This window comes from Lygodium microphyllum, chromosome 4 (genome assembly GCF_053477565.2).
Source record: "Lygodium microphyllum isolate KBCC chromosome 4, Lygodium_microphyllum_v1.1.10, whole genome shotgun sequence".
Taxonomy (NCBI): Eukaryota; Viridiplantae; Streptophyta; class Polypodiopsida; order Schizaeales; family Lygodiaceae; genus Lygodium; species Lygodium microphyllum.
The window spans coordinates 324,551-396,639 of record NC_141138.1 but is presented as its reverse complement, the minus strand read 5'-3'; positions in this window follow the sequence as shown (position 1 = coordinate 396,639).

Below are 72,089 nucleotides of genomic sequence, written 5' to 3'. Positions count from 1 at the left end.
ATCATGAATACAAGGATATTCCATAACCCAATCAAGAAACAACTTCAAGCATGGAGGCATCAATTGAACACTTTAAAATACTTCTAAATAAGGAAGCTATTAAAGCAATCTTGAAGGATCCATAGTATCAAAAACTTGTAAAACATGAGATTGAGATTTTCCTAAGAGGAGGGAATAAACTTAGCTCAAGTAATATGCAAGCTTTGTTGGATGAGGTAGGTATATCTAGCAAAGGATACACAACTATTTACAAATCTCTTTATAAGAAGATGAAGGAATCTAAGCTACAAGGATCGATATTTCCAAACCCAACATCACTCAAAAGAATGTGAAAACAAGTGAATGATCAAGTTCTATAACTCTTGGGCAGCTCCATTTCATATCAAAGCTATGTATCATTTGGCACCAAGGAGGCAATGGCTTACAACAAATACATTTTAAATTGAAAGTTTACTTATACTAATAATGTTGTTGTGTCACATGCTTATAATATGTGTATATTCTAGGTTATGTTCGAGAATTTTGAAACCTTGCATTGGATTTTCCACATGACAAATATACCCCAAATCATTAGTGAGAAAAAGAATGGGAGAATGTTGGACATGGATGGATTCAGAAGATTCAAAGTAGAGTGGCATCTCTAGTAGGTGATTTGAAGACCCTAAAATGCATATACAATGTCTCAAAAGGGACCAATTCAAAGAGCCCATGCATATACTGCATGCATGCTGCAAAGAAACTTGACAAAAGGAATCGAAAAAAGGCACCCAATAAGCACCTCAAAGATCCAAGTTTGAGAGAAAATTAGATATTTCCTTGTCTCAAGTCCATATCTGTACGATGGATGGTTTGTGCAAGATCATTGAGAAATTGCTTTTCTAGTATATATGTTTTGCTTGGACAATGTGACCTAGGTCTATGCAGGTCAAGGCAATTGTAGCACTTGAGAAGGCATTATTAGACATTGGTTTGCATGGTGAAAATGTGAAGACGACCCTTGTTGACCTAGATGCCATCTCAGCTATGCTAAAAGGCGATACTCAAATGACCAAACCCTATGGATCAATCACTAAATATATTCCTTGCCCTGAGGATGAGAGAGATTGGATGCACGTTTTGGCAACCATTGACCTACCATTCTCGGATGAGGAAGAACTATATCGGCAGGCTGCTAAAGCCGCAACCATGCCAATTGAGGAGCCAATTGTGCCACTCTGCATGATGGCAGGAAGCTCACTCAACCCAGGCAAACCAGCCTCGTTCCATATCCCCAACAACAAACTAGAGCTTCAGGAAATCGTAGAGTATCTGACCAATAAATTGGAAGGCAACTTGGTTGCTAACTTAAAGCCTCTACGTTATCTATTAGCTAAGCCAGAATGGAAATGGACCAAGGTCCACGACCTAAATTTGTTATATAACTGGGCTTTAGTTACTTATGACAAGGAGACTGGAGAGGAAAGCTTAGGTGATGATGAGCAGTCAGAAGGACAGGACTCTGATGACGAGGAGTATGAGGACTGTCGCTCTACGGGAGAGGAGAGTGAAGAAGAGATAGATACAATAGAGTACAACACGGAAGGAAAAGCGATAGAACAAATCAGGGTAGACTCAAGGCCTAGGAGAGGAAGGACCAGTCAGAACAAAAAAGGAGTCATGCGAATGGAGTGTGACAGATCCTAGCTAGAACACATAGGAGCCATGGATTACGAGCAAGCCGGAGTGGCACGACCATGGGTAATCCCAGTGCTCAAGACGGATGCACTACTGAACTACGACCCCCTGGGGAAACACCTTCCTCAAGTGAGGGATGCGAGTTTAACTCAAAGTCAGAAGTCAACACTGAGAGTGATCCCGAGATACCACAACCTTCTAAAGTCAAACACACCAAGGGAGACTTGCCAGTCCACCTAAGGCGCAGGAGGCTAAAGGAGGAGGCCATGAAGCAAGCAAAGGACTCAGAAGAAGAAAGGCAAAAGAAATCGCAGGATCTACCCAAACGGTTTACAAAATTTAAAAAGGGTGACAGAGTGGTGATTCTGCTAGGTGCGAAAAGACAAGGCCAAACTAGTGAACCGATCGAGGGACCCGCCAAAGTCAAGGAAGTTAACTTGGCTAGGGAAGGTGAAAAGCCAAGACCTGTATTCATTGCAGATGACTTGACGGAGGATGAGGAGACCAAACTTGTTGCACTCTTGCAAGAGCACATTGACGTATTTGCCTGGACATTGGATGAACTTAAGGGAGTCAACCCTAGGGTTGTGACTCATAATATCCCAATGGTCCCTGATGCAGTGCCAACGAAACAACGACCTTACCCCATGAATCCCAAACACGCCCATGTAGTAAAAGAGGAGATTGATAAACTCATGAGGGCAGGATTCATATATGAGATCGAGCACACGGACTGGGTATCACCTATCGTGATTGTCATGAAGAAAAATGGAAAAATCCGAGTGTGCATGAACTACAAGAAAGTGAATGCCGCTACAAAGAGGGATAACTATCCTTTACCTTACACCAAGCACGTGCTTGAGAGGGTAGCAGGTAAAGAAGCCTACAGTTTTCTGGATGGTTTCTCGAGCTATAATCAAGTGCAAGTGCACCCCAACGACAGGCACAAGACTGCCTTTTCCACGGAATGGGGTGTATTCGCCTACATTGTCATGCCTTTTGTGCTGATGAATGCACCTGCGACTTTCAACGCCTAATGTGCACTATCTTTAAGGACATGCTTAGGCACGAACTGGAAGTGTTTGTAGACGACTTATGCGTACACTCTAGTTGGGTCGAACACTTAGAGAAATTGAGAGCTATCTTTGAAAGGTGTAGGTTGTACCACCTCTCGTTGAACCCCTTAAAGTGCCAGTTCTGGGTGAAACACGGATGCATCTTAGGGCACATAGTGTCAAGGAACGGCATTGCCACTAACTTTTCTAAAGTCAGAGTCATTGTTGACTTACCACCACCCGATAACTACAAGGGAGTTCAGTGCTTCTTAGGACACACTGGATATTATCGACGCTTTGTACTAAATTACACACTAATTGCTAGACCATTGTACAAGCTGTTGATAGTGTTCAAGTGGACTGAGGAATGCCAGCGCGCATATGAGGAGTTGAAAAAGGCTCTTACTACTGCACTAATCTTACGAGCCCCAGACTGGAACATAACATTTCATGTACACATAGACGCCTCTAAGTTCGCTATTGGAGCCGTGCTATGCCAGCTTGGTGAACATAACTTAGATTACCGGTGAGTTTTGCCAGCAGGCAGCTCACAGAGACCGAGATAAACTATTCCATGACAGAAAGGGAGGGGTTGGCCATGGTATTTGCGGTAAAGAAATTTAGGCATTACCTGTTGGCCACTCCCTTTGCCTTCTTTGTTGACCATCAAGCCTTGCTATATCTTGTGAACAAGCCTTGCGCTACGGGACGCATAGCTAGATGGTTACTCCTTCTACTGGAGTTTGACTTCTCTGTGGTTGTACGCAAAGGAAAGCAACATTACATGGCTAACCACATGTCCCGCATACCCATAGGAGAAGCCGCTGGACAAGGCATACCTGACGATTTACCGGATGCTCATCTCTTTAACCTGTCAGGATGGAAGAAAGAGCTATGGATTGGGAAAGGAATAATTTTGACAGGGTGAGAGACTTGACCGAACGCTTGGCAGTGGGGCAGAATGCGAAAGGGTGCTTGCAGAAGCCAGGGTTGAAGCTGCCAAAATGACTACTAAAACACAGCGGCAGGCCTTCCTCAACACGGTACTCCATGTCACACAAGCTGAGGGTGATGATCCTGTGGAAAAGGTGAAAAGAAAGTTGGAGCTGACCACCCGAGCTCTAAGATATGGTCTTCAAGAGCGGGAGCTCCCAACGAGTACAAGGATCACTAAGGAGCAACAATTCCACTACTTACACTATACGTGCATTTCCACTGCTGAGCTCAAGGAGCTAGGATTTGAGGAGCATGAACATCCACCACCACCGCCGCTAGTCATCCCATCTGTGGTTGAGCAACATGTCGAAGAGGGTCCGAATTTCGAGCAAGGTGATGAAGAAGAGCAACAAAGAATGCCGAGTCTACCTCAACCCGATCTCCCACAGGAAGAACCTGTAGATGCCCATCTGCGTGAGCGTATAGTTGCAGCAAGGAGGAGAAGACAAGAATTAGCTGAGGAGGCCCAACGCCGAGCACGCACAATTCCAAGACAACTTCCTGAAGAGCCCATGCCACTGAGAGGTGATGCACATCCTGTAGACTGGCCCCAGGAGTTGGTCATCTGGCGTCAACAAGAGTTCCAGAAAAGGCCGTTTGAGCTCTCATTTGCTTTCCCACGCTCTCTGGACCAGGCCCTGCCTCTAGGAGTCTTAGCCAAGATTAAGGATCTGGGTAATGAACTTGCAAACAGGTGGATTGAAGAGAGGAGCCTGGTAATAACTAGGTGGCGACAATAACCACAGGATTACTGGGAAGATAAGGTCAATCTGGTTCCCAAAACCATCCAAGGCTACGAGGCACAATCGAAATGGCGGAGGAGGATTTGGGACACCAATTTTGATGCATGGACCACCTTTTGCAGTTCACTCCCCGAAGAGCGCAATGATCCTATCTACATGCCCTACCCCCGTAGGCATGGAGTGAACTATGATGTTGAGAGATCGAGCTCCACTCGCGATATGCCCGGGTGACCATTGTGCATTTATGTCACCGACTTGTCAGTTGTGCAGATGCGGTTGGTACACCGCCCATGAATAATAGCTACATGACAGCTATCCTTATCTACTCTAGTTCGTGGCTCAGTTAGTATGCCACCTTAGTTAGTTGAGTTTGGTTTGAGATCCATATATAGGGTTCTTCTATTTCTTTGTATTAGAGTTCTTTTGGCTTACACAACTAAGAAGAGGAAAACTATTTTCAGCCTCCACCCTTGTGTGTATTCCCCCATTGTGCAAGCAAGAAAGCTACAAGTGAGACTCCTTCCTTCTCTCCCACAATCTTGACATGGTATCAGAACCTTGTTCGTGGTAAGGAGCTCAAGAAAGCAAGCCAAGATCACGGTGTTCTAGTAAGAGGAGCAATGTTGCTTTCATTTTCTGTTTTGGGAGCAGATCTCTGCAGGTAGCACAGCCGGAAATTGCAAGAGTGCATTGTCTCAAGTTGAGACGCCCTTCGCGGTGAAGCAAGTACCTAGAGCATGGTTTGAAGCAAGTACCTAGAGTATGGCTTGAAGCAAGTACCTAGAGCATGGTTTGACAAGATAGGATAGTATCTTGTCACTATTGGCTTTCAGATTTCCAAGGCAGATTTCTCACTTTATGTGAGAAAAACAAAGAAAGGTATTATGCTACTTGTCATTTATGTTGATGATTTGATTATGATAAGTGACAGTGATGAAGATATCCTTCATGTGAAAATGCTATTGAAGCAAAAGTTTGAGATGAAGGATTTGGGAGAGCTGCGTTATTTCTTGGGCATTGAGGTGATTAGATCACCAAGTGGGATACAACTCTTGCAGAGGCAGTATGAATTGGACATGCTGTCCAAATATGGGATGACAAGCTATAAGCCTATTTCAGTTCCTTTGGAGCAGAATGTGAAGCTAAGCGCAGATGCAGGTGAGCTTTTGGAAGACCCTACTATGTACAGACACATAGTGGGAAGTTTGATTTATATGACTATTACCAGGCCAGATTTGAGCTATACTGTTGGATTGGTAAGTCAGTTTATGCAGGCTCCAAGGAAACCGCATTTGGATGCGGCTAGACGCATACTCAGGTATGTGAAGTCCACATTGCAATATGGACTATTTTATGAGACTGGGGTTCAGATACAGTTGCATGGATACACTGATGCTGATTGGGCTAGTAGCATTTCTGATAGACGATCTACCAGTGGATATGTGTTCTCTTTTGGGAGTGCTGCAGTCACTTGGAGCAGCAAGAAACAGCCTACAGTTGCCTTATCCAGCACAGAGGCTGAGTACAGGGGCGCAGCAACGGCTGCATGTGAGGTAGCTTGGTTGCATAAGCTACTTTATGATATGCATCAGCCTACAGATGGGCCAGTTGTCATTTATTGTGACAACATGAGTAGTATACACTTGGCAAATAACCCAATCTATCATGCTAGAACAAAGCACATTGAGGTGCATTATCACTATGTGCGAGAGAGGGTTTTACTAGGTCTTATTGATCTAGTTTATGTCAGCACAGAGGATCAGGTAGCTGACATATTTACGAAGGCATTGGGCGCAGAGAAGTTGCGCAAGTTCAGAGACCTGCTTGGTGTGCAGGAATTGGGATTGAGCTCGAGGGGGAGTGTTGAGAGATTGAGCTCCACTCGCGATATGCCAGGGTGACCGTTGTGCATTTATGTCACCGACTTGTCAGTTGTGCAGATGCGGTTGGTACACCGCCCATGAATAATAGCTACATGACAGCTATCCTTATCTACTCTAGTTTGTGGCTCAGTTAGTATGCCACCTTAGTTAGTTGAGTTTGGTTTGAGATCCATATATAGGGTTCTTCTATTTCTTTGTATTATAGTTCTTTTGGCTTACACAACTAAGAAGAGGAAAATTGTTTTCAACCTCCACCCTTGTGTGTATTCCCCCATTGTGCAAGCAAGAAAGCTACAAGTGAGACTCCTTCCTTCTCTCCCACAATCTTGACATATGATAGAGACTTGCATGGGGATTATGACTTCCCAACAATATATAATGTAAATGCTAGGAGCCCTCAGGAATGCTTAGTGTTTAGGTTAGAAGATATACTTCCTTCTATAAATCATTTCATTGTAGACTTCTCTTCCTCCCCAAATCCAGCGTTTTTTACCACTTGTAATTACCTCTGACTTATCAAATCCCTGCTACTCCAAAAACCCACAGCAAAGGAAGCCCATCTCCCCCCACTCTTCTTTGATATCAACCTAGGAATAGATAGTAGAGCTATGACTAGGTTAATGATGCGGCCTACTCTCCTTCCTTCCTTCTGTCTAAAGCTCTTAGAAAATATGAGTGACACCTGCTTCACAAGGTGTAATCACCCTTTCTTGTCAACCACTCCTCTGAGAGCTAAGGCCGATATTAAAGAATACCTACAAAGTCGCGCATTCTTATCTCAATGCCTGCGACTGCCCCGTGATTAAATGGGTGTGATATGCCTTGACAATTGTACTCCCTCTCTCATTCTCAAAAAAAAAAGAGAGAAAAGAAAGCAAAGAGAGAAAAAGCCACAAGGAAACAAAGACAATGTGACTGGAGAGAAAGACAAGAGCAAAAAATAGCAAAGCTGAAAGATGAATCTACTACTAAGCAAGTTAACAAGGAGAACACTTCACATGTGCTTGCAGTCTCCCTTCATTGTTATTGTGCACCACACTCACTGCATCTAGGGTTCTCCCTAGCCCCTTCCCCACTTCACACTTAGGGCACATCAAGGGCAAGAATTTCAGGCCTGTCACCCTAAGTTTTGCACTGCACCTCCAACGACGCAGGAACTGGGTCCTCAAGTGTGGGACATTACCAAGGGCTTGCCCAAGGTTAGACCCATCTCCCAGTTCCACTACCACGGGCACCATGCACTACACAGTGAGATAGACACACCCCCTAGGAAGTGCACAACTTTTCTTCCAAGTTATGTTCGTGTTTCAAGAACTGGCTACTTGGCTGAAGAAGATCATCCACTACATCCTCCAATGACAAGGAATTTTTCCATGAGTCGGACATGACTCCATTACTGCAACTTCAGGAGCTTCGCTGCGAAGGTTTAAATGGCTCAACAGATTTCATGTTGCCAATCATCCGCCTACTGATGGCTGCCATGACTGAACCAAATCAAGCAGAAGGAAAATCCAGTGATGGATCTGCCATTGGCTTAGATTTTGAAACCTCATCTTCCAAAGATGAAGGGGAGCTACAAGCTCTACCCCGAGACTTACGGACCACTTATTGCTCAAGTGTTTCGAACCGAGCAGCCATGGCTACCTCTCACATAGCCGATGCATAATGCCTACCTTACGGGTGTAGTGAGCTTACCTTGATGCTCGATCGAGTACCCTCCTCTTTCTTGCACATCAGTAGCTCCACGATCCTTGAGGCAAGCTCAAGCAACCTCAATCCCTCTCCCATGAGCTTCATCCTCCATAGCCACGCGCGAGACAAGAGAAGAGAAGAGAGGAGGGGAAGATGAAGAGAGAATATGGAGAGCTTCTTCTCCAAGATCCCTCACTCTCACACAATCACTCCCTCACTCCCTCACACTCTCTCAATCCCTCTCTCAAGCACAAGCAAGAAGGCAAGAAACAAGAGAAGAAGAAGAAGAAGCTTTGGCCACACACAAGAATGATCTTCTCATTCACTTTTTGAACTTTATATACATGCCCTACTTTTCATGGGCGGTCATCCCCTTTTTTACATGGCCGGCCATTAGCCTAGGCCCATTTCTCATTTCCCACCATTCTAATCTATCATATTCCCAACTAATGCATACAATTTGCACAGGAGTGAGCCTGGAGCTCTTTTACAAGGATTCGGAAGCGCTTTCACACTTAATGGGGCGCTTTTTACTCTTTTACTTTCCTTGGGCGACACTAAGACTTCTTGAGGGTCGTGCCCGTGCTTTTAATTTTTTCAGGGTATAGTTATCAGTTAAGGCGCCTTTTTCTTCCTTTTGTCCTGCGCCTTTTGCTATTTCCTTTTTTCCATTTCCCACTCCTCTGTGCTGCGGTAAACAGGAGATCCCACTGTTTGATGGATTTCTCTCATGGAATTGAGGCGGAAGGAAATTCTACAAAAATTTCTTTTGAAAGGCTTCCCAAGTAGAGGGACAATCAACACTCTTACGAAAAACAATCCACCATAATGATGCTCTGTCTGCTAAATGGTTAGTGACGCATTTAAGTTTATCTTTTTTAGCATATTGCTCTTCATGAAAATAGTCGTCAAACTGAGTAATGAAAGTAATAATAATTTTTCCATCACGTTGCCCATTAAAAATGCAGAATTTAAAATTTATTTGCTTATCTCTTGGCCTCTTTCCTAAGAGCCTGTGCATCGAGCGTCGCATCAATAGTGTGTTGAATTACATCTTCAGGCTCACTTCCGCATAGAAGTGACCAAGAAAACCGGACATGTACTTGCACTTGTCGGTCGCCTCAGGGACATCTTCAAGCATTCGAAGTTAAAGTAAGGCACTCCAGAAACGCTCAATGTATTGCAAGATGGATTCACAATCTCTTTGTTGTAGGAGATCCCATTGTTTGATGGCTTTCTCATGGAATTGAGGTGGAAGGAAATTTTGCAAAAAATTCTTTTGAAAGGCTTCCCAAGTAGAGGCACAATCAACACTCTTACGGACAATAGTCCACCATAATGGTGCTCTGTCTGCTAAATGGTTAGTGACGCATTTAAGTTTATCTCTTTCAGCAAATTGCTCTTCATGAAAATAGTCATCAAACTAAGTAAAGAAAGCAATAAAAAATTTTCCATCACGTTTCCCATTAAAAATACGGAATTTAAAATTTCTTTTACTTATCTTGGCCTCTTTCCTAAGAGCGTGTGCATCGAGCGTCGCATCAATAGTATGTCGCTCAACACATGCAGACATTGATAATGGACCGCCTGGCTAGATGGGTCCATATATCTACACTTAGCATGTTGGTGGTCATTATGATAATCACATGGTCACTAACTTATCACTTATTATATTTAGTTTGTTACACCTACCTACAACTGGCAAAGATATAGCGCCAGTTGATTAGTGTAGTCTGTTATGCACTGTTTGACTTAGTATACCACTTTTCTTTATGTTGTATCTTATCTATACTTTTTGTACATTGTATACTGTGTGGAATAAGAAGAAAAAATTAGCAAGAAAATGTTTTGGCCTCCATCTCTCTTCTTGTGTTCTTGAGTGAGCTTCCTCTTGTGTGTACAGTGTGTGTTTGGAGCAGTAGCTCAAGCAAGTCCCTCTACCACACGATTCTTGACACCAATAACTTTTGCAGCCATATTAGCTCACATGCTACCATAATAGCACCTCTATACTCAGTCTTTGTACTCAATAAAGCAACTATAGGTTGCTTTTTGATGCTCCATGTAACTGTTGTACTACCAAGGGAAAACATGAATCCACTAGTAGATCTTTTATCTGACATGCTATCATCCCAATCTACAATTGTGCATCCAAACACTTGTACATTCTTATCTACCTCATTAAAAAATTCCATAATGTAAAGTGGACTTCACATACCTCAATATGTGTCTAGCTGCATCCAAATGAAGCTTTCTAAGCATCTACATAAACTGACTAATAAGGCCAACAACATAGCTTAAGTTTGGCCATGTGATAGTCATATAAATCAGACTCCTATTATCCTCCTAAACATAGTAGGGGCTTCTATCTCATCCCCAACATCAGCACTCAACTTCACATTTTGCTCCAATGGTACTGAAAGAGGCTTACATGTTGTCATACCATACTTGGATAACATATCCAAGCCATACTGCATTTGGGATAGCCATATACCATTATCATATCTAATCTTCTCAATACTAAGAAAGTATCTTGACTCACCCAAATCGTTCATCTCAAACTTCTTAAAAAAGTTCTTAATTTTAGCATTCCCATTGTCACTGTCACCACCTATAATAATAATTCATCCACATAGATGACTATGATGACCAAACTTGCATCTCCCTTTCTCACATAAAGTGAGTGATCAACATCAGAAATATAAAAGCCAATGTTGACAATATACTTTTTGATCTTGTCAAAGACCATGCTCTAGGTGCTTGCTTCTGCCCATAGAGCATCTTCTTTAACCTATACATATATGTGGGATGCTTTAAATCCTCATAACCTGTTGGCTGCTCCATATACACCTCTTCTTGCTATTCATCATGCAAGTAGACATTCTTAACATCCATTTGCTACAACCTTCAACCTTTGGCTGCTACGAAAGTAATCATGCATCTAACATCTGCCATCCTAGCCAATTGGACTGAATGTCTCTTCATTATCTATGCCATATATTTGAGCATAGGCTTTTGTAGACAGCAAGCCTATCCTTATACCTACTAATCAAACCATTTGCATTATACTTGATTTTCTAAATCCACTTACAACCAATAGCTTTCTTGCCCTTAGGCAAGGTACCAAATTCCAAGTCTTATTGGCTTCTAATGCAATCATCTCCTCATCCATTGTTGCATCCCAATGAGCATAACCAACAACTTCCTCAAAACAAGTGGACTCAACATCTTCAATTACATTCACTACATAAGCATAATGGTAAGCTACATAACCTTCCACACCAAATCTTCTAACAAGGTATCTGGACCTACTAAACTTGTGTACTACTAGATCACTCAATGGTGGAGCCTTCACATTACTATGTGCTCTTTGTACACCTCATGTCTTGACTGAAGGAATACCCAGATCATCATCTAAAGTTCTAAACCACTACAACCTCCATCAAATTACAAATGACTACTAGATGTATCATTACCATCCAACACTTTCTTATTTTCTTTATCTTTACCTACAATACTTGTAGATCCACCACCTATAGATGTGGGGCTACTCCTTAGTCTCCCAGACCAATGACTAATTGTAGATGTAGTACCATATGATATTTTTGGTCCACTAAGGCTCTATGATTCTTGCTTTTCTTTTTGCACATAGCTATCATGGTCATTATCATCACGTAATACATCACAAGAAAATGCATACCAACAGCTCATCTCATAAAAAATAACATCCCTGCTCACTCTGAACTCACCTATGACAAGGTTATAACAATGATACCCTTTTTACTCTAAAAAATATCCCAAATAAAATACATTTTTCAATCTTTGGAGCAAGCTTCTTTCGTAGTTCATCTGGCACATGAACATATGCAATACAACCAAACACTTTCAAGTGTAACACATCGGGCTTCTTACTTGTAAAGCATTCTTCAAGGGTCATTACATCAATTGCAATTGTGGGAGTTCTATTCATAATATGGATAGCAGCATGAACAACTTCTGACCAAAAATGTTTTGGCGTATTCTTTTCAGCCCATCAATGCTTGTGTAACTTCTACAATATGCCTATTTTTTCTTTCTATAATCCCATTTTATTGTGGGGTTTTTCCGCCATCTGCATCACCTCATCATCTTCAAAGAGATCCTAGAGGTCTTTCCTCATGGGGTGGTACATGGTCTTTTCATTCCGGGCATGGAAGCCTTCTCCATTGAACTTTGCTATTTGTTCGAGATCTCTCATTTTTAATTAGCCAACAAAATATTTGTACTTCAATGTGTCAAGAGACACAAGATGATTAGTGTTTAACAACACTACATGAGTATTTTAAAGAAAATACTATCTTGGAGCTCAATATCAGATGTTGATGCTTGATCTTCTTCTTGCTTGTTGATTTAGTGTGATGCTTTACTGAAAATTAAGTGCTTAATAAGACCAGAGTGATAGAGTCTTTAGTGGACTGAGAGGAGTAAGAAAATGAAAGGTTTTATGACCTTGAGAAAACTTGGCTATGGCTGCCCTTTTAGGGTTTCAAGATAGGTGACTGGTCTTTTCTTGATTTCAGTAGCTACAATGAAGCATTTGAGCTGAAATTTTGTCAAGAGGAAGCTCATGTGTAGACCTTCCAAATCCCTAAGCTTGCACAGTGAATCATGCCACGCAAGGAGACAATCAATGTACGAACTGCAAGCGGTGCGAAAATGGACAGCGAACAGGGAAAAGGATAATGATGAGCTCTGCAATCAACAATGCCAAGCTATAATGTGATAGAATGGTGCCCCCTGAGTAGAGGAAAATATCTCCATAAGAAATCATGTGGAGATATTAATTTTGGAGAGAGATCTAGGTGATGCAAGCAAATAGGGTATTGTTGTCCATGGCAGCCATGAAAGCTCGAGTGAAGGTAAAGGTGAAGCTAGAGTAGGAAATGATAACTTGAGCTGATACCAAGATGGGCAGAAGTGAAAGGGAGCTAGAGAAGCAAAGTGAGGAGCTGACCATGCTCAGTTGAGCTCTGATACCATGATAAAAATGTTAGATCTAGAGCATGGCAAGAGTTATGGAGGTTGGAAGATGAAGACTAAATTCATGTTGACATGGACAATGAGTAGACAATTGTTACACAAGTGAATTAGGTTCCAAGATGGAAGCTTGGACTCATAAAGACAATCTTGTATATTAGACTAACAATGACAATGACACTTACTAAAAGAGGAAAGCATCATGATATTTTATTCATCATTGTGAAAGTGCAATGCTTTATTGTAGTTGGGTTGTTCCATTCTCTTCAATGTGCATATGAGATTTAGGATGCCTCTTGCTGGAGCATACATCATTTGTCTATTTCTCAACAAATCAACTCCTAACCATTGTCACGTTTGGCGATAAATATATCAAGTTATTTTACTAATCTTGAGTGCGCATAACATCCTTTACTCATTTCGTACAATAACCTCTTGCAATTATTTCCATCATGATTCTACGAATTATAATCTCGATTAATCTATCTACAAATCATAGGTAGCAATTAATCATTTGTGCATGTATTTATACACTCTCTAGATGAAACCAACATCTTGTGTAAGTGTAAATGCAAAAGCTAACATTTTATGTACTTAATTTTGAATAAAACCTTATTATTTTATGTGGCAATATGAAAATAATAGCCTATTTCTAAGTTGTGAAGAACAACCTAGTTTGGTACGACGTCATTGGGAATTTCATCTTTGCTTGTGCTTGCATTTGCCACACCCAATGTTCCATTTGGTAGTGGCAATTCAAGCAACCTCGAGTATTCCTGTATCTTTGGCAATTCCCATTCCTTGACTGGTTGCGACAGATTTCATGGTCTTTTTGCCTTGTTGCTTTGGAGCCATTGTTCGTGAGCGAGCTCAAGAGATAGAGAAGGTGGAATGAATTCGGGATGGGAAAGCGTGAGAGCAACTTGGCGAGTTGAAGACTAAGATAGGGGGAGGTTGAATTAATCTTTTTCCCCCTCTCTAGCTCCCTCTTACAACCTCTCGGGCGGAGGGTATACTTCTACCTCCCTCTCTTTTCCTCCATCTTTCTCTGTACTCCTGATATGGGCCTCTCCCCTCTTTCTTGGACCTCTCTTGACTACTCCCTATGCCTCTTATTTATAGTTAAATTAGAGAAGAAGGGTTGTGGCTAAGAAGGAAAACTCTTTATGGAGGGGATCTTGGCAAAATCAGCAATTTGAAGCTTCCAAGATACAATTTGATGCTCAAATCGCAAATCTGATGGTTCTGTTGGCTTCAAAAGGGGGGGTAAAACCCTAGGACACTTGATCAGAAATATTCCAAATCACTCCTTCTTCTTCCTGCCAGAGTGTTGTTTGCTACCTATAAACTGCAATCGCGATGCACGCGATTTCGCCAATCCTTCTTTTTGCATTAAATTTCCAGAACTAGCTAGAAAAGCCACTTGCCTTTTTTACATGACACCTTGTTCTAGACTTGTCCATAGCTTTTTAGGATTATTTCAATAAATAATATCAAAAATATGCTATTTTTATCCAAAAATCTAGTATTTTTGGACCATCCATACTATAGACACTGACACTAATGCCTAACATGGCTCATAACTCTCATTCACATGGTAACTTCCATGATGGGTCACCATAATCCTTGTCAATCTGGAAAAAATGTCAGGTTACGATCCTTGGTTTTTTTTTCCTCAAGATCTTGTCTATTTAGTGATTTTAGAGTTCTTTAAGTCCATTTTGCGAGAAGTTGGGAAGATTTTAAATCAAAGTCAAGATATCACTGGTTTAGAAGGAACTTCTTCTCTTGCGTACTTGTAAGTGTCAGCAACCCATAATACTTTTGGTTGGCACACTACTTGAATATGAGGATTTAATTTATCTTTAGTTTAAGGCCTCCCTCCCTTATACACTTTATAATAGAAATTATTATAGTATTTATTATAAAGCAAAATATTGAATATATTGCATTCTTAATCATGGACTTCATGCAATGGCAAATTTATAAGAAGGTGTTTCTTCATGACTTCTCATACATCTAATCCACCATGCATAGTTTTGGACAACACTCATAGCATCTATAGTTCAAGAATAGACTTGATCACTCATGATAACATCCCAATACATAGTCAATCCACATAAATTAACAAACTTGTTTTTGAACAATAGCTTTGGATATCTTTAGAACCCTTCTTTCACATTCATACATCAAACTCTCCATTCATGATAGTACAGACCCATGAAAGCATCAATTTAGTCCTCTAAATTACCTGAAACAAGTACAAAACTATGAGATGAAAGTTTGTGACAATAGGACCACCTAGTTTTTCTATATTATAGCACTGAAAAACTCTTATTTTTGTCCCAAAACATCAATATTTGAATGCATCACAATAGTAGTTTAAGAAAGCTTCAAAATAGTGTTGGGGGTAAAGGCGCCTCTGCCTAGCCGCCCATGTATTACTACACTGACAGTCATCACCACTACACACTGCAGGTGGCGAACAACGGTCACTGTCACTTTATTCTTTATTCTTTTAGTGACAGTTTGAATAAAGGAAGGCCCAGTCACACATTGTGACTATTGGAGTTCCCATTTCTAATCTCTCCCTTTCTTGCTCTTGCTCTCCCGCCATAGCTCTCGAGTCCAACCTTCAATCCATCGCTCCCTTTTAACTGGTATCAGAGCTTTGCTTTCTGACTCTTGAGCTTGGTTCGTGGCATTCTCAATATCCCATCGACTCCCTACTTGCATTGGGTTTCCTTCCCTGCAGCCATATCCGACTCCTTCGAGCTCCCGTCACTCCTCGGCTTCTCAAGCACCTTCCCGGTATTGTTAGGCACCTTCAGGGCATTACATCAGAGGTATTTGATCATTTTCTTCAGGATTTACTTCAGTTCTCAGATCTCACAGGCTATAAACAAGTTGTGGGCAGCCATAGCTCACACCTCTTGGAGCTTCCTTCACCTGGATCTTGCTTCCTATCAAGGCTTGCTGAGGCTTGGTGTAGGCCTTCTTTGGCCCTCATTTGTGCCCCCTTTGGGCCCCATTATTGACACGTGGAACAGCAAACCCCCCCAGTCAGCTCACGTTTTTTTTGCGCTTGTTTCAAAATCTGGCCAAAAAATCACTATTTTTGTCATATCTCAGGCATTCGGAACCCGATTCAGGCAAGGTAAGAGTCTAATTTGGGGTTTTGGCAAGCTCCGAACGCAATGGTGATGTCGAATTTGCCAAATTTTGATGACAGAATCTTTTGTAACAGATTTTAGATCTGAGACAGCATGTATTTGTATGCCTATGCTTGTTTGGGCATGACTACATAACCGATTTGATACCTATTGCATCCCGATTGATTGGGGGATTGAAGCTACATGTAATGATATGATTTTGGCCTGATTTTGGGGCTGGAAATATACAGTTTATAATAGTAAATGAATGTTGAATACCCTTGGACTGAAGCTACCTTTCATGCTTTGACATATGTCTATTGGTTCCGGATATATGTCTTCGGTTATGCTATGATGTATTGATCATCGAGAGACGACTTTGAGCTTGTCATTGAATCCTGATGCTCTTGGAAGCTTAAGCCCACACTCATTGACATTGGTCTATGCTTGATAGTGGTCAGTGCTTTGACAGTTATATGCTCTTTGGGTATATGCTTACTCGACGCCTACTGCTTGATGCATTTGTCTTGGCACAATGTACCATGTACATGTTGAGATTTAGTGCTCCCTGATGAGACCTAAAATGGGTTGGCACTGGCTATGGCACTAGTCGGACCTCATGCTCATAACAAACAAACACACCCGCACGGCCTCACAGACCAAGAGCCTCAAACTGCTACTAAAAGACAAACTACCCTAAAGCCTAATCTATGCGTTTATAGTTTCATCGTGTTGTAGTCCAACGTTTCCCTTTCTATAAACTCCTCAGAGGGAGAACCCATACACATTGGCAATGCCACGATAATCACATACATGGGAGGCAACCTCTCGGTAGAAACACCGCACCCCACTGCAGCTCTCCTACATCACAGGGATTAGCCCCTTTATGCGCTGCTCAATATATAAAACAAACGAACAAGCTCCACTCTTTATTTTCAAATCCAGGAGATATATCATTGGTGCGCAAATCGGTCGCAGATAGCTCACGTAGTGAATCCCTGAAGGTCCCCAAGAACAATGAACTCTACCTTTTTGCACAAAAAACAATGTAAAAGCATGCACGACAAGAGGCAAGAGACAAATTGGGTTCAATCTCCCCCATGCCTTGTGTGAGCGCTTCACAAAGCATGTATTTAATGTATATTTCCAATCTTCATACTCAATAATAGCCCAATTTACAAAAATATGACAAGCTTTTAGCTTTTGAGTTTTCTTTCTACAAAAATAGGAAAATAAAGCTAATGGACGGTGCCCATAGAGTCTAGCACGCCCAATCTCAATGTCCAAATAGAAATAACATATCCGGGCGCATAAGCGCATACAAAATAATAATCGATAATCAATGTCTCAATAGACATAACAAAATATAGGCGTGGCGCCTATCAAAATATAGTCCAAATGTCGAATACCCGCTAGACTCCAATGCTTTCCTCCGCCACTGCTGTTATCTCTACACATCAACTGAAGCATTCACAATCGTTAGTAAAATAATACAATTAAACCGACAAAAGTGAATACCTAGCAGTCTTCAGCTACATAAATAAATCAACTGGTTAGAAATAAATCCTAACCTTAATTTATTACGAGTGCGCACTCTAAACTCATAAACGTTTATTAATTTAATATGCATTTTGCGGAATCACCCGCTATGGAATCACCCATGTACACACTAAATTAATGAAACGCCCGAAAAGGACAGGCGTCCCCATCAACTTCTCGCACAAAGAATCCTCTTTGTGTATGAGCCCCAGTCATCTAAGTTTACGGAATCCATCGTAAAACCTCACGAAATCCACCGTGGAATATGCCTCCTGGCATCATACTCCCGGGGTGGGATAGCAATTGACCTCAATTGCTATTAGCTCAATGTGGAGCTAACAGAGTGGGGAAAGCATTTAAGTCTCTAGCGTGCATCCATTGTGCTTCCTCTACAGGATGGTTCTTAAATTTTACTAGATATCTAGAATATGTTCGGCCAGTTCTAGTGGTCATATAGTCAGTGTCTATGATGGCTTCTGGTTCAAGTATTTCGGTCTCTTCCTCTAATAAAGGTGGGTTTTCATAAACAGGGTGGATAGGTAATTGGCCTCTAAAGGGTCTCAATAAACTAATGTGAAATGTATTATGAATTTTCCAATGAAATGGTAATTCTAATTTGAAGGCATTGTCATTAATCTTATGAATAATTCTAAATGGTCCATAGAATCTAGGAGCTAATTTGACAACTGGATGTCTATCTACACTTTGCAGTCTACGCTTTTCTATTCTAAGCTAAACATAATCATCAACTTTGAAATTCATGGCTTGTCTTTTCTTGTTGGCTTGTTTGGTATATGATTGTTGGGCTTTAGCAATCATATCCTTAACCTCATCAAAAATACTGTTATGCATAGTAGCAATATCATCAGCACTCTGAATTCTATTAGACAAAGATGCAACAGGTGTAGATAATCTATATCCATAAATGACTTCAAAAGGTGCTTTCTTTGTAGATGTGTGCGGTGTATTGTTATATGCAAACTGTAATAAATGTAAATGAGTATCCCATGTCTGAGGTTTAGAGATAGTGTATGCACGTAAAAGATCTAGAATGGTACTATTTGTGGCTTCTATTTGTCGATTTGTTTCTGGATGAAATGCAGATGAGAAATCAATCTTTGTGCCTAGATTTGCAAACAGTGTAATCCAAAAATTGTTACAAAATCTAGAATCTCGATCTGAAATAATCACTTTTGGCAATCCATGGTTAGTAAAAACAGTTTTCAAAAATAACTGTGCTGCTTGTGATGCTGTTAAAGTTTTCTTACATGCAATGAAATATGCTTGCTTACTAAATCTATCTACAATTGTCCAAATCATGTCATGGTTAGATTTAGTATTTGGTAAACCAGTAATGAAATCCATAGAAATATGTTCCCAAGGTATAGATGGAATAGACAAAGGCATTAATAATCCATACTGTTTACCATGATGTCTCTTTATTCTTTGACAAATCAAACATTCAGAAACGAAATTAGATACATCTGCATCCATATGCGGCCAATAAAAATCTTCAGTTAACATGCGTAATGTAGATATGATACCTCTATGTCCTTGATATGGGGGACAATGAATTTCATTCAAAACAAAAGATCGGAATGGAATAGTAACACACATTCTCTTTTTAAAAAACATAAATCCATCATTATATGATAATGAATCAACAGGAATGAAATTATTTTGAACTAATTTTTGCCAATCAGAATGAAAAGTAATATCCTGGTGATATGTGTCTTTCATAGCAATCAAAGAATCAAAAGATATGATAGAAATATTATGAATTGCAGGTATTCTACTCAATGCATCAGCAACTACATTTTCTTTTCCAGATTGGTATTGAATGATAGGATGAAAACTTTAAATGAAGGAAGCCCATTTGATGTGACGGTCAGAAATTTGGGGTTGGCTAAGTAGATGTCTAATGCTTTGCTGGTCAGTCTTTATCATGAATTATGAACCCATTAAATAATGCTTCCATTGTTTTAATGCTTGTACAACTGCTAATAGTTCCTTGTCATAAGTGGAATATTTGAGCTCAGAGGGTTTCAGCTTAGAACTAGAATATGCTATTGGATGGTTGTCTTGCATTAATATGGCTCCTATTCCTGATCCGCTAGCATCGATCACAACTAGAAAGAATGGTCTGTTAAAGTCAGGCAATTGTAGAACAGGGGCATTAGTTAATGCACGTTTCAGTAAATCAAAGAATTTCTGCCGTGTTTCAGTCCATTGATAAACAATTCCTTTCTTAAGAAGTTTTGTTAATGGTAAAGCAAGTAATGAGAAATTACGTACAAACTTCCTATAGAAACTAGCAAGACCAAGGAATGAGCGTAATTCATGTACATTTTTAGGAATAGGCCAATGCAATATTGCATCAATTTTCTTAGGATCAACTTTAATTCCTTCTTTTGATACAATATGACCTAAATATTCTATTTCTGTCTTAAAGAATTCACTCTTTTCAGGATTTGCAAACAATTGATTTTCTTTCAGTAATTGAAAAACTAATGATAAATGCTCATAATGCTCTTTTTCACTTTGACTAAACACCAAAATATCATCAAAGAAAACAATCACACAATATTGATATTTCAGAAAAATACGGTTCATCATTCTACTGAAAGTAGCAGGTGCATTAGTCGATCCGAATGGCATGACTAAGAATTCGTAATGGCCAAACTGTGTCCTGAATGTAGTCTTAAATATGTCGGATCTATCTAGCCTCACCTGATGATATCCAGACTTAAGGTCAATTTTACTAAATATAGAATATCCTTGCAGTTTGTCCATAAGGTCATCAACTCTAGGTATAGGATACCTATTCTTTACAGTGATCTTATTTAATGCTCGGTAGTCAATACACATACGATAAGTATTATTCTTTTTCTTGACTAAGAGTACAGGTGTACCGAATGGGGAACTGCTAGGTCGAATTAAGCCTCTATTTAGTAATTCTTCAACTTGACTCTGGATTTCCTTTTGCTCTATTTGATTGTGCCTATATGGTGCTTTGCAAGGTGGTTGTGTGCCAGGTATTAGATCAATCTTATGGTCTTCTGGACGTGAAGGTGGTAAACCTGGTGGTAAGTCTTCTGCAAAACAGTCCTTAAAATATGCAAGAAATTCCTTATGCCTAGGATGTATATGATTTTCCTTTGCGTGCAATTCATTCACCCAAATGAGATATGATTTAGTATTCTTGCGTAGTGCACGTTTTGCTTGAGTATGCGAAAGTAGTGGAAAAATATGAGATGCATGCATACCATATAATGTAATAGATTTTCCTTGAAAATTAATATTCATTGTGTGTGTGGAATAATCTATATTTGGATTATGCTGGTGTCTCCATGGCATTCCTAAAATAATGACGCTTGACTGTAATGGGACAACTAAAAAATTTCTTCTTTCAATGTATGGACCAATTTGAATTTCTAAATCTTGTACTTCTTGTGTACCATTGTACCTAGTGCCTAAAAATGCAGCTTTTATGCGATAATGCGTAGGTACTGTATGTAATTTCAATTCCTTTACCAATTTTGCTGAAATAAAGTCATGAGTACTACCGTCATCATGCAATATAGTTCTTTCCTTTCCATGCACCACACATTTCATAGTCAACAATGAATGTGGAGTAAGCATACTTGGTAAAGTGTCGGAAGTAGTAGTAGGATCATCCTCATCTTCAGTGAAATCTGGCATATCCTCATGCTCGTCTTCATCCATGGCTCCAAGGTAATTGATATGTGCTGGTTGCTTCTTTGAATGACAATTTGCTGCGAGATGCCCTGGCTGGTGACACTTGTAGCATACTATTGGCTTGGCTTTGGTTACATTATTTGCAGTGGCTAGAAATCTGGGTACATTTGGATTTGCTTGTGGAATAGGCTTAGGATTTGGATTGACAGTGGATGGTAATGCAGGTGGTTTAGGCCAATTCTTGCGGAAAAATGGTGATGAGAAACGACCTGGATTAAACCTTCTAAAATTGGAATTGAATTGTTTAGATCCATAATTACCGTTGGCTTGGAATTGCTGTGGTCGTCTATCTCTTCCGCGTAACTTATCTTCAGTGTCGTGAGCTAAAGAGATGGCGTCTTCAAGGGTAGCAGGCTTGAACATGTTCACTTCAGCGTAATAATGTCCAAGAAGTCTAGACATATACTTCCGCTTATGTGTCGTCTCTGGTACGTCTTCAAGCATGCGTAGATGTAGGAGTGCATTCCAAAAACGCTCTGTATACTGTGGAATAGGCTCACAATCTCGCTGTTAAAGTAAATCCCATTGCTTGATAGCCTTCTCATGAAATTGCGGTGGAAGGAAATTCTGCATGAACTTCTTCTTGAAATCTTCCCAAGTAGTAGGACATTCTATGCTCTTGCGGACTACAGTCCACCATAGTGATGCTCTGTCTATCAGATGATTAGTAACACACTTGATTTTATCTTTTTCGGGATAAGTTTCCTCATGGAAATAGTCATCAAACTGGCTGATGAATGATAAAACAGTATTTCCTTCTCGTATACCATTGAAAGTGCGAAACTTGAAACTTCGTTTACTTATCTTGGATTCCTTGCGAATGGTTTGTGCTTCAAGAGTGGCGTCGACGGTACGTCGAATCAAATCTTCAGCTTGAGGTTCTTCTTTGTCGGTAGACGCTCTTTGAAGTTTTGTCAATTGCGCTTGCAATGCTTGCCTAGCCCTTCGCTCTTCTTCCAATTGTAGCATGATTAGATCCAGCTTTTGTTCCATGGTAAGCTCAGGTAAGTCGTCTTCAGCCATAGGATCATCCATATGTGGGGTAGTCATCCTGTAAAACTCAACAAACCTTTCTCACTCAAAATCAGGTTAGCGAGATGAGCGTAGCTCAAATTTGAGGTTACAAGGCTATGTATTTTTGGGTATTTCTTCTTCAATTTTCAGAAATTCTGCAATATTTCTGTCTCCGTTTGCTGAAAGTACTTCAACAAACTTGTAGATAGGTAGAACAGCTTGCTGCGAACAACTTTCCAGTTTAGAGTTTTTGCATACGAACAAGTCTTCTAGGAGTTTTAAGCACTAGTCAGTTCTGATTTAGTCTGACTTGCAGAGTTGCAGACTTAGCAGACTTGCAGAGTTGTTGACTTGCTGAACTTAGCCGACTTGCAAAACTTGCAGAACTTGATTTCAATTGACTTGCTGAACTTGACTTTGACAGCGCAGGACCTGGAGTTTGTGGACTTCATTGTCCTATGTGATTTACAGAACTTGGCTTAACTTGACTTGGGTAATTAAGCTTAATAGCTTAATAGATGAACAGGCGGCGTGAATTTTCGTGGGGGGGCCGTTTTTTGCGCCGTGATTTTCGGGATGAAGCCGCTTGTCCACGATTTGAATTATTGAAGCTTCCTAAGCTTAAGATTAAGCTTTGATGTGATAATTAACTTGATTATGAAGAGAGCTTATCTCTGTTTTCAACGACTTGATGATGGAGATGTATGAGTGGTCCTCTGCCTGCAGAGCCTGGTCCTTCACGATCTGACAGTGGAAACAGGGGTTCTTGATCACCAGAAATCTGCCTGTATCGACGGTTCGCGACGAGATTGACTGTAGAGCCCGTTTGTTCCTGGAGCTCCGCCTTCGCCCGAGATTGGTAGCGATTGGAAGCTCTTGATCTCTGCTCCGCTCTGATACCACTGGTGCGCAGATCGGTCGCAGATAGCTCACGTAGTGAATCCCTGAAGGTCCCCAAGAACAATGAACTCTACCTTTTTGCACAAAAAACAATGTAAAAGCATGCACGACAAGAGGCAAGAGACAAATTGGGTTCAATCTCCCCCATGCCTTGTGTGAGCGCTTCACAAAGCATGTATTTAATGTATATTTCCAATCTTCATACTCAATAATAGCCCAATTTACAAAAATATGACAAGCTTTTAGCTTTTGAGTTTGCTTTCTACAAAAATAGGAAAATAAAGCTAATGGACGGTGCCCATAGAGTCTGGCACGCCCAATCTCAATGTCCAAATAGAAATAACATATCCGGGCACATAAGCACATACAAAATAATAATCGATAATCAACGTCTCAATAGACATAACAAAATATAGGCGTGGCGCCTATCAAAATATAGTCCAAATGTCGAATACCCGCTAGACTCCAATGCTTTCCTCCGCCACTGCTGCTATCTCTACACATCAACTGAAGCATTCACAATCGTTAGTAAAATAATACAATTAAACCGACAAAAGTGAATACCTAGCAGTCTTCAGCTACATAAATAAATCAACTGGTTAGAAATAAATCCTAACCTTAATTTATTACGAGTGTGCACTCTAAACTCATAAACGTTTATTAATTTAATATGCATTTTGCGGAATCACCCGCTATGGAATCACCCATGTACACACTAAATTAATGAAATGCCTGAAAAGGACAGGCGTCCCCATCAACTTCTCGCACAAAGAATCCTCTTTGTGTATGAGCCCCGGTCATCTAAGTTTACGGAATCCACCGTAAAACCTCACGGAATCCACCGTGGAATATGCCTCCTGGCATCAATCATGTGTCCTTACTTAACAATCCCTTAGGAAACCGACCTTCTATCCTACGGCAAGGGATAACCTTACACTCTCAAACGTGGGTCCAATTCCTAAGAAAACAAGTGCTATGTAGTCCAGGAGCTTTTCCGTTGATACCATAAACTATGCATAGTGCATAATGTGAACGGTTTAGTGTACAAATAGAAGAAAATCAGCATTGTGTATCGTGTGAAACCATTCTTTTCATGATTTTCATGCTAGCGTTTATGTAATGAGGAAAGACATTGAGCCTTATGCTCATGCTGCCTTTCCCTTTATTTTAAAACAATGTCCTATAGGCATGATGCAACACACAACCAGATTTTAGTTTATGTTTTGACGCTCAACCTCCCCTCTCACCCTACCGTTTAATGTTTTGCATTCGTTGATAGGTGAAAAGGTCGTTTTATGTGTGTTTCCTTACAAAGAAAGCGATAAACATGAACGGAAACATAGAAACGAGGGTAAATCGAGGCCAACCTCGTGCTTTACCTTCATTATACGCTGCACAAACACACATGTAATTTTTCAGAATTTTCCTTTTACCGTTTCCTAATTTTCTCCCATTTAAAACTCATTTTCACCCTTTTTGGTATTTTTCCTCTATTTTCTTCAATAAAAAATGACTAAAAATTAAGATTGATTGTGGGCTATGGCCCTTAGGTTCCTTGACAACGAAATTTCAGGTTTTGTAGGCATTATGTCTCATATTTTCCATTTATCTTGCAAAAATCCCATTTTTAACCCTTAAACACGTGTTTTTCGGGTTTTATAACATTAATTGCAGCCATATCACTTACGATTTTCTGATTTTCAGATTATAAACTGTTTAAACTCATAGAAAACAATATCATAATGAATATTCAGCCCATGGGAACAATGTTTCATCAATCAAATAGCATAAAAACTCATTTTTCTTCATAAAATTTTGAATTACCGCTTAGGTTTCGTGTTTCGGGATCTCGGTTTTGGTGCGGGACTGCGGGTCAGCCCACATTCAATGTCCAGCATCTTCACAATCAGCAATCTTCATGTCTACATCAACTCAGAAGCAAAGACAAGCTTTCCTTCACCGTTCTTCATTTCCTCTTGCATGCAAGAACAGCCCTTTAGAGGAGAGAGAGGGAGGAGAGAGAAAGACTAAATATGGTTCTCTTCATTCAGGCCACCATTGCTCGAGCGAAGACAGGTGTCGCTCAAGTGCCTTTTAAAAGCCGTCTTTCACTTGTTGGTGCTTAAAATCGTCCTAGCTGGAGCTGCCGACTTCGATGTTAAATATTTTTCTCCTAAATTCTGGATTTCTTGGCAAATTTTAGGCACATCCCGGGCTCAAAACTCTGCTCTCATTGGCGACCACGGGATAGGGCGACTCAGCCCATCGAATCCCAAAATAGATCTGCACACAAGCTTTCTTCGTGTAAAGACACGGATCCATAGCACTCTGGCTGTAGCCCTGTGAGACTGCATAAAGGCATCAAACTTATGATACCACTCCCTAGGTGCCTGTTTCAAGCCATAAAGACTTTTCTTCAATTTGCACACTAGGTGCTCCCTCCCAGGTTTTGCAAAACCCTTAGGCTGCTCCATATAAATCTTATCATGCAAGTCCCCATGTAAGAAAGCCGTCTTGACATCCATCTGGTATAAATCCAAGTCAAGCTGAGCAACCAAAGCCAAGACTAAGCGCAGGGTGGTCATCTTAACCACAAGAGAAAGACCTCATCAAAGTCCGCTTCATGCTCCTGCTTAAAGCCTTGTATGCTGGCTTGGGGTGTCCAGGGGTACTTTTTAGCTTGTACACCCACTTGCATGGCAAAGCTTTCTTGCCCGTAGGCAAGGAAACCAAATCCCAAGTGTCATTCTTATGCAGGGAGTCTATCTCAGACTGCATAGCCCTCTCCCAGGAGTGATTGTCACCCCTGCGCATAGCCTCATCATAGGTGAAAGGCTCTCCTGCATCTGTAACCAAGACATAATGCATCGAGGGCTGAAATCTATCAGGTGGAAGTCTGTCTCTAGTAGACCGTCTCACGGAAGGCTATGCTACCTACCCAGCTGTTTGTCCAATGCCCTGACCATGAGCATCTACTGGAGTTGTAGGTTGTCCAACTGGCTGTGTGGGAGATCTCGACTCCTCTTGAAATATGACCCTGCGAATCTCAACAACTCTCTCAGGCTGCCTATGCATCTTGTCTTCATGGAAGACTACATCACGACTGCGGATGAATTTTCGCGCCTGTGGATCCCAGGGATGGTAACCCATCTCGCCTGCATCCCCATAACCAAGGAAAATGCATTTGACACTCTTGGGATCCAGCTTACTTATCTTGTCCCTGGGCACATGGCAAAATGCCTCACATCCAAAGACATGGGGATGTGCATAAGAGGGGGGTTTTCCAGTCCATACCTCCTCTGCAACGTGGAAATCCAAACCACTAGAAGGTAATCTATTTATGATATGCACAGCTGTACTAACTACCTCAGCGCAAAAGCTCTGTGGTAGGCCTGCATGACTAAGCATACTGCGTACACGCTCCTGGATGGTTCTATTCATCCGCTCAGCCAAACCATTCTTGGGGCATGTAGGGGGCAGTCAACTGACGCTTAATACCCCTCTCAACACATAACTTCTCAAAAGCACGTGAGACATACTCACCCCCATTATCTGTCCTTAGGCATTTTAGCCTATACCCAGATTGGTTCTCAACCAATGCAAGCCATCTCTGAAACACAGCCAAGACATCAGATTTCAGCTTAATGGGATAAGCCGAAACTTTCCGTGAAAAATCATCTATGAACGTAACAAAATACTTTGCACCACCCATAGACTAACAAGCCATGGGCCCATAGACATCCGAATGTACCAATGCCAAGAGCTCACTCATGCGTGGCCTACCAGACTTCTTATGCGTAGACCTAGTCTGCCTACCATAAAGACAATGCTCACATGAATCAAAACATGCATAATCAAGGGGCAGTAAGTACTGCAAACCAGAAAGAATTTTCATTCCCTTCAAAGACATATGGCCCAAACGGGCATGCCAAAGAGATACATGTGGGATAGAACCCACAGACAAAACATGATCAAGGGAAGAAGCTGATACAATCAAGGGGTAGAGACTGCCAGCCTTGGCACCTCTCACAATCACAAGTCTGCCACGAGTGATCTTCCATGCAGAGTCTCCAAAACATACATGATATCCTGCGTCATCAAGCTGTCCAGCTGACATGAGACTACATGTTAAAGCAGGCACATGACATAAATCCTGCATAATAAAACTACTGCTAGAAGGAAACTGCAGCCTAACATCACCAATGCCCACAATATCAAGAGAGCTGTCATCACCCAAGCGCATAGTACCCGAAACAGTACGGTATAAATGAAACCACTCTCGGCAAGGTGTCACATGAAAGGAGGCACCTGAGTCCAAGAGCCAACACTGTGCATACATAGAGTGTATCTCTGTCATCTGTAAAGCACTAGAAGAAGCTGTAAGGATATAATCATCATCAACATACTGAGGTTGCATAACATTGATCTCTTCAATTTTAACACTGGACTTTGCAGGCACTATGCTGCGTTCAGAAGACTTATCCTGCACTTTGTCTTTCCCCTTATCTTTGCACCTTTCATTGCGCAATTCATGGCATTGTGGCCTAATATGGCCCTTTTTTCCACAATGGCGACAAGTAACATCTGCATTCTTGCCAAGGATTTGCTACATGACTTTCCACGAGACTTGGACCGAGATTTTTGAGAATCCCATCCACGGCCACTGCCACTGCCATACTTTCCATATCCATCATTCCTGCCTCTAATTGTCATAGCATGCAACACACGAGAGGCATTCAAATTCTTACGGTTAACCTCTTCTTGTAGAAGAGCACTCTCAACATCAGATAATTTCAAGGTAGTAGTAGAGGCACATAATGCAATGTGGAATACATGCCATGACTCATTAAGAGTACCAAGCAAGAAAAGAGGAGTGACATCCTTTGCAAAAGTGACGTACTGCGAAGTCAAGTTCTTGAGTATAGCATGGAACTGGCTCAAGTGAGCAGACATAGTCACATTGTCCTTCATGCGCAGATCCATAAGCTGCTTCAGCCAATACATTATTGTATATCTGTACTCTTTCGGGGAAGGATGTGTAGGTGCTATTTTGTTTGATTTTGTTAGGCCAAGAGGTCCAGTTTTGCGAGGTTTTTAAAAGCTTTATTTCATTAGGCCAAGAGGGCTAGTTGTCTGTTTAGTACAGGTGCGGTTAATGGTTTTTGTTTTAGTCTTGTGCTAGACAGGTTTAAAGAAGAGCTTGGAAGGAGCCTTTTGTTGCATAGGAGCTTCTCGTGGCCCTATCCAGGTGATATCTCTCCTTTATGAGTATCGTGTTTTTCTGCTATATGTGTCTATGTACTTGTTGGGGGATTTTTCTTTTCTTGTTGGGGACCGGCGTCCAAGGCATGAAGTCCCAGGTTTAGGTTAGGTATGTCTAAGGGAGGTTTGAGTAGTCGTTGCCTCGTGTAAAGACATTGCTAGGCATCAAAAGACCTATTTTAGAAGGTAGCTCTAGTGACCTTGTTCTGCTAGCCTGCTAGGCAGCCTTTCTAGGAGTTCTTGTTAGTTGTGAGGCAGTTAGAGAAGCCTGTCGGAAGAAAAAAATAATGATGATAGAGAGAAAAGAAACCCTGAATATCTTAAAGACAATATAATATATATAAAGGTGTGTAAAAAGGGGTTCTAACCCCTATAAAAATAGAAAAAAAAAGAAAGGAAAATTTATAAGCAGTTGATCATCGCCTTGCGAAGTCCTGGTAGGTTCCTGGGGATGAGTCGACCCGGGGCCGATGCCTTGTCTTCCTAGGGGTGGCGTCTTGCTAGAAAAGAAGAAAGTAAGGAAGGTTGGAGCAAAAATAAAAGTGAGCGTTAGAAAAGGATTAAGTGTCACCTTGCGACGGGTTGGTAGGTTCTTGGGTACCAAGACACGACTTGAGGCCGATGCCCTGTTCTCCTTCAGTCCACTACACTCAGCTCCCTCCTTTTTACATGCCCGAATATGGAAAACTAAAAACCTAAATGAAGAAATGTGCTAAAAGAAATACTTCTTGATTAGGCTATAGGAGTTCTCGCCTAGTAGGAGCTCCTGGTTGTGTTGTCCTTAGTACGGTAGGTAGTTCCGACCACCACTTAGGGCGACCTCTTTGATAGTTCTTTTTAGTTTGGCCATGTTGGAGCAGTGGGTTAGTGACTAGCTTCGGACCTTCTATCAGATTATGCTAGGCCTACTCTTGGTGGATTTCATGCCTTGGTTTTGTCAGGGGGTAGGGTGAGCATTGTGCTATGTTTAGTATGTATCTATTTTCTATCAGCTTGATGCTTCCTTTGGTTGTATGGTTCTTTATTGATTTTGGTACTCTATGTGGATGATATGTTGATAGTAGGAAAAGCTCATGATGAGCTAGACGCTCTTAAGGCTCAGCTCAAGAAGAGCTTTGAGATGAAAGATCTGGGACAGGCCACTCACATACTTGGTATACGCATTAGATGCGACAGGCATCAGGGACTCCTCTACTTGTCACAGAGGGAGTACATTCATAAAGTCCTTGAGCGCTTCCGCATGCAGGACGTAAAGCCTATTGGCTGTCCATTGCCTTCTTATGTGAAGGTATCACAGGCTGATTGTCTGCAAACAAATGAGCAGAGGGCCGAGATGGCCAAGATTCCCTATGCATCTGCAGTGGGCAATCTTATGTATGCCATGATAGCCACTTGTCCAAATATTGCTTTTGCAATTGGTGTTGTGGCACACTATATGGCTACACCTAGCAAGAAGCATTGGGATGCCGTGAAGGGTATCATGAGGTACCTGAAGGGCACTACAGATATGTGCATATGCTATGGCAGCCATGTTATAGGAGTCATGGGGTACACTGACTCTGATTATGCAGGACATGCAGATAGTAGGAAGTCCACTTCTGGCTATGTATTCACCTATGCTGGAGGTGTTGTTTCTTGGATGTCCAGGGTGCAGAAATGCACGACTCTTTCTACTACAGAGGCCGAGTATGTTGCAGCCACTGAGGCTTGCAAGGAGGCCATTTGGTTGGGTCATTTGGTTGCAGACCTTGGTATTGATGCTATCCCTTGTTGAGATATCGAGCTCCACTCGTGATATGCCAGGGTGACCGTTGTGCATTTATGTCACCGACTTGTCAGTTGTAGATGCGGTTGGTACACCGCCCATGAATAATAGCTACATGATAGCTATCCTTATCTACTCTAGTTCGTGGCTCAATTAGTATGCCACCTTAGTTAGTTGAGTTTGGTTTGAGACCCATATAGAGGGTTCTTCTATTTTCTTTGTACTTGAGTTCTTTTGGCTTACACAACTAAGAAGAGGAAAACTGTTTTCAGCCTCCACCCTTGTGTGTCTTCCCCCATTGTGCAAGCAAGAAAGCTACAAGTGAGACTCCTTCCTTCTCTCCCACAATCTTGACATGGTATCAGAGCCTTGTTCGTGGTAAGGAGCTCAAGAAAGCAAGCCAAGCTCGCGGTGTTCTGGTAAGAGGAGCAGTGTTGCTTTCATTTTCTGTTTTGGGAGTAGATCTCTGCAGGTAGCACAGCCGGAAATTGCAGGAGTGCATTGTCTCAGGTTGAGACGCCCTTCGCGGTGAAGCAAGAGGGCAGTATATGCTGCGGGGGAGGGCTTTAGCCCTTGGCGACCTTGTTTTTTTGATTTGAGGCCATTTCGGGGCCTGTTTTGCAGACGGAAGTTTTCTGCATGCACTCAAGAAAAGGCTCAGTTTTATGCTGTGCGACCACTGTTCTACAGGTCGGTGAAAAGTTACTGTAGAAATTGCATCGTATGCTTGTGCACAGAGACATTGGGAGTTTCAGAATCATCCTTGGTTCCTGTTTATGCAAAATCGTCACTAGGAAGTGACTGTGTGGTCAAATACCACTTTCGCCAGTTTTGCAGAATTGCCCTTGTGAGGGTGAAGCTGTGTTTTTTGCAGTGACAGAATTTCTTGCAGTATTCTGTAATGGCGTCTGATTCTCTTTCACAGATTGTCACTGAAAAGCTTGACAAGAACAACTTCCAGGCATGGAAGTTTAGAATGACGAATTTCCTTATGGGAAAAGGATATTGGGAATTTGTTGCAGGAAATGAAGAAGAACCAGTTCTTCCTGATGTTCCCAATCAACAACAAATGCAGGCATTTAAAACATGGCATGAGAGAGCCAGGAAAGTTATGTATTGGCTGTCTATCAGTATTTCAGACTCTATGATTGTGCATATTCAGGATGCAAGTACGCCAAAGGAGGCATGGGATACTTTGTCAAAAATGTATAGCACAAATACGCAAGCCAGGAAAATGCAGCTCAAGCAAGAGTTGCATAATGTGCAAAGAGAAAGTATGAGCATCAACGACTACCACATGAAGGTGAAGAAGATTGCAGATGCACTTGCTTCCATTGGGTCGCCAGTGGAAGATGATGATTTAGTTTCCGTGACCTTGAATGGTCTAGGAAAGGATTATGCACAGTTTCGGACATCCGTTTCAGTTCGTGAAAGATTTCCTGATTTTGAGGAGTTGATTGCTCTTCTAATTTCTGAGGAACAGAGAAATGGTGGTGCATCTTCTTCAGGAGGAACTTCAAAAGAAGCTGTCTTCTACTCAAATGCTGGAAGAGGTAGAGGCAGAGGTAGAGGAGGCCGATTTGGAGGCCGTGGCAGAAATCAGAATATGCAGCAAACTCAAGAAAACCAGTCCTATGGAGGAGGACGTGGTAACTCTAGAGGCAGGGGGAGCCAAAGAGGTCGTGGTGGATGGCAAAGAGGCCAAAATGCAAACAGTAATGTTGAATGCTACTATTGTGGTAAAATGGGTCATATGGCTAAAGACTGCTATAAAAAGCAGAATGACATCATGAATGGAAAACTGCAACAAGGGAATTATGCATCTTCTAGTAGACAGGGTGATGACAGAAATGAGCATTTGTTCATGGTGCAGCACATGAACAATTCTATGACAAGTGCAGAAGAAAGCAATGATGTATGGTATGTTGACTCAGGTGCATCAAACCACATGACAGGTCATGCAGAATGGATGGAGGATGCAAGGAAAATGGAAAAACCAGGATTTGTGGAGACTGGTGATGATACTGCACATCCTATTGTGCAGATTGGAAAAATTCCCTTGTCTATGCAGGGTGGGAAAAAGAAATACCTGTCCGATGTATTTCATGTCCCGAATATCACCAAGAATCTGGTTTCAGTTGGTCAAATGGTTGAACAGGGCTTGCAGGTCAGATTTAATCCTCATGGATGCTTTGTTGAGGATATGAAAAATAAAGGTCGCTTGATAGCAAAAGGAAAGAAGAAGGGCAGAATGTTTACATTGGATGCAGACATGTCTGAATTGAGTGCAGCAATGTTTGCACATGGGACCGGTGTAGTTGCAGATATTAATATCTGGCATAAACGCATTGGTCATGTTAATGTACAGCGACTTAAATCAATGCAGGCCCAAAATATTGTTGCAGGATTGCCCAAATTCAAGGTTGCAGAAATGCATAAGGTATGTGAAGCCTGTCAGTTTGGAAAACAGGCAAGGAAACCATTTCCTAGACATGTTCAAGAGAGTGAGAAGCCATTGGAATTAATTCACTCTGATGTGTGGACAACTAAAGCTGCATCTCTTGGAGGCTGTCATTATTTTGTCAGTTTTATTGATGACTATAGCAGAAAAGTTTGGGTGTATTTTATGAAAAAGAAAAGTGAAGTTTTTGGGCATTTCAAAACTCTTAAAGCTATGGTTGAAAAAGAAACAGGCTTGCAGATAAAATGCCTAAGGTCAGATGGAGGGGGAGAGTACCTCTCAAATGAGTTTGCAAAGTTCTTGCAGGAGCATGGCATAAAGCAGCAATATTCATGCAGTTATACCCCACAACAAAATGGAATTGCAGAAAGGAAAAACAGGCATATTGGAGAGGTATCTCGTGCCATGCTCAATGAAAAAGACTTGCCAGATTTTTATTGGGCTGAAGCAGTTGCTACAGCAGTCTACATAATGAACAGGACTCCCACTGCAGCAATACATGGAATGACTCCAGAGGAGAGGTATACTGGTAGGAAACCAGATATTTCTCATTTGAAAATTTTTGGTTGCATTGCCTATGTACATGTGCCAGATGAGCTGAGATCCAAGTTGGATCCAAAAGCTGAGAAGTGCATCTTTATTGGTTACTCTCTGCAGCAAAAAGGGTATAGATGCTATAACCCTTCTACTCGTAAGTTTACAGTGAGCAGAGATGTTGTTTTTGATGAGATGAGTAGCTGGTATAAACCAGTAAATGTGATTGATGATGAAGATGCACAAAATGGTAATGCTACACAGAATTCACAGCAGCAGTCACAAAATATTAGTGGACCTGGAGCGTCCTCTAGCAGTGGTTCACATTCTTCGCCATGGACAGGCAGATTGAGATCAGGAGAATCTTCTCAAAGCAATGCAGATAGTGGTATGCAGGTATCACGAAAAGGAAAAGAGAAGGTTGATCAGCCCATGTTTGATGTGAATGCAGGTCACTCTTATGTGGATGGTGAATCCAGTGGCTCAGAACAGAGCATTGATGATGAGTTGGGTATTCCTTCTATTGTTACACCTGGAGTAAGGAAGACCAGGGATGTTTTGAGAGCACCTGGGAGTGAACCTACTTTGCGCAGGTCTACCAGAGCTAGGTATCCTGTGGATAGGCTGAAATATGATGGATTTACAGCCATTCATTATGCATATATGGTTAAAGTGATACAGGAATCAGAACCCACTTCTTTTGAGGAAGCCATGGGAAAAGAAAAATGGGAGAAAGCCATGGATGAAGAAATGGATGCCTTGGAAGCAAATGCTACATGGGAATTGGTACCTTTGCCTAAAGGTAAAAATGCAATTGGCTGTAAATGGGTTTATAAGGTGAAGCACAATGCAGATGGTTCTGTGAACAGATACAAGGCAAGATTAGTAGTCAAGGGTTATGCACAAACATATGGCATTGACTATGAAGAAACATTCAGTCCGGTTGCAAGGATGGCAACCGTAAGAGCAGTCATTGCTATGGCTGCATCAAAGGGATGGTCTTTACATCAGATGGATGTAAAGAATGCCTTCTTGCATGGTGATTTGCAAGAAGAGGTCTATATGGAGCAGCCACCAGGTTATGTGCATGCTGTTCATCCTGAGTTTGTTTGCAGGTTGAAGAAAGCCTTGTATGGCTTGAAGCAAGCACCTAGAGCATGGTCTGACAAGATAGGACAGTATCTTGTCACTATTGGCTTTCAGATTTCCAAGGCAGATTCCTCACTTTATGTGAGAAAAACAAAGAAAGGTATTATGCTACTTGTCATTTATGTTGATGATTTGATTATGACAGGTGACAGTGATGAAGATATCCTTCATGTGAAAATGCTATTGAAGCAGAAGTTTGAGATGAAGGATTTGGGAGAGCTGCGTTATTTCTTGGGCATTGAGGTGATTAGATCACCAAGTGGGATACAGCTCTTGCAGAGGCAGTATGGATTGGACATGCTGTCCAAATATGGGATGACAGGTTGTAAGCCTATTTCAGTTCCTTTGGAGCAGAATGTGAAGCTGAGCGCAGATGCAGGTGAGCTTCTGGAAGACCCTACTATGTACAGACGCATAGTAGGAAGCTTGATTTATATGACTATTACCAGGCCAGATTTGAGCTATGCTGTTGGATTGGTAAGTCAGTTTATGCAGGCTCCAAGGAAATCGCATTTGGATGCGGCTAGACGCATACTCAGGTATGTGAAGTCCACATTACAGTATGGACTATTTTATGAGACTGGGGTTCAGATACAGTTGCATGGATACACTGATGCTGATTGGGCTGGTAGTATTTCTGATAGACGATCTACCAGTGGATATGTGTTCTCTTTTGGGAGTGCTGCAGTCACTTGGAGCAGCAAGAAACAGCCTACAGTTGCCTTGTCGAGCACAGAGGCTGAGTACAGGGGTGCAGCAATGGCTGCATGTGAGGTAGCTTGGTTGCATAAGCTACTTTATGATATGCATCAGTCTACAGATGGACCAGTTGTCATTTATTGTGACAACATGAGTAGTATACACTTGGCAAATAACCCAGTCTATCATGCTAGAACAAAGCACATTGAGGTGCATTATCACTATGTGCGGGAGAGGGTTTTACTAGGTCTTATTGATCTAGTTTATGTCAGCACAGAGGATCAGGTAGCTAACATATTCACGAAGGCATTGGGCGCAGAGAAGCTGCGCAAGTTCAGAGACCTGCTTGGTGTGCAGGAATTGGGATTGAGCTCGAGGGGGAGTGTTGAGATATCGAGCTCCACTCGTGATATGCCAGGGTGACCGTTGTGCATTTATGTCACCGACTTGTCAGTTGTAGATGCGGTTGGTACACCGCCCATGAATAATAGCTACATGATAGCTATCCTTATCTACTCTAGTTCGTGGCTCAGTTAGTATGCCACCTTAGTTAGTTGAGTTTGGTTTGAGACCCATATAGAGGGTTCTTCTATTTTCTTTGTACTTGAGTTCTTTTGGCTTACACAACTAAGAAGAGGAAAACTGTTTTCAGCCTCCACCCTTGTGTGTCTTCCCCCATTGTGCAAGCAAGAAAGCTACAAGTGAGACTCCTTCCTTCTCTCCCACAATCTTGACATCCCTACACTGCATTCAAATTCTATGAGTGCTATTCAGTTAGCCAAGAATCCGGTCTTCCATGCGAAGACGAAACACATTGAGGTGAGGTATCACTGCATACGTGGGGTCGTTGAGGATAAGTCTGTTGATCTTGTCAAGATCTCGATTGACCAGAATCCTGCAGATCTGCTCATGAAAAGCCTCTCTATAGAGCACTTTGCCTTCCTCAGGAGGTTGATGGGTGTGGGATGAGATGATGTCTTTCCTCATCCTATTGTACATGTGTACATGTTGTATTGTCTTTTTTTCTTTTTCTTTTCACTCCTCACTAGGGCAGATTCGCCTTTAAGTGGGAGTTTGTTGGGGTTAAAGGCGCCTCTGCCTAGCCGCCCGTGTATTACTACACTGACAATCATCAACACTACACACTGCAAGTGGCGAGCGCCCGTCACTGTCACTTTATTTTTTATTCTTTTAGTGACAGTTTGAATAAAGGAAGGCCCGGTCACACATTGTGACTGTTGGAGTTTCCATTTCTAGTCTCTCCCTTTCTTGCTCTTGCTCTCCCGCCATAGCTCTCGAGTCCAACCTTCGATCCGTCGATCCCTTTCAAATAGACCAATATATTCCTTCTTTCAAGGCAATAAAGTATACATAACCACAATAAGAAATAGAACAGCAACATGCTATTGTAATTCTACTTGTAATCCCCTATTCTCAACCTTTTAATATCATACCTAATCATGCTCAAATTATCCCCAAAGTACACCTTGCCTTCAACCCAAAAGTAGGCCTCAAAAACCTTTAGATTTTAGTCAAAAAACCATCACGATTGTAATAAAGAAAAATAATATCTTAGCCAATATTTAGCCTTAGGTCTACGGTTAGATATAAAAGGCTAAGTTGTAACTTACTGAGCATCTTTTGCCAATTCTAAACATTTCTTGTTTAAGGTTTCCACCTTCCACCATCCATTGAGGATGCATACTCTTTGGCCACTGTGGCATTAGGATGGATACCATGCCCCTCCATATAGCATGAGGAGAATATCACGATGCAGCCTCTCATTGATTATTCTCAACCATTGTATCAATTGGTAATATGCTTCATGATGGTAGCCTACCTACCTTGGCTATGGCTTTCTTGGCATTATGTGCATTTCTTATATTTTTAGTATTTTAGTTTGTTGTGGGAATTAGCTTCTTTACAATGGTATCAAATCCTTGAATTTAATTCTTGGCAAGGTTATTTTCAAGCCTAGATGTGGTTATCAACATCATCCAGGATAACTAGAGTTCAAGATTTGGTTACATGACTTTGTACAGTCCAAACCATGACTAGTCGAGGTTTCCTATGATTAGTCTTTACTAATTTTGGAGCTCCTAGAGAAGATGTGAAGAAGAAATGGTGGGTTCTTGGATATTTTAGCAATTTGTGGTCAAGAAGAGGCCCCTTTTTTATGTTCTTGGCCTAACTAAGGTTAATAGAGTTTAGAGAAAGCTTAAACATGATTACTTTTTATTAATCAAGAGTTTCACTCTTCTCTCTCAGCCTATCCCAAGCTTCCATGGCTCAAATTTTATTGAGATATTTCATCCCTGTCAATATCTTCATCACTTGGATTCTTGATCTAAGCAAGGAATTAAGGCATATTTTGAAGCTTTAGACTGATCTTCATCAAGAATTGAAACATCTCTTAAAGCTTTGAATTAATATTCAACTCTACTTGAAGGCAATGTATCAAATTCATGGATATTTGGACATTCTTCTATCATCAATTATGGCTTAAGTTTGGCATTCTTGAAGCTTCTTGAAGACTTCAAGTGGACTCTTACTCAATAAAAGGCTTATATAGAGCTTCCATCAACTATCTTGAAGGCATCTAATTTATTTAAGCAAACTACATCAACTTCAAGCATCAAACAAGGATTTATCTACTCAATTTTAGACTCTCCAATTCCAATTGTTGAGGCTTAGCCAATTGTTGAAGGAGGGATTTAATTGGATACATCCTCTTTGCTTGAATGATAACTCTAGTCCACTTATGCTGAAAATTGAATGTCTATCCATTGTTGATTGAGCCTTTATCATGTATTGATGGATAATTCAACCCTTTATCTTGATTTCAACAATGATATATTTCATGATTAAAACATGCATAATGGAACATTTCAATATGAAAATTTCAATGAATTCTGGCTCATATGTTTGCCTAACCTCTAAAATTTTGATTCCTTGTGATCCTTTGCATTGAAATACCCAAGGAATTGTAAAAGGTGAATTTAGTAAATCAGTGAGTCATTAATCACTAAACGTAAACCTTTCTCAACCCTCTTCATTTCATCCCATTTTCAATTCATGCATCCTTGTCTTGTAGAACACTAGCACTTCCATGTGTACATACCGACCGAGAAAAAATGTCAAAACTAGATGAGATAGCAAGACAAAAGAGAGGTGATCCTCCCTTGCTATTTAGGACTCTGTAGGGGTGCACAACCTAGCTTGAAAAGAGCTTTGCACATCTTTCAAAGTTTCAGATTTCATTTACATGCCCCTTCCACTATTTTATCCGTCACTACAGGTGGAGGACTATGCAAGACCACTCATGATAGAGTGGATGAAGATTGAAGATCATTGGGAAACATGGCACTAAAACAAGGTGAAATAGGGTAGTGAATACAAAGAAATTGTACAATATTACAGGTGTACTAACTTCTTACAAGTTGATACTTGATATTGGAAGGGTATATATATTGTATTTTAGTGGGCATAGGTGTATGATGCATGCCATGGGTCAAAAGTAACAAAAAGGGCAATTACAGGGTCAAACAAATCTGAACAGTCACAAAAAAGTGAAATTTAGAATTATATATTTTTATTCCAATATAGGACCATCGTATTCATTACGTAGAGAACAAAGAAATATTTGATTCTAATCAAGAAGTTTGGCAATCTCAGTTGTGGAGCAAAAGTTATGCCTATTTTTCTGATAGGTGGTTACTAAAAACAACACCTGGACAGCATAATAGGATAACACTATTTGTCATTATTTCACCTAAAGCCTTCATTCTAAGTTAAAACCTCTTTAAATAATATATATTGTATATATTGGCACATTATAATCTTCCCATTGAGATATAAACCACTTGGATTGGAGTTATACTTGGGAAGAAACAAAGGTTTTACTGATATGCAATCCATTATTACAACACTTTTCTTTCAATGGCGAGGAACAAGAAGGATCTTATTTTAGAAGCAATGACTGATGATGTTAGAGAGTATTACGATGGTCATAATGAGGCTCAAAATCATAAGTAAGGAGATAAAGACATTAATGTAGGAGTTGCCTACAGTATGCCACTACAAGGATTTGAGTAGTAGCAACGCCGATTAGCGACGGCGGGTAGCGGCGTCGCTATTTGCGACGCAAATAGCGACGCCAATAGCGACGCTCCACAGGGAAAAAAAACGGGCCAAAACCGAGCGCGGTTTCATTTCGTGTTTGCACATTATGTATTTTGAGAGCGAGAGCGAGGGAGAGAGCGACTGTCGTGAGAGAAGGAGAGGAAGAAGACTTGACACTGCCGCCGCCGCCGCTGTCATTGTTCGTGAAGGAGAGGAGGAGCCTTCATCGCAAAGAGGAGCCGCCCCACACTCGCCATATCTCATCGATGAGTCTCCCTCTCTCTTTCTTTTGCTTGTTTAAGGTTTAAATCACTTTCTCTTTTGCTTGTTTAGGAGAGGAAATTAGAGAGAAAGAGAGGGAGAGGGAGAGAGAGGGAGAGAAAGAGAAAGAGAGGGAGAGGGAGAGGGAGAGGGAGAGGGAGGGAGAGTGCATTCTCTCTCTCCTCTCCCTTTTGCTTGTTCAAGGTTTAAATCACTTTCTTTTTTGCTTGTTTAGAAGAGGAAATGTGAGAGAAAGAGAGGGAGAGGGAGGGGGAGGAAATGAGAGAGGGAGAGAAAGAGAAAGAGAAGGAGAGGGAGAGGGAGGGAGAGTGCATTCTCTCTCTCCCTCTCCCTTTTGCTTGTTTAATGTTTAAATCACTTTCTTTTTTCTTGTTTAGGAGAGGAAATGAGAGAGAAAGAGAGAAAGAGAGAAAGAGAGAAAGAGAGGGAGAGGGAGGGGAAGGAAATGAGAGAGAGAGAGAGAAAGAGAAAGAGAGGGAGAGGAAGAGGGAGAGGGAGGGAGAGTGCATTCTCTCTCTCCCTCTCCCTTTTGCTTATTAAAGGTTTAAATCTCTTTCTTTTTTTCTTGTTTAGGAGAGGAAATGAGAGAGAAGGAGAGAAAGAGAGGGAGAGGGAGAGGGAGAGAGAGAGAAAGAGAGGGAGAGGGAGGAAATGAGAGAGGGAGAGAAAGAGAAAGAGAGGGAGAGGGAGAGGGAGAGAGAGGGAGAGGGAGGGAGAGTGCATTCTCTCTCTCCCTCTCCCTTTTGCTTTTGGAGAGTGTTGAGATATATTGTGAGAGGGAGAGGAAATGCGAGAGAGAGAAAGAGAGGGAGGGAGAGGGAGAGAGAGGGAGAGAAAGAGAAAGATAACATATATTGGAATGATAGCATATCCATGATTATGGTAATGGTATCCACTTTGCTTTTTTTATGGGTACCATTACATTGACTCCTTAAGAGGGCTAAAAATTAGTCATACGCTTTATAAAGTCTAATTAGGAGATTTAAGATGCACGATAATAGACTTATCGATAATGGTATGCAATGTGCTTTGCCATGGGCCACGTACATTGGTGACTCTTTAAGATGGCTTAAAATTGGTCATGTCCTTCATAATATCCAAGTAGGGGATCTAATTGTGATATGCATAATTCATTGTTTTTGTATTAACTTTATAGGCATAACAAATTAGAAATCATGCCAACTAGTCAACAGAAGGACTAAAAGAAAATGATACCCTAGCTAATGGTCATTACGGTGCTTCATCAAAATGAACCCAAAAGTATTGTTATAGAAGAAGAATCCCTTAAATTGAGTATAGGATATTTTCTCTCAGGTCTTATGACTATGAGTAGAATTGATTGAAACAAATTTTATTACTATAGTTGATAAATTTCATAGATGGCATTAATTTTAATACGCGATCCTAGGACAAAAAAACCACATTTCTAAGATGCTTTTTATTGAGACTGATTTATTATTAGACTAAGAGATCCTCAATGATGCTCATAAATGGATTACTTATACTCAAAGCCCTCTAGTGCAATTTTTTACAATAACGAATAATTATCTACCGGGACAAACAAATCCTTGAGCATGATATAGGGCCGAGATATAACATCAATAAATCTCTCAACTACTATGTACAATGCAAGATTTATGGTCAACTTGCAACTTGACATACATCTCCATAAAGCTATCCATTTGAGCCTCGTTTGCTGTAATGTAGATAAGATAGAAAACGAAGAAGGTCTTATTGTTCAAGATCGTGAGTAGACCTTCGTTCTCGCTAGTAATATCTATATTTTATCTCATTCAATCAAGTATTCACTAGGTCGTGGCTCGCCTTACAGGTCTGGTTACCTCAGGTTATCATGCATGTCCATTGTGTGGGCCACAGTTAGACTCCTAAAGGTCACGAACCATGAAGAAGATGGTATATCAAGGACACACCGCTTTCTTGCCGGAGGATCATGAACTCAGGGAAGGTTTTCTTGGATGACCTCCAACACATATGAACGCTGCAAGCTGGTACGAGCTGAACTCGGAATCACATCCAAATGGAATGCGACGGTTCTCTATTTTCTACGAGTTGCCATATTGGACCCGCTTACAGGTCAACCACTTGTTGGATCCCATGCATATTTTCAAGAATGTGGGCAACTTGCTATGGGACCACATCACAGGAAAGAGAGACACTACAGGGTCACGAATGGATTTGAAGGAGGTAGGTAAGATGGAGGCGCTTTGGCCGCAGTCGAGTGCTGATGGTGGAGTGCAGCTTCCTCGCGCTCCTTGGGTTTTGTCCACCAAAGAAGAGCGCATTGTGAAGCAAGTAATCAAGTCTATCCGCACTCCGACGGGTATGATGCATTCTCTCAGGTCTGCATTTTCTAAAGATGACCAATTGTCGGGGCTAAAATCCCATGATTGGCATAAGATATGTCAGGTTTGTGAAGAGAATGGATTGTAATTAGCGTGGGCATTTTGCAATTTGAAAAGTGGCCATTATTCATAATACTTTCTCATTTGTGGCAGTTTGTCCTACCGATCGCGATAGCAGGATGCCTTACTCCAAAAATTCGCGGGGCCATTTACAAGTTATCGACTTTGGTGCAATGGATCTCACAGAAAGAGATTAAGACGTCCTCTATTGAATCCGCGAGGCGAGGAGCAGTGGAGATGGTCTGTCTCTTTGAGAAATACATGCCCACTAGCATGCTCATGATACAAGTCCACCTTCTTGTGCATCTTGTGGATGAAGTGGAGATTGCTAGACCTCTCCATATGCAATGGATGTTCTTCCTAGAGTGCTTCATGAAAACCCTGAAAGGCTTTGTGCGACAATGAGCTCGGTCAGAAGATAGCATGGCCGAAGGTTGGTTGGTGTCAGAGGCGTTAGTGCATATCTCACAATGGCTACCAACGGTGGAACCAGACAATGAAATGCTATGGACGCTGAAGGACGATGATAGACTGACTGGAGATGTGGTGGTTGGAAATGGGGTAGAAAAAAGAATGGATGCCTCAATGGAAGAGAAGGTGAATCGCTTTTGTATGTTGCACCATGCCTCCATGGAGACGTGGCTCGCCAAGTACCAGATTGCAAGGCAAGATCGAGAGGAAGTGCGAGCTGAATTTTGACCCACTACGTGTCATTGACCGATTCGATATCCCGAAGGCATGGAGGAGATGCCGCGATTTATGTCAACACGATGGTTGCATGGAGCCTTGACCGCAACATCCAGCGAAGGGATAGAGGTCTCAATGGAGGAGTGGGAATTCTCGAGGGGATGTAGTCCAAAGGTGATGAGGGGTTTAGAATATGTCGTATCTAAATTTTATATGCGACATCTAATTTGAGTGTTTCAATGTACAGTACAAAATATATAGTGCAGCATGGTCGCGCGGACGGCATTTTCGCGTGGAGCGTATTGACAAAATGCACTCCACAATGGACTGTGGTGTCATGGCAAGGTTTGAGCAAGAGAGCCGGCGACGAGCAACGGATCCAAATACGGTTGTGGATGAGATGGAGTATTTTGGGAACTTGCAAAGTATTATTACGGTGGATTACCGTAGCTTCTCCATGATACTATTCGATGTGCAGTGGTTCAAAGTGGTACTTGGACTGGAGCAATAGTTCGACAAGGTCCATCTGGATTTCTCAAAATAGATTCCAAAAAAAAATGGACGGATTTGCGCGACACCTTTGTGTTGCCGGCCCATTGTGAACAGGTGCATAGAGTCATTTGCTTGCTAATTGTAATACGACATGATTTATGTCACAATGGTTTGAACTCACTTTGTACATGTTTGTGAACAGGTAATATTCTATCCAAACCCCTGACAACCTCGATGGTGGTATGTTATACCTTCAACTCCTCGAAGTGCGAGAGTATATGATCAAAGCGATGTTCCGGGCATAGATGAAGATAATATGCAAATAGAGGGGTCGATATTACAAGGGGTGGAGGCCACCGCAAGCTTGGAGCCCACATCGGCTAACAATGATGGAAATACAGGAGTCCAAGAATTTTTTAAGAACGAGGCAAACTCATTCTTTTGTGGTAACATGTCTATCAACCTTCCAGTGTATGCAGAGTTGTGTCAGGAGATTAACATGGGACCATAGGATACTTCATTCTTGGAGCATCCACTTACTCAATTCGTTGTTTAGATCTCTTATAAAGGTACATAAGATATGCATTTTAAGAGGGATTTTTTAAAAATGATTTATATTACTGTGCTTTGTATAGTTTAAATTGATTATTCTAACACCATTTTTTATCTGTGCAGGTGACATTTTCAGGATGAGTCGAGGGATGAGCGATGAGGAGTTTCAGGACATGATGGCATGCATGTCTCCAAACCAGCTCACGAGATTTAGAGAGATAGCAGACTAGGAGCTGTCTCGTTCTTCGTCAGGGTGCTCTGCTAGATCTGCTTCAGCGCGATCAGATTCTTCAGCTTCGAGCAGACGATCTCGACACTCACGACTTGGGCCAGAGGGAGGGACTGCATCGGGATCAGGGGGATGCTGCTGTGGAGACACGGATGTGGTGTCTCCGTCTCGTCGTTCAGCTGGAGCTGCGTCACCTCCAGGATTTGTCACACCTGTGGGGACGTCTACTCCAGTTACTCCGGCTTTTGCGTAGCCATCAGCAGCAGGTGGCACCCCTTTTGGTGGCACCCCTTTGAGTGCCACTCCGAGAGAGGTTACCCCCGTCGGTACACCGGATGTAAAGGGGTCTCCTGGATATTCCCAGGAGCGTGGACGGAGATGGGAGAGGACCCATCTTAGGCAGACTCCTAGGGGTTATGGATATCTAGTTGATAGTAGGTCAGGAGCCATCATCATGAATGATGAGGGGAGGAGGTGATGGCTCGCATGAGAGAGTTGTGCCAATAAGTTTTTTAGCACAACGTCCTGGATCATTGGAAGAACATACCGGAGGGGAGTAGTCCTATCCTTGCACTAGGAGTTTTCGGTGCCAGCCACAGTAGATAGATTCTCTACGGGCTGGATGATGGATTGCATGCGTGCATACATGTCACATAGACGATCCGACGCACACAAGGCAATCAAGAGTGGGGCTGCAAAGCCCGAGTGGTTAGATGCAGACGACTGGCGCCGACTGAGGGAGGAGGCTACAGATTCGCCAGGACGTTGGAGTCAGCAGCGCGAGGCGGTAAGGGCACGACTCGAGGCCGGGGTGGTCCATCATCTTGGGAGTGGCGGCCACATGACGTATTTGGAGGACTTTGTAAGTTTCTCTTTTGTTTTGCTTGTTTGTTTTTTTGAAATATTCTTTGTACTGACAATCATGTTTCTAACAGTTAGCATTTTATTTTCTTTGCAGCACTCCATTACAAATCGCGATCTGCAAGGCCTTGAGACTCGATATGCAGAGAGGCACGGTCTCAATGCATTGATCGACCAATTGTATGGACGCGGCGGCCCTATAAGTCACTCATCTTTCTTGTTCGTAGTTACCATGAGATATTTGAATGCATTATTGTATGATGGATTGATGTGTTGTTTCTTTTTCTGCAGAATCCGTTCGATGCTCCTTTGCGTGGCAGGACGAGCTTTCGGGGGATGAGGATTTGTAGCTCACCCTTGGATCCTTGGAGCTCACATACCTTTATTTTTTAGTCACCTGATCTATGTAGACATTTTCTATGTATTAGTGATATCCCGTCATGATTGTACCAATCACTTTTTATGCGATCATGTATTTATTTCATGTATCAGTTTTATGATTTCAGTATACATTCTTTTTGTTTGCAAGTGCTTTGTATACAGTAGTGCAGAAACTATTTTGTATGGCTCTCATACAGCACACAGTGCTATATGTGGCAAGGCAGCTTGCTGCCCTGCCACAAAAAAAAAATTCCCTGTTACCGTCGCTATTTGCGTCGCAAATTTACTGCTCGCGTCGCTATTGGCGTCGCTATGTGTGTCGCAAATTTACTGCTTGCGTCGCTATTGGCGTCGCTATATGCGTCGCATTTGCGACGCATATAGCGACGCCAATAGCGACGTTTCTATGGCGTCGTCAATAACGACACTTTTTGCGATGACGGGGGCAAATTTTGTTATTTGTATTTTCGTTGCTTTAAACGTCAGTATAAGGTCTATATCTTGTAGTGTGCATCAAAGGATTGAAGATACTCATGAGCCACATGCAGTCAATAACTAATTATTATCCAAAGAGTTGGGACACATGAATGAAGGGATTTCCAAGGACTTGAAGAAATTGAATGAAGGATTGACACAAATGAATGAAGGGCTGATGCAAGGAGTGGCACAAATAAATAAGGGGATTCCTAAAGTATAGTAAAGCAATAAATCCATATTTGAATAGCTTACTTTAGCCATAAGAAACATGAATAACAAATCACAAAGAGAAACCCAACCTATTTGTGACCCTCATATGGTGTCTCATGATGCCAATCTAGCCCATCTTAATAAGAAAAGTACTCGGCATGTTATGCCTACCTTTGAAAAAGGTGAACCGTCAAAAGTGAGAGGTAACTTCTTTTCATCACAAGCTCATGAAAATCATACTTCAAGAAAACCTCGGTTCAGTGGCCCTAAAGATGATCATAGACATGAAGATGAACAATATGACATTAGGCAGACTCCTAGGGGTGGCCCTAAAGATGATCATAGACATGAAGATGAACAAGATGACATTAGGCTAAATGAAGATTATCATGGATGTGACCCTTTTTATAAATCTTTCTACCATTAGTCCACTAGTATGCCTAAAGGGAATGTGGTTAATAACCAAGCTCATGTTGATGTGGGGGGAATGATGAAAGAAGATCAACTCAAGATTATTCAAGTAAGGAACATATCTCAAATGGTCAGCCCCTATCACTTGATTTTGAACAACCCTCCCTTAGGCAATATTCTTGGAATAAGGATTCATGGAGACAACACTCTTATAGACATCCAAATAGCAATTTGCAGTCATCTTGCAATGAGAAGGAGTATAAAGAAAAGCTCAATATCACCAACTTCAAGGGAAAAAATGTTGGGAATAAAGGTACCTCTACCTAGACGCCCATGTATTACTACACTGACAGTACCCACCACTACACACTGCAAGTGGTAGCTGCAGGTGGCGAGTGCCCATCACAATCACTTATTCTTTATTCTTTTAGTGATAGTTTGAATAAAGGAAGGCCTGGCCACACATTGTGGTTGTTGGAGTTCCCATTTGTGTCTCTCTCTCTTCTTTCTCTTGCTCTCCGCCATAGCTCACTTCCAAGCAAGCTTCGATCCTTCTCACCTTTCAACTGGTATCAGAGTGAGGCTTCCCAACTTCCTGAGCTTGGTTTGTAGCATTCTTAGCTTCCATTTAAATGCCTACAACATTGGGTCTCCTTCTCGACAGCCATAGCCGATCTTCCCAAGCTCCCGTCACTCCCCGGCTTCCCGAGCACCTTCTTAGCCTAGTGAGGCACCCTCAGGGCATTGCTACAAAGGTATTGAAGTGTTCTTTTAGTGTTTTTCTTTAGTTCTCAGGTTGCAGTCAAACAGGGCAGCCATAGCTCACCCTTGGAGCTTGGATCTTGCTCCCTCTTGTATTTGGGCACTTGAGGCTTGTTGTGGACCTCCCTGGGCACCCCCCAAAGCCTTCAACCACTACCATTGAGGCCACGTGGATGCACAGGAGCAAAAAAAGGGATCAAAAAATTTACACCATTTTTTTTTGCTATTCTAGACAACACACTACAGCAACTCACCTACTCCTCATTGATGGCTATGCCATGCTTCTTCGGGCTTGGCAATGCACTTGGCAATTGTCTCTAACTTTGGTTGAAGCCTCCTTGATCATTGGCATTAGTTTTGGGTCTGATTTGTACATTCCCAGGATTGTTTACAGTAGTCCCACAGTCATGTCATGCAGAAGTAACATTGATATCTAATGTTATGCTTGTTTGGATACTTCTACTTAACCAGCTTGATACCTATTGATGCTCGATTTTTCGGGGGATGCAAGGCACATGTTATGCCATCATTTTGGACTGGTTTTCTTGCTGAAAATGCTCAATTTTGAATAGTAAATCACTGTTGTACCATAGTGGGCTGAAGCCTATTATCTCATGTTTGGTTATGCATGCTGGTTTCGAGCTATATCTTTGGGATATCCAATGAAGTATTGACCTTCGAGGTGTGACATCGAGGTTGTCTTTGGTTCCAGAATTCTTTTGAGCTTGTATTAAGCTCTGACTTGGTTGTTCTTCACTGGCATTTGGCTTCAGTTTGGCATGCTTTGGACCAGTCTATGCCTATTGTCACTGCTTGACATTTAGGCCTCTTGCATTTATGCTTTGGTCATATATGGATGCCACTTGGTTTGCCCATTCTTGATAGTTACTTGGAGCTTGATCTTCATATGTATTTGAGAATTTTGGATCTACTGGCCATTACATTTGGTTGTCAGTTACATGCTCTTTGAATGCTTTCAGGCTTATGCTTTACGGGACTAAGATAGCTTGGGATTTATGCTCCGGATGTATCCTATTAGGATTTGGCATGTTTGATGCTATGTATTTGATGTATTCGAGTGTTGCTTGATCTCTTTGCATCTGACTTCACTTCCAATGGGAGCATCTTGGTATATTCGGATAAACGAGTCTTATTTACAAATGAGCTTGAGCTTGTGGGACAGTTACATGCATTTGCTCTCTTGAGAGCTTTATGTCTGCAGTTTGTCTGTAGTGGGCTGATTTGATACGCCTATTGGGGCAAGCACCTATCTCTGTCATAGGTTTGTCAATTTTGTTTGCATCTTGGATGGTTATGCATTGAGCTTCTTGCTCTATTAGTTATGCTCGCGCTTGGTCTCTTCTCTTACCCCAAGACCCATTACATGCATGACTTCTGGACCTATGAGATGTCTCTTGCCTGACAAGTTATTGGTTTGACAGTTCTTGGTACCTTCTTGCCCCTAGAAACTCACTGTTGGATGTATCTTGTTACCTGGTAGCTGCAGTGACATATGTATCAGTGATTGCTTCATTTTTGGGACAATTTTACATATTGCTGCCATTTATTACAGCAAGCTAAAATATGCAGATTTTGAGCACTTCTATGAGGGTAATACTTACTATTTGATGTTATCTTGGTCATATTTGGCGGACAGGTGCTTCTCTTGGTGAAATCCACCCTTTCAGTCAGTTTTAGCAATGGTTTTAGTACATTTTCTGCTAATTACAGCAACCTGCAATTTTACTTTTTTGCTTTGATTTGGGACAGTATGGCTGGTCATTTGAAAGATACAGCTCTCTTTAACATTGCCAAGTTGGATGGTACCAACTATGGGTATTGGAAGTTTCAAATATGGTAGGTTTTGGTACAAAAGTTACATACTAAACCCTTGCATTTCAAAGGTGTCAAACCTGAGGATATGGATGATGATGTTTGGATGGAAGTTGACGAGCTATGCAAGTCTACCATTATTTTGTCACTCTCAGAAGAGGTCCATCATAATGTTGTTGAAGATGAAAATCAGAGTGCATGGGATTTATGGGAGAAGATTCAAGAGCTTTATGTGTAGTAAAGTCCTACGCCACAGAAGTATTGGCTGAAGCAGTTAATGGACCTTCGCATGAAGCAGGGGACCTCCCTTTCATCTCATTTCAGTCAGTTTCATGATATCATAAAAAGTTTGTTGTCAGAGGGTATTGAGTTCAAAGACAACTTGCACCCGTTGTTTCTGCTTAGCACCTTGCCTGAATCATGGGATGTCTTCCGTACTGCCATTAGGGGAGTTTTGAGGTCTCGAAAATGCCTTTTAGGATGTGGAGAGAGATTGTTCTAGACCAATAAGAGCAAAGCCTCCATAACGGAACTTCTATTTGAAAAATTTAAAAAATCATTTTACAAAAATATATAAATATAATAATATTACCAATTTGTATTTTTATTACGTATTTTTAGTCTCTTATATTCGTGATTATGACATCTTTTGCATTAATGGAATAGAGTCTCGGCTACTTTTATTTAATGATGTTTCTAGATTAATGATAATGACTGATGTAATCGAAATTCAAATTGGTAAAAAGCATGGCGCTCAGTTTTTTCCCTCCTTTCTTTTATTTCTCTATTGTTTTCCCCTCCGTTATGGTAGCCTAGTCCTCTCTCTCTCTCTCTCTCTCTCTCTCTCTCTCTCTCTCTCTCTCTCTCTCTCTCTCTCTCTCTCTCTCTCTCTCTCTCTCTCTTCCTCTCTCTCTCTCTCTCTCTCTCTCTCTCTCTCTCTCTCTCTCTCTCTCTCTCTCTCTCTCTCTCTCTCTGCATGTATCTCTCTCTTCTACCATGGATACAGAAATTCGACCTTCAACAAGGCGTCCAAGCTCCCAAATCACATCCATATCAGTGTTTAACTCATTCCAAACTGATGGAAGATGGATTCCTACTATCATTAGCAAAGGTAGTTGGATCACCATGCAACAACCACAACGTGGAAAAAGGCAAAGACATGAGAGCTCATTTATCTCTACTTGGAAGGGCAGAATCCAAGATTTTAAGCTTGGAGCAAATAAAAATAGCATCAAAGAGGTACTAGTGCAACATGTGTTCATGCATAGAGAGTTGTGTTTAAAACCTGGATCTTCAAAGCTTCCAATGCATAGACCAAATTGTAAGAATTTGATTCTTAAAGTTTTTCCTTTCTTAAAAATGGTTTAGGTTTTTTCATTATAATATTTGTTTGTCTTGTAGATGTCTATCCCTCTAATCTTGAGGAATGGCAACCAGTGGAATCTATTATTGATGTTATTGATGTTATACATGGTTCAATTGGAGAAGAAATGTATAGAGGCAGAAAGAAGACAGAGCTTGCAGAGAATGGAATATTCTTTTATGACCATTCTTATGTTATTCCTATGCAGCGTTGCCAATGGGGATCAATAAAACTCCTTCCTTTGCCAAATTTTTCAAGCTTTGAGTGGCCTTTGCCAAGTCCAGCTACTAGTGAGGGCTATAGATGTAAGATATTTTCTGAGATCTAGAAAGTACTAAAATCTAATATCTCAAGTAGGCTAAGCAAAGTTACTTTATTTATGCCTATTAATATATTTATTGATTTCTTCTCTGATATGGTAATAAGAATAACAAAAACCATGCTTTCAGTGAAGAGACTAACATATGATCATATCATACAATTTGTTGATGAAGGATGGGATACAAGGACAGAAGGAAAAATTATATGTAAGATAGATCAAGACTCTATAGCTTGTAAATATATGATTGCTACTCAAAATTTTATCCTTAGCTTTTACTATAGTCGATGGCATTTTGTTGGTAGTAGTCTAGTTGTTTTAGACCAGAATCTTAATGATTTCAGCAAAGATCCTATAGTGGATCTTGATATTTGGTTCAACGAGGATATTATTGCAATCTTAAAGATCAGAAAGTCATGTACGCTACATCAAGTGAGGATGGATTTACAAAATGAAGACATTGAACTACCATGCTCCTTTGTATTCCAACTTGACAAGAAACGAGTAAGTTTTCACATCATATTATATCTACTTAGATGTATATCAAGATCTCACTTTCTAACTAACAAACATTTGTAATTTATTTTTTGCAGATATCGAAAAAGAGAGAAAATAATATACACTGCAAGGAAATTCAAGAAAAGATATCTTTACTATCAATATAAAATATATGTACAAATTTTGTAGCAGATGTCTATCTGCCATCTCTATGAGCTATACAAGGGCTGAAGGGCAAATTTCTATATATGAAGGCTTACAAGGAGATATGGCAAAGCTATTTCTTTTTTGGAGAACTATCCTTTCTAGGAGTCCTTTTGCCTTTCTTTGATGTCTTCGGTATAGAAGGTGTTGAAGCTGTGGCTTCGCCTTCCGTGGTTATAGGCACCGCATCTCCTTCATGGTGCAAATCCCCACCAATCTCTGTTGTTGGTTGTATACAATTGACCATTATATACTTCAAGAGCTTTGCTCTGACATACCAAACATGCTCAGATGTATAGCAATCCTTCGAAAACTGTCACACATTTATAGAAAAAAGAGTTTTAGTTCATTATTGTTCTTACAATAGACTATATTTTTATCATCAATGGACTATTTGCAATTAATATCTATCTTAAAGTTTAGCATCTTTCATATTACCTTTACATGTTTATCATCATTAAGATAAACAAAGTTAACCATTCTTCTAGCATTTGCAATCACCCTCCAGCCACAAGAATGGCTATCATCCTGATGGGGACACTGCAACCTAACACAAAGTAAAACTATAAAGAGGACGGATGGTAGTTCATAGAATAAACTCATGTTTCAATTATTTTAATGAATAACTTACTGCAACTTGTCTATGTTGCATTGTTGCAAGCAAATCAGACGGCATAGGGGGTCTTTTCTCTAGCTCTTCAATTAATCTTTTGGCACCTCTATATATAAAATTTGTTGAAATTTAGAGTACTTACAGAAAAAAGAATTGAAATATCAAGGAGCCCTTGGATAATATAACTTACAATTTAGCATTTCCATGGCTTCCTTTCATAGAGTTGATTGAAAAACTTTGCTTATCCACAAGGTCTATTGCAATCAAGCTCCAATGAGAACTAAAAGCAATCATATCTCAACAAATTAGTAGGATAAAATCTCAAAAACTCTAATAGAATATTGAATCACTTACTTTTCATTATATGGAATTATAAGGAGCTCCAAAGTATCGAAGTCAATCAGATTAAAACTTGTATCAAGCTCGTTCCTCATAAAGAATGAGATAGATGGATCAAGGACCTCAATTTTTTGTTGTATATCCAAAGGAAACTCATGCTTTATACACCTAGAAAATGCATAGAAATAGTAAGTATAAACAAGAAAAATCTTATTGTTAAAAAAATATCAAAAAGTATAAGTAATTATGGATGGATATACCTTAGGCCAACAAGAATAATGCTGTCAATTACTTCTCTGCTTTCATCCTTAAGAATCTGAACACATACAGCATCAAAGGAGATAACCTCAGTTCTTTTGCCTAAGTCACCAGGTAAGAAACAAAACACACTGAATCCTTTTGGATTAGCTGCTTCAAGAAGGGTGGCTAGCTCATTTTCAAAGGACTATAGTTGCTCTGTTTCCCTTTCTTCAACCCTTTGCCTCCTATACTCTTTCCATTTATCTGCCTGTTCCTCTTTAGCTTTCTCCTCTTTTTCATGTTGCCTTGTATCCCTCTCATGGGTGACATCCTCAACCCTGAGACCAGAATCATCTTTCTTTCTCCTAGCTGGGGGCACATTAAGGATATTAAATGTCTTCACATCAGTATGAGGGGAATTGGCTCAAGGACCTTTGAAAATCTATATCTTAGCCTCCTAAGAATTGCCATGTCATTGTCCATGAGTGTGAGCCTATGAGCATGAGCAGCACAAATATAGGCATCTTGAAAAAACTCAACTAAAAAATCCTTTGTGGCTTCTTGTATACAATTAAGAGCTGTTCTTGTCCATCTGAAATTATCCAAAAAATATTTTTCAAAAATTTCCCTGACAAGCCTCTGAAAAGACAACTTTGGAATTGCATTGTCAAGATCCTTTACTGCCTTCCTAATCTCCCTTAGGCACCTGACATTTTGAGAAAACTTTCTCTTTGACTTTGACTTTCTAGAGAGCTTCTGAGGCTTTGAAGACTGATGAATCTTTGATGTTAAATCCCTAGTATCAATCTTCTCCTTTCTTGCTGTTGCCTTAGTCCTAGCCATCTACCAAAAAAAAATATGTTACTTCTTTTCCAGCATGTCCAGCGAAACGCGAGTCTCAGGCAAGAGGTATCCATGCTGCATGTCGTTTTCGCGTTTCAGCTGAATTTTTCTCGAGCGTGTCTAGTGAAACGCGAGTGTCAAGCAAGGCGCCTCATTGCAGCTGCTTCTTTTTGCGTCTCACCGGACTTGTTGTCCGTTGTGTCCAGTGAAACGCGAATTTAAGACAGGAGGCCTCCTTGAAGCACATTCTTTTCGCGTTTCACCGGACAACTCATGAATAGCAAAGAAATCGACAAAACCAAGAAAAAAGAGCTTTGATCTAAGGAAAGCTTTTAAAATTACATAAAATATCCACAGAATTAGGGAAGAAGTTTGAAGATTTCCTTAAATCTCCACAACATTAAGGAATGCTTTCACTGTGGAAAAAATTATTTTGTAGTGCTGATAAGCTCATAATAACATAAAGGATTAAGGAAAAGTATCAAAAGAATGCATTGAATGGAGCCTGTTATTGAAAAGCAAGATGCAGAAAACCATACCTTCTTTTTAGCTTGTTCTTCACAATCTCAGCCTAATGACGAGAATATGCTCGAAGGTTTCCTTTGTTGGGGAAGCAGTGAAATGCTTGGAGATTGGAAGGAACACCAAAGGTAAAGGCGGAGTAGCATTGTTTTCTGCTTTCTGGAAATGCAACGAAAGGCGAAGGCGGTGAATTTGCATGGACTCAACGTTCTTGGCAAAGTGTTAATAACACACGTGTGACGTATTCTCGCTTACCGGAATTTTTTTTATCTATGGTACAAGCATTACTTGGAAAAGTGTTATGTAACACACGTGTGATGTATTTTCAAAAAAAGAGAGTGCGCACGTCTTCTGAAGAGTTTGATACGATGTGTTAAGTGAGACACATGTGCACGTATTCTGAGGCATTTTTGCATGCAAAAATATTGGAAATTTCATCCAAATTTGCGGTCCTGTTTACTTTTCCATCATTACACAAACTTTTTCATTGGAACTATCACCACATGCTTAACTGTCAATATAAAAGCATTTCGAAGCCATTTCTCCGACATTGTCTTCTTTTCTGCCGAAATTTTGTCTCGACTTCCCTTCAAGGTCCTTGCTTCCTGTGTGGAGAGCAATTCAACAATCTTTGATAGGTAACAAAAAAAAATTATTACAAGTATTTTAACAAAATAAATTTGATTAATATAGAAAGAATTTTTAATAACACTTGAATAATTACAGATGTTATGTGCTTTGTATCTTTTAAAAGTAGCATAGCTTTTCCAGAAAGGATTTTATCATAAATTTTTGTGTTTCCATAGAATTAATTTATAGTTCATGTTTCTCTTCTTAATTTGCATCTTTTGACCAGTGAAACGCGAAATAATGTCCCTGTTAGTGATATTTTGCTAAGTATCGCGTTTCACCAGTGAGATATTGAAATAATTTTCGTCTTCAAGGTATTGTCCGGTGAAACGCAATTTCTTCACAGGCATTTGCCTTGGACACTTTAATTTTCGCGTTTCACCGGTCAACTTAAAAAAATTCTCCTTTTTTTATTTTTTTTGTCTTGAAAAATACGATTTTGGGGCCTCTTTCCATGGTTTCATATTGTTTTATTGGATATTGTTTCTATTATGCTTTGTTTTTAGGGATAAATCTTTTCCTGGTCAAGATGACAAAGAGAAAGCTATCTCTGGAAGGAATGGATGAGGAGGAGATAATTGAGACATCTAATGATAGGCTCTTTGATTTCTTACACACCACTGGAAATTCTTCCAAGTTTGGCTATATCAGGGAAATTTTCAATGTTCCTTTTGATTTGAAGGAGTTATTGGAGGATCTTGAAGATAAACTTAAGGAGTACAGATGTTTTTATGATAGACATGTGCAAGGTTTGGAAGTCAATGGATTTGTTCATTATAGTGATGTCATGGGAGCCACCAGTACATCCGGGTCAACTTTGCTAGGCAGGTTCAACCTCATTGATGAGGAATTCAGAAAGAAAAAAACATGTTTCCCTTTCCATAGGTATCAACACCAATGCCTTCTGATCCACAAGGACGTTGGATTTATTGTGTATCTTCAGTACATGGAAAATTCTTCTCCAGATATAGACCAACAAGGAAAGCTAGAGGACATTGCAAGTATGGATAAGGAGGTCGAAGAGAAGGAGGAGATGTTCCAAGAAGATGTTGAGAATCAACTTGTCCAAGGTTTTGATGTAGGTTTGTTCAAGAGTGACAATATCACAATGGTGGAAGAAAAGGAGATCGAGCCAAGTGCACAGGTTGATGAAGAAGGTCCTCTTGCATGTGTTCCAACATTTCCCACTTATCTTATCAACAAGAAGAGATATGTGTTGCTAAATGATATTCAACATCTTTTTGATCTTAGAGAAGATTATTGCTTAGCAATCCTTGCAGATTGGGGCAAAAATGACATGAATTTTATAGGTTATGAACAAGAACCACTAGCAAGTCTTGATGTTGAGGGAGAGAATTTCCAAGATAGCTCTATAGCCTGACATACATGTATTAATTAGATCATAGAATACGAAAAGGGGGGGCTACCTATAGAAGAAGAGTTCTTGCAGGTCCAGAAGAAACTTCATATTGATGATGTAGGGTATGAAGAGAGATTGAAGTCTCTATCAGATGAGAAGCCCAAGAGTTCAATAAATCTTTATTATGATAGTCTTCTTGAAGAAGACGAACACCCTAAGGTATGAAATATAATTCGAAGTTACCCATTGAGTTTATGTTAGACTTTATTATGCATTATAGATAAATATCTTATATCTTGTACTATTGTGGTTTGTTCTGTAGATTGAGATTGAAGATCTGGACAACTTTCTTGGAAGGGCCAAGGGATCTAGGCCAATGAAGCTTGGAAAAAATCAAAGCCTTGGCCATTATATTGGAAACTTAAACAATCAAACAATTGTAATATATCATAGTAGATTATCAAGCTCTCCAAGTCTACCAATGATGACTTTGAGAGATATCTCAAAGGTAATTGGATCTCAAGTTTTTTCAACAGAGGTTTAGACAATATCATTTTAGTGGAGAAGGAAGAAGCCATAAGAGTTTTTGGCTTCATGCCTGGATACAGTGGATCTAGAGCTGGATATTTTGGAGTTCTTGGCTCCTATTTGCTCTCTTATGTAGGAGATAGTAAGAATTTGAAGCTTCTTCCAGGCTATCGGAAACAAGAGTTTTTGAAATACAGAGGTCTTATTGAGTGGGATGAAACAAAAGATTCCTCTAGAGGCCCTGTCGAGCTACCTGAAACCAAGGACTCCTCTGAAGGCCCTGTTGAGGTGCCTGAAACTAAGGACTCTTCTGCAACACAATCAGACTAGAAGATGCCAAAGATTAAGGGTTTCTTGAAACCCAACTTTTCCCAACTCTTTGTTTGGTTTGTAACCATTCTGTAAATCTTTGCTTTGCGCAAGAATTTAAATATCTATCTTTTCTTCTTTGGGTAACAATTTGTATAGTCCTTGCTAAAGATGATGTATTGCTTGATGTGGTTGTATCTTTAAGCTTGAATTTATGCCAAATTTATCTATAGAACCATTGAAAGACCTCTAATAAACTATTGGCTTTCTGTCTTCCACCTCCATGTCTTGTGTGTCTGAAATATTTTGTTCTTGCTCGATAATGTGATTTTTCCATACCTTGGGTTGACCAGATAAATAGAGATCCATATTGTTTAATAAAGTATGAAGCATGGTTGTATAGAATATGCTGCATAGTCAACAAAAAAGAAAGTTATTAAAAAACATCATATGAGTTTGATAATGAAGAAACAAACATATACAAACTTCTTACCATATAGTGAGTAAAGTGTTGATCACCCCAAGCTTCTATCATCGCCTTTTTGAAAAGGTTCAATTGGTTTTTAAAGTCTTTGAGATCATCATCATTCCATTCAGTCTTATCACAATAAAAAAACACTTTGTCTAGTGTTTCCCAAACTTTAGCTTTTCTATTTAGAGCTTGTCCATTATCAGTGTGATCCTTAACTGCATTATGTAGGGATTTCCACTGATTAAATTTAATAGTTGAGCCACCATTTCTCGAGTTTATCTTGCCAAGTCTCCCATGAAAGCCTAGAAACCTTCTAGCCTTCACTCCACCAATAGATGGTATTTTTGGGACACAATTACCATCCTTAGACTTTTGAAGATCTGGTTCAATAACAACATTGCCACCATGCAAACCAATTGCAGAGAGAACTTTTTCAACCTTTGTTATAGCATCTGTTCTAGTTGATAATGGCTTCAGCTTCCATGCAAATCCTATATAGAGATGAACAAGCTTTTCAATTATCCTGCAAAGTGCATGAAGTGTACAAATATGGGCATTCGCTAAAGGAATGTCCAAGACTGGTTTAAACTGTGGATCCTTATTGTGCCTAGAGGGAGCTCTATTCCAATTGCTTGAGTTTAACTCTGCAGCTGGTGACATGCAGTATTGTCAAGATTGTGGGAGAGAAGGAAGGAGTCTCGCTTGAAGCTTTCTTGCTTGCACAATGGGGGAAGACACACAAGGGTGGAGGCTGAAAACAGTTTTCCTCTTCTTAGTTGTGTAAGCCAAAAGAACTCTAGTACAAAGAAATAGAAGAACCCTCTATATGGGTCTCAAACCAAACTCAACTAACTAAGGTGGCATACTAACTGAGCCACGAACTAGAGTAGATAAGGATAGCTATCATGTGGCTATTATTCATGGGCGGTGTACCAACCGCATCTGCAACTGACAAGTCGGTGACATAAATACACAATGGTCACCCTGGCGTATCACGAGTGGAGCTCGATATCTCAACACTCCCCCTCGAGCTCAATCCCAATTCCTGCACACCAAGCAGGTCTCTGAACTTGCGCAGCTTCTCTGCGCCCAATGCCTTCGTGAATATGTCAGCTACCTGATCCTCTGTGCTGACATAAACTAGATCAATAAGACCTAGTAAAACCCTCTCTCGCACATAGTGATAATGCACCTCAATGTGCTTTGTTCTAGCATGATAGACTGGGTTATTTGCCAAGTGTATACTACTCATGTTATCACAATAAATGACAACTGGCCCATCTGTAGACTGATGCATATCATAAAGTAGCTTATGCAACCAAGCTACCTCACATGCAGCCATTGCTGCACCCCTGTACTCAGCCTCTGTGCTCGACAAGGCAACTGTAGGCTGTTTCTTGCTGCTCCAAGTGACTGCAGCACTCCCAAAAGAGAATACATATCCACTGGTAGATCGTCTATCAGAAATACTACCAGCCCAATCAGCATCAGTGTATCCATGCAACTGTATCTGAACCCCAGTCTCATAAAATAGTCCATACTGCAATGTGGACTTCACATACCTAAGTATGCGTCTAGCCGCATCCAAATGTGGTTTCCTTGGAGCCTGCATAAACTGACTTACCAATCCAACAGCATAGCTCAAATCTGGCCTGGTAATAGTCATATAAATCAAACTTCCTACTATGCGTCTGTACATAGTAGGGTCTTCTAGAAGCTCACCTGCATCTGTGCTCAGCTTCACATTTTGCTCCAAAGGAACTGAAATAGGCTTACAGCCTGTCATCCCATATTTGGACAGCATGTCCAATCCATACTGCCTCTGCAAGAGCTGTATCCCACTTGGTGATCTAATCACCTCAATGCCCAAGAAATAACGCAGCTCTCCCAAATCCTTCATCTCAAACTTCTGCTTCAATAGCATTTTCACATGAAGGATATCTTCATCACTGTCACCTGTCATAATCAAATCATCAACATAAATGACAAGTAGCATAATACCTTTCTCTGTTTTTCTCACATAAAGTGAGAAATCTGCCTTGGAAATCTGAAAGCCAATAGTGACAAGATACTGTCCTATCTTGTCAGACCATGCTCTAGGTGCTTGCTTCAAGCCATACAAGGCTTTCTTCAACCTGCAAACAAACTCAGGATGAACAGCATGCACATAACCTGGTGGCTGCTCCATATAGACCTCTTCTTGCAAATCACCATGCAAGAAGGCATTCTTTACATCCATCTGATGTAAAGACCATCCCTTTGATGCAGCCATAGCAATGACTGCTCTTACGGTTGCCATCCTTGCAACCGGACTAAATGTTTCTTCATAGTCAATGCCATATGTTTGTGCATACCCCTTGACTACTAATCTTGCCTTGTATCTGTTCACAGAACCATCTGCATTGTGCTTCACCTTATAAACCCACTTACAGCCAATTGCATTCTTACCTTTAGGCAAAGGTACTAACTCCCATGTAGCATTTGCTTCCAAGGCATCCATTTCTTCATCCATGGCTTTCTCCCATTTTTCTTTTCCCATGGCTTGCTCAAAAGAAGTGGGTTCTGGTTCCTGTATCACCTTCACCATATATGCATAGTGAGTGGCTGTAAATCCATCATATTTCAGCCTATCCACAGGATACCTAGTTCTCGTAGACCTGCGCAAAGTAGGTTCACTCCCAGGTGCTCTCAAAACATCCCTAGTCTTCCTTACTCCAGGTGTAACAATAGAAGGAATACCCAACTCATCATCAATGCTGTGTTCTGAGCCACTGGATTCACCATCCACATAAGAGTGACCTGCATTCACATCAAACATGGGCTGATCAACCTTCTCTTTTCCTTTTCGTGATACCTGCATACCACTATCTGCATTACTTTGAGAAGATTCTCTTGATCTCAATCTGCCTGTCCATGGCGAAGAATGTGAACCAATACTAGAGGACGCTCCAGGTCCACTAATATTTTGTGACTGCTGCTGTGAATTTTGTGCAGCATTACCATTTTGTGCATCTACATCATCAATCACATTTACTGGTTTATACCAGCTACTCATCTCATCAAAAACAACATCTCTGCTCACTGTAAACTTACGAGTAGAAGGGTTATAGCATCTATACCCTTTTTGCTGCAGAGAGTAACCAATAAAGATGCACTTCTCAGCTTTTGGATCCAACTTGGATCTCAACTCATCTGGCACATGTACATAGGCAATGCAACCAAAAATTTTCAAATGAGAAATATCTGGTTTCCTACCAGTATACCTCTCCTCTGGAGTCATCCCATGTATTGCTGCAGTGGGAGTCCTGTTCATTATATAGACTGCTGTAGCAACTGCTTCAGCCCAATAAAAATCTGGCAAGTCTTTTTCATTGAGCATGGCACGAGATACCTCTCCAATATGCCTGTTTTTCCTTTCTGCAATTCCATTTTGTTGTGGGGTATAACTGCATGAATATTGCTGCTTTATGCCATGCTCCTGCAAGAACTTTGCAAACTCATTTGAGAGGTACTCTCCCCCTCCATCTGACCTTAGGCATTTTATTTACAGACCTGTTTCTTTTTCAGCCATAGCTTTAAGGGTTTTGAAATGCCCAAACACTTCACTTTTCTTTTTCATAAAATACACCCAAACTTTTCTGCTATAGTCATCAATAAACGTGACAAAATAATGACAGCCTCCAAGAGATGCAGCTTTCGTAGTCCACACATCAGAGTGGATTAATTCCAATGGCTTCTTACTCTCTTGAACATGTCTAGGAAATGGTTTCCTTGCCTGTTTTCCAAACTGACAGGCTTCACATACCTTATGCATTTCTGCAACCTTGAATTTTGGCAAACCTGCAACAATATTTTGGGCCTGCATTGATTTAAGTCGCTGTACATTAACATGACCAATGCGTTTATGCCAGATATCAATATCTGCAACTACACCGGTCCCATGTGCAAACATTGCTGCACTCAATTCAGACATGTCTGCATCCAGTGTAAACATTCTGCCCTTCTTCTTTCCTTTTGCTATCAAGCGACCTTTATTTTTCATATCCTCAACAAAGCATCCATGAGGATTAAATCTGACCTGCAAGCCCTGCTCAACCATTTGACCGACAGAAACCAGATTCTTGGTGATATTCGGGACATGAAATACATCGGACAAGTATTTCTTTTTTCCATCCTGCATAGACAATGGAATTTTTCCAATCTGCACAATAGGATGTGCAGTATCATCACCAGTCTCCACAAATCCTGGTTTTTCCATTTCCCTTGCATCCTCCATCCATTCTGCATGACCTGTCATGTGGTTTGATGCACCTGAGTCAACATACCATACATCATTTCTTTCTTTTGCACTTGTCACAGAATTGTTCATGTGCTGCACCATGAACAAATGCTCATTTCTGTCATCACCCTGTCTGCTAGAAGATGCATAATTCCCTTGTTGCAGTTTTCCATTCATGATGTCATTCTGCTTTTTATAGCAGTCTTTAGCCATATGACCCATTTTACCACAATAGTAGCATTCAACATTACTGTTTGCATTTTGGCCTCTTTGCCATCCACCACGACCTCTTTGGCTCCCCCTGCCTCTAGAGTTACCACGTCCTCCTCCATAGGACTGGTTTTCTTGAGTTTGCTGCATACTCTGATTTCTACCACGGCCTCCAAATCGGCCTCCTCTACCTCTGCCTCTACCTCTTCCAGCATTTGAGTAGAAGACAGCTTCTTTTGAAGTTCCTCCTGAAGAAGATGCACCACCATTTCTCTGCTCCTCAGAAATTAGAAGAGCAATCAACTCCTCAAAATCAGGAAATCTTTCACGAACTGAAATGGATGTCCGAAACTGTGCATAATCCTTTCCTAGACCATTCAAGGTCACGGAAACTAAATCATCATCTTCCACTGGCGACCCAATGGAAGCAAGTGCATCTGCAATCTTCTTCACCTTCATGTGGTAGTCGTTGATGCTCATACTTTCTCTCTGCACATTATGCAACTCTTGCTTGAGCTGCATTTTCCTGGCTTGCGTATTTGTGCTATACATTTTTGACAAAGTATCCCATGCCTCCTTTGGCGTACTTGCATCCTGAATATGCACAATCATAGAGTCCGAAATACTGATAGACAGCCAGTACATAACTTTCCTGGCTCTCTCATGCCATGCTTTGAATGCCTGCATTTGCTGTTGATTGGGAACATCAGGAAGAATTGGTTCTTCTTCATTTCCTGCAACAAATTCCCAATATCCTTTTCCCATAAGGAAATTCGTCATTCTAAACTTCCATGCTTGGAAGTTGTTCTTGTCAAGTTTTTCAGTGACAATCTGGGAAAGAGAATCAGATGCCATTACAGAAGACTGCAAAAAATTCTGTCACTGCAAAAACCACAGCTTCACCCTCACAAGGGAAAAACTGTAAAACTGGCGAAAGTGGTATTTGACCACACAGTCACTTCCTAGTGACGATTTTGCATAAACAGGAACCAAGGATGATTCTGTAACCCAATGTCTTTGCACACAAGCATACGATGCAATTTCTGTGGTAACTTTTCACCAACCTGTAGAGCAGTGGTTGCAAAGCATAAAACAGGGCTTTCTTCTGAGTGCGTGCAGAAAACTTCCGCCTCCAAAACAGGCCCCGAAATGGCCTCAAATCAAAAAAACAGGGTCGCCAAGGGCTAAAGCCCTCTCCCGCAGTATATACTACCCTCTTGCTTCACCGCGAAGGGCGTCTCAACCTGAGACAATGCACTCCTGCAATTTCCGGTTGTGCTGCCTGCACAGATCTGCTCCCAAAAACAGAAAATGAAAGCAACACTGCTCCTCTTACCAGAACACCGCGAGCTTGGCTTGCTTTCTTGAGCTCCTTACCACGAACAAGGCTCTGATACCATGTCAAGATTGTGGGAGAGAAGGAAGGAGTCTCGCTTGAAGCTTTCTTGCTTGCACAATGGGGGAAGACACACAAGGGTGGAGGCTGAAAACAGTTTTCCTCTTCTTAGTTGTGTAAGCCAAAAGAACTCTAGTACAAAGAAATAGAAGAACCCTCTATATGGGTCTCAAACCAAACTCAACTAACTAAGGTGGCATACTAACTGAGCCACGAACTAGAGTAGATAAGGATAGCTATCATGTGGCTATTATTCATGGGCGGTGTACCAACCGCATCTGCAACTGACAAGTCGGTGACATAAATACACAATGGTCACCCTGGCGTATCACGAGTGGAGCTCGATATCTCAACAAGTATAAGCAAGGAGATCTCGAGTTAGCTCCCTTTGATACATTATACATACATTTGAGTGTCTTTAGGTCACCAACTATGTGCCACTCAATCCTGTAGTTCCCAAATCCTTCAACAAATAGCTCTTCTCCTGCTTGTTGCCTTTGAATAACATTAGGTATTGATGTTTGATGAAAAACCCAATATAGTATATCAAAATTCTCATTATCTACCTCAAATGCTCCTAGCCACCAGATGTTATATTCAGATTGAACACTAAATGATGTTGAGTGATTGCAATGACCTGACGAAAGTGCTCTATTCATCAAGGTGATAGAGATTCTCTCCAATTTTTTACATTTCAGAATCTCACTTTCATCAAGTTTAATCACAAATCTAGCCACTCCCTGTGCCTCTGCTACTGACAATCATAAAATTTGATCATTAAGCATTGTAGGGTGGGCAAGTCAAGGAAAATATTGTTAAATTCATTGAATGTAACCTCCTTTTTCTTGCCCTTGAAGCTAGCCTTGATATGAAAAGGCTCACCTAGAACCTCCATCACTATGTTATTAACTCTCTGTCTGATAGTCCTAACCACAAATGGCTTCGGAAGTATGCAATTGGGTACCTGTCCTTGCTTCATATTTGATTGTAAAAGCTGGAAAAGTTGCATATAAGCATCTCGACTGATACCAATACTATCCAGTGTCTTCTGTACTAACTCAGAATCCAAAGAATGATCCTTTACAAATGACTCTAAGCATTGTTTCTTTGCCTCTTTAAATTTCTTCTTCTCCAAAATATCCTTTGAAACTACTGAAGGAATAAGATGATAATAAAATTGAGCTACTTTTAAAGAATCTCTTTCACTTGCATTTGGTTGTAGAAGAGATCTAAGCAAAATTAACATCACAAATCAATGCAAGTAGTTTAAATAAAGCCATATTTAAGATTTTTCAACTGTAAAAAAATATACCTTGCTACTTGGATTCTTTACCACAGCCTCCTCCTCCTCGTTTGAGATTCTCAATATTTTTAAGAGCTCTTTGTCGATTTCGAAGGCCTAATAAAGTTTGCTTTCGTTGATAAGCTTTGATACGCTTTTCCAATGAATGAATTTTTTGTTTACAATCCTCTAGCTTCTACAACAACTCTATATTGTGTTTCATCAAAAGATGATTCTCTAGTCCAAGGATATCCTTTTCTGCAACAAGATTAAGTGTATAACCTAAAAATCAATTGTAGCCATCACCAATAAACCTCATTAATGATGAGCTATTATAGAAAGGAGGAGTGCTATTTCTGCTAGGATCTTTGGGATATAGCTTTCCATCTAACCAAAGATCAATATTCTTCTTTCCTTCAAACCTCAGTATATGTTTCATAGACTCTGTAACCGTGATAGATTTTGTTCTCTTTCTTATTGGTTCATATTCACTGTCCAACTCAATATGAAGATGATAGAGAGGTCTTTTATGAGAGCTACAGATATCATTAGATGATTGATCCATAGTTGAGTTACAGAGATCATTGGGTGATAGATCCATAGCTAAGGATATGATTAGAAGCAAGAACGAAAACAAAGAAGAGACTACTAAGGAGGAGAAAAAAAGAAGAGAGAAACGATGGAGGGAGGCAATCGAGTATCCACCAAAATTCAAATTGAATATTACTTTTCACTTTAATGAGGAGAGGTAAGATCTTCATTATGACAACCTTGCCAACTTTATGGCGACCTAGATTTCTAGGTTTGATGTGACCACGAGAATATCACGACAATGACTTATTAACAAATTTTGATATTTTAACTTAGCAAAATATAAACCTTTTAAAAATTCTATAAAATGATTTTATTTCTTAAATTGTTTTCTATCTCTAGGATCTCTTACAGGGCATTTTCGAGACCTCAAAACTCCCCTAATGCATATGCACGAACAAGCTTGATGGGCTAAAAAATCAAAGATGTTGAGAGTGCTTTATTGACTAAGAAAATCAACAGGAGAAACAATGATGCTTCCCGCTCTTCACATGCATTGATGGTTAGAGGTGGCAGAAATGGCAGGCATGATAATGATCATAAGGGTAGGGACTCTCAAAAGTCCAGGTCCAAGTCACGTGATCGCAATAAGTCCTGTGGACGGAATTTTGATCTTACCTGTCATTATTGTGGGAAAGCAGGACATATATTTTTCAAGCGCTTTCCAATGATAGGTCACATCATATGGTTTTGAAAAACTTATGGGCATGTTATCCAGATGCCACCTTTTTAATATTCAAAAAATGAGAAATGGAAAATTTCCAAACTCATTAATATTGTGTTTATGAGAGGTCTGTCCTAGATCTTTCATCTCAAAGCTCTTCTTGAGCTGAGCCTTAAGAGCATCTAGCTCCTCATGAGCTGTCCCTGCTAAAAGCATGTCATCCACATAGAGTACCAAAATCAATAAAGAACTGTCACGGGCTTTCTTCATGTACAAGCATGGATCCATAACACTGCGGCTGTAGCCTTGTGACTGCATGAATGCATCAAACTTATGGTACCATTCCCTAGGTGCCTGCTTCAAGCCATATAGACTCTTTTTTAGTTTACACACTAGGTGTTCCCTGCCAGGGTCTGTAAAGCCCTTAGGTTGCTCCATGTAAATCTCATCATGCAAGTCCCCATGTAAAAAAGCCGTTTTGACATCCATCTGGTACAAGTCCAGGTGTCAAGATATGCAACCAAGGCCAAGACTAAGCATAGAGTAGTCATCTTGACCACAGGAGAAAAAAATTCATCAAAGTCAACACCATGCTCTTGCTTAAAACCATTAGCAACCAATCAAGCCTTGTATGTCGGCTTGGGGTGTCTAGGGGTACTTTTCAGCTTGTACACCCACTTGCATGGCAAAACCTTCTTATCTTGAGTCAAGGAAACCAAAATCAAAGTCTGATTCTTATGCAATGAGTCAAGCTCAGGCTGAATAGCCCTCTCCCAAGAGTGACAATCACCCCTGCGCATAGCCTCATCATTAGGGAGAGGCTCTCTTGTATCTGTAACCAGTACATAATCCATAGAGGGTGCAAAATGGTTAGGAGGTCATCTGTCTCTAGTAGAATGCCTCAATCTAGGCTGTGCTGCATGATCAACATCCTATCTAACATCAGCATGTCTAACATCTGGGCCATGAGCATTAGGTGATGCTGCACATTATCTAGCTAGCCGTGGAGCAGGCTAAACGGGAGAAGGTGGCTCCTCATTTAAGATAACTCTGTGTACCTCAATCACTTTTTCAAGCTGCATAGGCATTTTGTCCTCATGAAAGATGACATCATGAGTGCGAATCACTTTTCGCACCTACGGATCCCATAGACGGTAACCCATCTCTCCTACATCTCCATAGCCAATGAAAATGCATTTGACACTTTTAGGATCTAGCTTATTGTGTTTGTCCTTGGGCAGATGGCAGAATGCCTCACATCCAAAGACACGCAAATGATCATAAGAGGGGGGGCTTGCCTGCCCATATCTCCTCTGCAACCTGAAAGTCTATGCCACTACTAGGCGACCTGTTAATGAGATACACTGCACTAGTAACTGCCTTAGCCCAAAAGTACTGCGGTAAGCCAGCATAGCTAAGCATGCTATGGACCCTTTCCTGAATGGTCCTATTCATGCATTAAGCCATACCATTCTGGGGTGGAGTGTAAGGGGCGATCAATTGACGCTTACTATCCCACTCATCACAAAACTACTCAAAAGCACGTGATACATACTCACCCCTATTATCTAACCTTAGGCATTTGAGCCTTTTCCCAGACCGGTTCTCTGCGAATGCAAGTCAATGCTGAAATGTGTCTAAGACATCAGATTTTCTCTTTATGGGATAAGCCCAAACCTTATGTGAGTAATCATCTATGAAAGTAACAAAGTACTTTGATTGACAGGGCATGGGCCCACATACATTTGAGTGCACAAGAGCCAAGGGCTCACCCATGCATTTCTTACCAGAATTTTTATGCGTATTTCTAGTCTGCTTGCCATACAAACAATGATCACAAGAATCAAAATGCGAAGAGTCAAAAGGCGGAAGATACTGCAAAGCACGGAGCATTTTCATTCCTTTAAGAGACATATGCCCCAAACAAGCATGCCAAAGGGATACATGGGGAATAGATCCCACCAACAAAACAAAATCCAATGTAGCTCTTGATACAAGTAAGGGATAGAGGCTACCAAGCTGGGCACCTCTTCCAAGTACAAGCCTGCCACGAGTAATCTTCCATGTAGAGTCTCCAAAAGACACAAAATACGCTACATCATCAATCTATCCAGTTGACATAAGGCTAGAGTCAACATAGGTTCATGGCGTACATCATGCAAAACAAAAGAACTGCCAGAAGGAAAGTGCAGCCTAACATCTCCAATGCCCACAATGTCAAGAGACCTGTCATCACCAAGACGCACAGAACCAGACATGGTAGGATAGGTATGAAACCAATCTCGACAGGGTGTCACATGAAAGGACGCACTCGGATCCAAGAGCCAGCATTGCACATATGTAGAATGTATCTCAGAAGCCTGTAAGGCATCACATGAAGAAGCTACAAGTATGTAATCATCATCTGAATCAGTGGCCTGCATGACATTCACCTCTTCTATCTTCAAGAGAGTCACAGGAAGTGTAAGTGCCAAATTAGCTACCATTGGCACCGGAAATGTGGAAGAGGCGAGTGGAGTGACCAACACAACAAATGCCCCTACGATCACGAATCAAACCTATTTTCTTTTTGAATATCCTAGGTTTTATAATCAATGTTGATTAAGCATATTCTATAACTACATGCATGGGACAAGAACAAACCTTAGGACTTTTTGTTACTCCAAGCGCTAGGTTGCATGCATGAAATGGTAGAGTATGGATTCCGCATAAGTTTATATGAATGAAATGATAGCTTTACACACATGGAACGATAAGGTTTTTGCATTATTTCACATAAAATAATAGCTTTAAAACCAGTTCAATGCATGAATAGTCATTTAGAATTCATGCTTCACGATCATGACTAAAAGAAACACATGAAATGATAGTTTCCGTTCGTAAGATGCAATTGCACCAATGGATAAAAACCTGGACTTTCATATATGCAAGTCACATGTGATCCAATGCATTAGGAATAAGTATTCATTGCCAGAGTTAAAGGTCATTTAGGATGTACAAATATACTAAACGCACCATGTGCATGATGGATAAGTTTGATTGGAAAATTCTGCATAGTACCATACTAAGAGAGATGGAAGGGACGCATGCATCTAGACTATATCCTAAAGGCCTAGGTGAAAAAGTTTTGCGTTGCCAAGTGTGTTAACTTTACTTGGTTAGAGAGAGATGAGTAAAGAACTGGAATAATAAAGGCTCTTGGATGGGTTGTGAATAAGGTTTGTCTGTTGCCTGGGTTGACCAGTCAATACTTTGGGTTAGGACTAAGTTACCACAAGGAAACGCCCAAGGGGAAAAGAGCTTCAAAAGAAGTTAAGAGGTCAAGTATAATTTCCTGTGAATTGTTTTATCGATCTTGCGTAGACTATCACAAATGGATACGCTCCTAGCTTAATAGAAGCTGGTGACCTAACCCTAACTGGACTGTTGACCCAAGTTATGCTTGGTTTTGTTGAAAAGGTTGTAAATTCCTTGAGCAAGTGTTTTGATACATCCAAGTTAAATTCTGGTTGTGCATGCAATGGGATTGCGATGCCTTGAAGTAAGAGGTTGTGCATTCAACTATTTGTTGATGTGGTTTTGGATGCTAATCCAAGTTGATTGTGATTGATGATTTCATGGCCGGGTCTGTGATGACTGATTGCCATGGGAACAAAAGGGATGTTTTCCCTAGTAAATGTTATTAGGCTGGTTGCTTCAGCTGTGGATGATTTCCTAAAGGAATAATTAAGGAAGGATGGCGCTAGTTACCCCCCGCGAACTGCCAAATCCTAACTAAGGGGGTTATGAATCCGTGCCGGCAATGTGGACGGAACCCACCGCGAGAGGTCTCTCCATGGAAATTACTTGGCATAGGAGGACGCTTGGTGCCAGTGGGGGCTCTGGCCCCGTAAATCCCAATGCCTCTGGATCCTACACAAGTGTTCTACGTGACTCGAGATGGGATCTTGAGGCTTTGATACTAGTTACAAGGCAGAATCTTGGTAGGATAAACCTTCGGGTTTTATTGCCGGGAGACGAAAGGATTTTTCTACAGAGGCAGAAAGGAACACTTAATTCTCCTGTATGGGCCAGAGACAAACATTAATCTGAAGATAAGTTAAGGAAGTGTTTGATCTTGTTTTATCTTGTTTTCGTGTCAGTGCCCTGAATTATATAAAGGAACCTGTGATTAACGAGTTAATTAAGTAAGCTGCTTTTATGTGTCAAAAATAATGTGGCAGGTAATTAGATAACTAAAACAACCCTTGAGGGAAGCGTGGTGGATGTGATCAATGGGTCTATCCTATGGAAGGGTGGTCTGGATTAGCCGAGAGCTTTCCTCAAAGGAAATGTTAACGAGAAATGTTAAGAAAAGTCGGATGATGACCTTAGACAATGTTGGTTAGAACCTTGATTCATACCATTTTAGGGGACCGGAATGGGACTATGCCCTATAAGAAGAGAGGTCGAGCGATGCATCCCTCTCATTTCCCATTCTCTTTGAACCAAGTGCGGTATGAATCTGCTTGGGTCCAGTTGTATCTACGCAAAGTGGAGGAGCTGTCAACCGACGCTAGAAGGCTGTTAGGAAGACTCGACTGCTAGGAACCTGGACTTCAGGTCGATCCTAGTGGGAACGGCCGGATAAGTTCCGTTGCAAGGCAGACTCGAGAGACTCTAGTTGGCAAAACCCATGTCAATTCCTTGGGAGTGCCAAGCAACGTCTTCTAGATTGATCTCTCGATGGGCTGCTAAGATGTGTCCCGCGATTTGAGGAGCGCACACATTACAGAAACATATTGAGGTAAGGTATCACTTCATTCGCGAGGTCGTTGAAGGCAGGTCTGTTGACCTTGTCAAGATTCTGACTGAGCAGAATCCTGCAGACTTGCTCACAAAAAGCCTCACTACCGAGCGCTTTGCCTTCCTCAGGAGATTGATGGGCATTGGATGAGATGACAACTTTTTCCTCATCATGTTGTACATATGTACATGTTGTACTATCTTTTCTTTTTCTCTCTCACTCGGGCAGATTCACCTTTAAGTGGGAGATTGTTGGGGATAAAGGAGCCTCCGCCTAGCCGCCCGTGTATTACTACACTGACAATACCCGCCACTGCACAATGCAGGTGGCGGTCGCCCATCACAGTCACTTATTCTTTATTCTTTTAGTGACAGTTTGAATAAAGGAAAGCTTGGCCACACATTGTGGTTGTTGGAGTTCCCATTTGTGTCTCTCTCTCTTCTTCCTCTTGCTCTCCGCCATAGCTCAATTCTAAGCAAGCTTTGATCCTTCTCACCTTTCAAAAAATTCTTCACCTTCGGAATAGGAGGAGTAGATCAGCAAACTTGAAATGTATTTCATTCTCTATCCTTGAGGCAATGAAGTAAAATTTTATTTTGTTGCTCTTCACCTTGAAGGCTATGCTCATACTTGGTGGTGGTATATGTGTAAGGCTAGCCAATATTTTCCCACATGGAAAGAATTCAAGCAAGCCATACTTAATGTTTTTGTTTTCCCTTTGGAAAAGCAAAGTCTTCGAAGAAGATAGTATGCAAGGGCCCAAAGAGAGGGATGTACATTAGAGATTATTCAAATGCCTATTTGAATCTCTCTATGTATATAGAGGACATTTCAGATTTTGCAAAGATGAGCAAGTATATCTTTGGCCTTGACCCCACCTTGTCATCAAAGGTGGAAGCTCAACAACCAAAAACTTTGCATGAAACAATTTAGTTGGCTAAAAGATATTCTCAAAAATATAAGAGATATGCAGGGAATTTTCAATAAAGAAGTTTGAGGAGTAACTCTTTCAATCAACCTACAAGATGTGGACAAGTCTTTACCCAACCAAGAGAGAGTTTCAAGCAAGAAAATAGGGGTTTTAGTAGTCATAGCAGTAATTATAGTAAAGTACCAACTTTTTCTACGATTTATGCCTCAAAAAAAGGTGGGAATTATACTCCAAAAAAGTAACAAAATTTAAAAATTATGACTGAGGCAAAAGAAAGATTTTCAAGGGCTGAAAGTGCTCCAAAACTCACCCAAAATAGTTCCAAGAGCAACTTCCTTCCTCATAAAAAGCTTAGGAAAATGCACGCTAAAAGATTGTGCTTTAAATGTGGGGAGAAGTGGTCCCAAGATCACAAGTTTAAGTGCAAGGTCAAAAACTCCAAAATCAACATGGTGATTACTTAAGATGCAAAAGTTGAAGAAGAAGAGGAACAAGAGGGAAATTTATTGCATGTTGATACTTATCCGATGATGAAAGAAATGTATGAAGAAGAGGATGTCACTAATGAGAAATTTTATGATACTATGGATGGGTTTTCATTAGATCCGAGTGGTGGCACCAATGATTCTCATTCTTCCTTACGTGTTACTTCACATGAGGGCTAAAAAGGAGAAAATACACTTAAACTCAAAGGT